Here is a 60,948-nt window from a genome sequence, read left to right on the forward strand (position 1 = left end):
GGCCAGTGTTGTTTCTGCACCTGACGTACCCACTTTGTCTATATACCAGTAGTCAGAGAGTTTCTTGACGTCTTTCCAGATGACGTGACAAGCCTTCAACCAGAGAGAGAGGTGGAGTTCGCCATTGATCTTATGCCAGGCACAGTGCCAATCTCTAAGGCACCGTACCGATTAGTTCCAGCTGAGATGTTAGAACTCAAGCAGCAGATTCAGGAGCTTCTTGACAAGGAATTCATTCGTCCTAGTTTCTCACCATGGGGCGCACCAGTACTCTTCGTAAAGAAGAAGGATGAGAGCATGAGGCTGTGTATCAATTACCGAGAGCTGAACAAGGTAACGATCAAGAATAAATACCCACTTCCAAGGATCGAGGACTTGTTCGATCAGTTGCAGGGAGCCACAGTGTTCTCTAAGATAGATCTTCGGTCGGGGTATCATCAGCTGCAAGGTAAAGGATGCCGATGTTCATAAGACAGCCTTCAGAACCAGATATGGGCATTACGAGTTCTTAGTGATGCCGTTTGGACTGACGAATGCTCCAGCAATTTTTATGGACTTGATGAATCGAGTATTCCAGCCCTACCTAGATCAGTTCGTCATAGTGTTCATTGACGATATTCTCATATACTCGAAGAGCATTGAGGAGCATGTTCAGCATCTGAGTACAGTTTTGCAGATTTTTCAGAGTCGCAAACTATTTGCGAAGTTCAGTAAGTGTGAATTCTGGTTGGAGAAGGTAGCGTTTTTGGGTCATATAATATCTAGCACTGGTATCCAGGTGGATCCAGCTAAGGTAGCAGCAGTCCAGGAATGGGTTGAGCCGAAGAATGCGTCTGAGATTCGCAGTTTCTTAGGCCTAGCAGGCTACTACAGGAAATTTATTCAGGGGTTTTCTTCGATAGCAATGCCACTCACTTCACTGACAAAGAAGAATGCTAAATTCGTATGGAGTGATGAATGTCAGAAGAGCTTTGATACCTTGAAGTAAGCTCTTATTTCAGCGCCAGTGTTAGCCATGCCATCAGGGCAGGGAGATTTTTGTTATACATCGATGCTTCAAAGCTCGGGTTAGGCGCAATATTGATACAGCATGGTCGGGTTATAACTTATGCTTCCAGGCAGTTGAAGGTGTATGAGAAGAACTACCCGACTCATGATCTTGAGTTAGCCGCCGTTGTCTTTGCGTTGATGATATGGAGACATTACTTGTACGGCGAGAAATGCCAGATATTCACTGATCACGAGAGTCTCAAGTATTTCTTCACGCAGAAAGAATTGAATATGAGACAGAGACGGTGGTTAGAGTTGGTAAAAGACTATGATTGCGAAATTAGCTACTATCCAGGGAAAGCTAATGTTGTGGCAGATGCTTTGAGCAGAAAAGTTGCAGTCGTAGCACAGTTGTTAGTGCAGAGATCTCTTCAGTCAGAAATGCAAAGATTCGGGTTAGAGGTTTATCATAAAGGCAGAGCTCCTAAACTATCTAATCTGACAGTCCAGTCTTCCTTGCTACACCGAATTCGTACAGGTCAGCCTTCAGATGAGAAGCTACAGAAGTGGAGACTGAAGGATGAGGCCAAGGGCAGTGTACTCTACACACTTTCCGATGGCATTGTGAGATACAGAGGTAGAATGTGGGTGCCTAATGTTGATTCGATCAAGGAGGATATTCTGACAGAGGCACATGCATCTCCATATTCTATCAATCTAGGAGGTACCAAGATGTACAACAAGGATTTACAGATTCTGTACTGGTGGTCAGGTATGAAGCGAGACATCACCCGATTTGTGTCTGAATGTCTCACTTGTCAGCAGGTGAAGGCAGAGCATCAGAGGCCAGCAGGAATGCTTAAGCCACTCCCTGTACCCGAGTGGAAATGGGAGAATATCACCATGGACTTCGTTGTTGGATTGTCGAGGTCAGTCAAGGGATCCAATGCTATTTTGGTTATAGTGGATCTACTTATTAAGTCGGCACACTTCTTGCCAGTGAAGACGACTTTCTCCATGACGCAGTATGCGGAGCTCAATATCAAGGAGATAGTTCGATTGCACGGGATCCCAGTTTCTATTGTGTCCGACAGGGACCCGAGGTTTACATTGTCCTTTTGGAAGAGTTTGCATGTAGCCATGGGGATGAAGTTGCTATTCAGTACAGCTTTATACCCTCAGACAGATGGCCAGTCTGAGCGAGTGATTCAGATTTTGGACGATCTATTGCGAGCCTGTATGATCGATTTCCAGGGGACGTGGGAATCTAAGCTATCTCTAGTGGATTTTACCTACAACAACAGTTTCCAATCATCTATTGGTATGGCTCCCTACGAGGCCCTGTATGGGAGGAAGTGCAGGTCGCCTGATTCATTGGGATGAAATCGGTGAAAGAAGCAGAAGTTGGTCCAGAGATTGTGCAGCAGACTGCAGATGTGGTGGTCAAGATCCGAGACAGGATGAAGACCGCTCAGAGTCGTAAAAAGAGTTTCGCTGACAAGAGGAGAAGGAATATCGAGTTTGCCGTAGGCGATCACGTTTTCGTGAAGATAGCACCCAGGAAGGGTGTTATGAGATTTGGGAAGAGAGGCAAGCTTAGTCCGAGATTTATTGGACCGTTCGAAATTCTTGACAGAGTTGGGACACTAGCTTATCGTGTTGCTCTTCCGCTGAATCTGGCCGGGGTACACAATGTGTTCCACGTCTCGATGCTAAGGAAGTACATACGAATCCTTCGCATGTTTTGAGTTATGAGCCGTTGCAGCTTGCTCCAGATCTGTCGTATGAGGAAAGACATGTCCAAATCCTAGACAGACAGGAGCGGAGACTTCGAAACAAGGTGACCAAGTTGGTTAAGGTTCAGTGGTTGAACCAATCAGTGGTAGAGGCCACTTGGGAGACCGAGACAAATGAGGAACCGCTACCCAGAACTTTTTGGTAAGATTTAATTTCGAGGACGAAATTTATATAAGTGGGGGAGGAACTGTAGAATCCCAAATCAGTACACGTAAAAACACATGCATTTATTTAAATTGTTAAATCATTTATTTAAATTAAAATGATTTTTAGTGATGCATGATTTATTAAATTGCGTTATTTTAATGTTATGTGATGCACGTTAAAATAATTTCTCGAGTTTCATGTTTCAGGCGATCATTCGATGCGGGATCGACGAAAAGAGACCGGTGACGATTTTGGCATATTTTTATGTGGTATTTTATTTTTAAGTTAAGGATGGGTCATATTATTAATTTAATTAGTTTCAGCATTTTAAAGCCTAAAATTATGTAATTAATGTGTTTAGAATTTTGAAACTTTTAAAGTTGTCTTTGTGCATTTTATTTGTTAAAAATGAGAATTTTATAAAATTAGTGTGTATTTATTTTTAACTGAGGAGTTGTTTAAAATTAGTATGAGTTAACTTTTGTTAGCATTTTAATTAGTTATGTTAGTAATAATTTCTCCTTATTAAAAACCCACACACATGTTACACACATTCACACACACTTACACGTTTTTACACACACCAAAACACACAACACACACCAACACATTTTATTTTCAGAATTTGAGAGCAAAAACCTAGGGTTCCTCCACCTAAGAGCAGCCGCCCCCTCCCTCTATACTTTCCAGCAACTTTTTGATAGGATCGATTGACGTGTCAAGAGTGTTTAGAAGGGGGGGTTGAATAAACACTCTCAATTAATATTGGTCTTTTCGAACTTTTGAGTTCAGTTTGGTGACAAACTGATTCTCGAAATCTTGTTGGTCAATATCAATCAGTTAAACTGAGGTAGTAGCGGAAGGTAACTGACTGACAGATAGAATACAGAACTGAAATAAAATACACAAGGATTATTTCTGGATGTTCGGAGAATTTAATTACTCCTACGTCACCCCTTCTATCACAAGGATAGGATTTCCACTTAAAGACTTTGATCCAATACAACACTTGTACAGACCCACTTCAGTTAGGACTTACCCACTGCCTAAACTGAAACTCTTAGTATTACAAAATGATCTCTGTGCGTAACTGATCTTAGCACTATTGAATTAACAAATATTACAGAGTGCTAGTTTGCTCAACTTGTAGCCTTGATTGCTACGAATAAATCAAATAAGAGTGAGCTGAGATTTTGACAGAGTAATGGCAAGTTTTGAATGATGTATCTATTTTCTTCTTTTTCTTCTGCCATATTTATACTCTTCTTTTCCAACGGTAATCTTGAGATAAATTTGAATCTTTGTATCCGTTGGTTTCCACTTGATTATTCCTTCGATATTGTTTGCTTCATTCATTGTAATTCGGCGTCTTAATTGCTTCATCCGGAATGCGTTGTTTTAAGTAGTCTTGGTTGTTGTGCGGTGCTCTTGTAATCTGTTATGTCTTATTTGTTCTTTCCCGAGACATCTTCAGTTGAAAGACTTTGAGGCATTCAGCTGAATGTTTTAACTGATCAGTTCCAACTGATCAGTTTACTCTGTATCATTGTATCAGCTGATTTCAGTTGATAAGTTCAACTGCCGAATTTGCTTGCGCGTATCAGTTGATTCATATTTTGTTAATCGATTGATTCATGTTTTGTCAAACTATAGAATCTAGTTACCAACAATTTCCCCCTTTATGGTGTTTGACAAAACCAAGTGATTTAAGATCGAATAACTGAGCTATTTGTAGATAATAGATTACGCAACTGAATCATAAAATAACTGGATTCCTTGTAGATAACATAAAATCTGAGAATATAATAACTGGATTCCTTGTAGATAACATAAAATCTGAGAATATTTTATCAGTTGATTCTAATAATCTGATTAATTCTTCTTCAGCTGCTGTTCTTCCCCCTTTTTGTCAAACAACTCCATTTTGTCTGATAACTTTCGAACGTCAATGGAAAGAAGTTTTACATCTGATGAGATACTTGAGGCAACAGTTGTGAGGGAGGTCTGTAGCAATTATATTTTATTTGAAACAGAGGTTTCCAGTCGCTCAACTCTCTGACTGATTACATCCTGAGTTGTAAAGAGTGAGTTAACTAGCCCCTTCTTTATTTCATGCACAGTTCGGCTAAGAGAGTCCATGTTGGCTTGAAGAGCGTTTAGTTTCGCCGAGTCAAATTCAGTCGAAGAATCTAATTTGACAGTATGAGACAGTTGTTCGAATTGAATTTTCTTGATTTCAGCGAGCATCTGCTGCATATTGTACTGTATGTTCTGGATTTCTTCAAGAACAACATCCATTTCTGTGGATTGAATTGGAGGTCGCTGACTGGGCGTTTCTGAATGCTTCGATGTTTGTCCAAAAAGAACTAATGCTTGATTAGTTTCCATTGTTCCAGCCATAGGCTGAGCTGGAATGTTTTCTTGAATTTGAGATGATGAACGTTGGTTTTGATCAAGAAATAGACTGTCTGGCTGAATGATGGAGATGGATGGTTCATACATAGGGGCCTCCTGTGGAGAATTAACTGAAATTTGTTCTTGCTCCTTTGATTCAGTGAGCAACTGACCTTCTACATGTTCAGCAGTTTCTTGTTCTGAGGGTTTTGCTTGTTCATCAGTTTGAATATCTTGTTCATCAGAAGTTTCTGGCTGAACTGATGCTTCAGTTTGAGCTTTTTCCGATTCACTTGTTTCTTTTTCTGAAGTTTGGTTTGACACTTCAGTTTGATCTTCAGTTTGAGCAGATATAAATTTTTCAGCAATAAGTGACTCAGCTGGTGCTTCAGATGATATCTTAATGTCTTGCTCTGGTTGTTCAGCTGAATGGGTAATTGAGTCATACTGTATTTCCTCTAGCTGAGCTTCCAAGGTAACAGCTTGAATGATTTCATCAATGTTTGCCAAGGATAGTTCTGCTTCAGAATATAGCTGATGTTCTGTCTGAGAGGATTGAGGTATTCCCTGAACTGGTTTTTCAGTTGCCTGTTGTGGAGATGGTTCTTTTTGTGGAGAGGAGGATAAATCTTTTTCAATATTTGAGTTTGGGGGTTTGTCATGAAGAACTAGTTCCTGATCTTCTTCCCAAAATCTGATTTCTCTCTGCAGACTACTAAGATCTGTGTCCAGCTGAGTGAACACGGCTCTATCATTGTATGCAGTTGGACTTGTGGGATTGTAGTTGGACTTCAGCTTTGCTACCATTCTTGTTAGCTTTTTGACGTGAATCTGATTAAAGAAATATTTATGCCTTTCTAATGCCTGTGGAATTGTAGCAGCTTTGACTACTTTCATCACAATTACTTCTAGCTTGATGAACTTTTTCAGTTGAGATCTATGCTTCAGTTCTTTGGCAAAGATTTCTGTTCTGAAACTTTTCCAACAATCAAACGATTTTAATTGTGATGTGGCAAATTCATTGACCTGTTCCCAAACAAGGTCAATGTGTGTTTGCAATGACATTGGATGGCCGGGGTTCTTCAACCAGCTTGCCTTTTCCTTTGTCAGTTGAGAGAATGTGAGGATGATCCATTCCAAAATGTGTGGAATGCACTGGTTCCCTTAATATTACACCTTTAGATCTGGCTCTAGGCAGGATGGTAGGGCGATTTACAAGAGTCAGGGGAGCTCTTACCTTAGCTGGTGTGTTTGCTTTGGTAACTGAATCATCAGTTGAGACTACTTGCAAAGGGATAGCCTGAATGGGCTGTTGAGCAGCTGATTGAATAATTTTCTCAGGTGGAATGACTTCCACTGTGGTTATTGGTTTGGTTCTTTGAGTCCTTGGTCTCTTGACAAGCTTAGGGGAAGGAGTTTTCTCTGAATCTGATTCACTGAGAATCAGTTTCCTTTTTGCTGTTTTGGCCTTCTTGACTGGTGATGGCTCAACCTCTAATTTGGTTTTTGATGGCAAGGTGTTTTTGTCAGTAAATACCTTGAATTTTGATGATGTTTCAGCATTTTCAGCTACCAAACCCTTCAGTTTTAACAGATAACTGATTTGGATGGCGAAGCCACATGACTGTTTGGATTACTTGAGCATATTCTTCAAGATGTTAAAAAGAATATATCTCCAATTTGCTTTCTTTTCACCCATGATTATGGTCATTACCTGGAATTTTTTGAGTGTAAGAGCAGCATAAGAACCGACTTTTGCTAATATTCCCTTTGCCACGATATCGGCTAACAACTGAATTTCTGGTTTCAGTTCCTTCTTTGGATCGGAAACCTTGATTTTCCGTCCATCAGCAGATAGTCGAGACTGCATTTCTTCAATGTCATGAGTTTTTACTTCAGAAAAGCTGACATAACCATCAGTTGGCAAAGAGAAGATTTCTCCGAAAGCTTCTTCAGAAAGGAGTAGCAACTGATCATTGATAGTCACAGAGATAGTGTCATTAGCAGTGATAAATCCCTTCCGATAGAATTCATTTACCTCCTTGAGGTATATCTTCTGAGAAATTGTCCCAAGAACATCCTGAGACCTGCCGACTCAAGCTTTAGAAATACATTCTTAACGTCTGCTTCTTGGGTTGATAGAACCGAATTAAAATCGATGACCATCGCATTCAAGATATGGGCTGGGATCTGGTTTGCCATTTCGGAAAGTGTAGTGATCTGCAAATTGAAGAGAATAAGTTCTGAAATTTGTATACTCTTAGAAACTGATTGTAATTGTGAGGAATAGAACTGAAGTGAAGCGGGCAAAATGCTTTTGTTCGTGACTGTTCAAATTCTGGACACGTGTCAGCCCAGAAAAATTTTGAATAAAAATGTGTGCACGTGTGCTGTAATCGTGTGTATATAATAATGAGCGGTTTTAAAATATGCCACGTCATAAAAATTTAGTCATCTCATTTGTTTTGGAATATAATAAGTTTTTAATTGGTTAACTTATATGAGAAGATTTGTAAAATTTTCAAGCTGAACGATCAGTTGGGAAACTGATTCAAGTCAGTTGAGAATTCACAAACGATTGTCTTCTCAGTTAACTTCTTAAAAACTGACATTTTCCCTAAATTGGTGCATATTAAAGTAGTGCTACAAAATAATTTTAAGAGTCAGAGAGGTTATTGGTTTTGCTGAAACGTTGACGACTCTTCAGCTTTCTTGATATTCTGCTATAAATAGAAATGGCTCAATTAGTTTTAGACATATCATCCAAAATATTCAAGGAAAAAAATGTCTGATACGAGTGACTCAAGTCTTTCTCCCTTTTCTGTGGAGGCCAGGAAGGCTGAGATAGAAGACAAAGTCTTCTATGAAAGTCTGCATTACTGGGAGCGATTGCAGGAGCTTGATCTCTTATACAACTCTGGGGAGGCCACCACTCCTGAATTGGTGGCAGAACTGAATCAAGTGCGAAAGCACTTGAATATTGCTGTGTGGGTGGACATCTTCAAGGATGGTCACATGTATCAGCTGATGCTCCGCAAGGAATTGAAGATCCTGAGGCGCATAGCTCATTCTCACAGCTTTCTCATGACTGCTCCTTCTTCTCTATCTGTTTGGTTGAAATTTTGGATAATTGTTGTGGAGGAGAAGTATGATAATGTAATTCAGACCAACATTTATAAGTAATGAAATATTTATCTGGTTTTAACTTTGTTTTTCTGCAAATGATATATTTCATCAGCTGTGATATGTAAACAAATGAACTGATGAAAGACTAACTGTCATAAGTTGATCATGAACTGGGACTATTTAAACAAATATTAATAGAATTCGAACTGGTGTCAGTTGACAATGAACAACTGATAACTTAAAGTCCTTGGTAAATGTGAAAGACGCATTGATTGACTTGAGACTCTTCAGCTTCTCCAACATCATTTTCCTATAAATTAGATAGTAGTGATAAAAATGTGATGCAATATCAGTTCAAAAATATTTCAATATGTCTGATTCTAATGCATGCAGCAACACTCATGTTCATGTTACTGAGCAGTCAACCCCTCGTTTAAAAGATATCAAGAGAAAGATGGAGATATATGTTTTTCAGAAGGTGATGTTAACATGGGAAAAGATTCATGAGTTGAAGAGGGTGAGTGACAGTGGTGCTATTCCTACTCGTGCTCAGGAGGCAAGAGCACTGAAATACCTTGAACGTTTTGAAGTGAGGCATGTTAGGGATTTTGTTGAAGACAAATGTCTTTTGGAGGCGATGCTATGGAAGGAGTGGCATGTTGTTAATAAGATTTCGAAATCTAGGGCTTTTGCTAGAGTTCGAATTTATGAGTTAAATGATTGGGTTAGGGCGTGGCTAGATTCAGTTGATTCCATGATATCTTCTGTAAAATGGGAACGTTGGTATTCTTAATGAAGTGTTATTTTCAATTTGTTGTGTTCTTATTTTCTGCATATAATTCTGTTAGTGAAGCAATATTACTAATAATTTTTAAGATAAATCAATTAAACCAAGAATATTTCGAAAGTGAGAAAACTTAGCCTCGGGTAATGGTTTTGTGAAGATGTCAGCTGCTTGCTGTTCAGTTGAAATATATTCTAGTCGAATATCCTTCTTTAACGCATGATCCCTAATGAAGTGATACCTGACATCTATATGCTTGGTCCTTGAGTGAAGAACTGGATTATAAGTGATGGCAATTGTGCTGGTATTATCACAAAATATGGGCGATTCAGTTGACGTTACTCCATAATCCCTCAGTTGTTGCTGAATCCAGATCAGTTGTGCACAACAGCTACCAGCAGCAAGATATTCTGCTTCTATTGTTGAGGTAGCTATGGATGTCTGCTTCTTGCTGAACCAAGAGATCAGACTGTCTCCTAAAAACTGACAAGATTCACTTGTACTTTTGCGATCAAGCTTACATCCTGCATAATCTGCGTCTGAATATCCAACTAAATTGAAGGTGGAGTCTTTGGAATACCATAGCCCAACATTTTGCGTGTCCTTAAGATATCTCAGAATTCTTTTAGCAGCTGAGAAATGTGATTGCTTAGGATTTGCTTGAAATCTGGCACACATACAGACAGCAAAAACAATATCAGGTCGACTGGCTGTTAGGTATAACAATGAACCTATTAATCCTCTATATAATGTCGCCTCTACTGATATTCCCCCTTCGTCAGTATCTAGTTTAACTGATGTGCTCATGGGAGTAGTTGCAGCTGAGCTTGATTCCATACCAAATTTCTTTAGCAACTCCTTTGTATATTTTGTTTGACTAATGAATATACCAGTTTCCAGTTGCTTCACTTGCAGTCCAAGAAAAAATGTCAGTTCACCCATCATGCTCATTTCAAACTTTTCCTGCATTAACTTAGCAAACTTTTCGCACAATTTGGGGTTAGTTGACCCAAATATTATATCATCAACATAAATTTAAACTAAAAGAATATGATTATTTTTAATAAATTTGAACAAGGTCTTATCAACTGATCCGACTGTAAAGTCATGATCAGTTAGGAATTTTGAAAGAGTTTTGTACCAAGCCCTGGGAGCTTGTTTAAGACCATATAATGCTTTGTTCAAATAATATACATGATCAGGAAGTTTGTGATTTACAAAACCTGGAGGTTGTTCAACATACACTTCTTCTTGTAACTGACCGTTTAGGAATGCACTCTATACATCCATCTGGTAAACTTTGAAGTTTTTGTGAGATGCATAAGCAAGAAATATTCTGATTGCTTCCAATCTTGCAACTGGAGCATACGTCTCATCGTAGTCAATTCCTTCTTCTTGTCTATATCCTTGTGCTACTAGTCTTGCTTTGTTGCGTATAACTGAACCGTCCTCGTTTAGTTTATTCCTGTACACCCATTTTGTACCTATAATGGTTTTTGAAGTTGGTCTTGGAACTAAGTTCCAGACATTATTGTGAGTGAACTGATTCAGCTCTTCTTGCATAGCATTTACCCAGTTAGGATCAGCAAGAGCTTTATCAGTTTTCTTTGGTTCCATTTGTGAGACAAAGGCTGAATGAATAAATAAATTTAACATTTGATTGCGAGTTCTTACTGGATCAGATGGATTTCCTATTACCAATTCTGGTGGATGTGATTTTCTCCATCTGTACTCAGCATTTGTTGCATCTGCAACTTCTTCAGTTGGTAACTGAATGCAGTTTTCAGCTTCAGTTGATGCCTCGTTAGCTGATATTTGAATATTATCATTTTCCTTTAATAACTGATTGTCAGCATTGACTTCCTGCTCATTTAATTGATCCAATATCTCTAGTTCTGGTGTTTGAAGGATGTTTTGATTATTATGATTTTCATCTTTGTCATCATCTTCCAAACTGATATCTGAAAATCGATCAGCTAGCTCAACTTGATCGGTTGGCTTATCAGTTAGTGCAGTTTCATCAAAATCAACATGCGCAGATTCTTCAACATTTAAAGTTTTCTTATTAAAGACTCTATAAGCTATACTAACTGATGAATATCCAAGGAAAATTCCTTCTGCAGATTTGGCATCGAATGCTTTTAAGTAATTTTTACCATTATCATGAATAAAACATCTACAGCCGAATATTTTGAAATAAGTGATTATACTTTTTCTTCCATGCCAGATATCATATGGTGTTTTCATATGATTCTTATTAATCATTGATCTGTTTTGAGTATAACATGCAGTGTTTACTGCCTCTGCCCAAAATCTTTGAGAAATACCAGAATCAGCAAGCATTGTTCTAGCAGCTTCTTTAAGGGTTCGATTTCTTCTCTCAGCTACACCGTTTTGCTGAGGAGTTCTTGCTGCTGAGAGCTCATGCTTGATTCCAGCATTTTCTAGAAATCTTGAAAGTTTTTGATTGATGAATTCAGTTCCTCGATCAGATCTGATTCGATCAATCCCAACTGATTTTTCATTTAAAAGTCTTTTAAAGAGTTTAATCAGTTGTGAAGCCGTATGGTCTTTGGATTTGAGAAAGATAACCCAAGTAAATCTTGAAAAATCATCTACGACCACCAAGGTGTATTTCATTCCCCCTAAGCTCATGACTGGTATTGGACCGAAGAGATCCATGTGCAATAGTTCTAAGCATCGGGATGAAGACTTACAGCCCTTGTTTTTGAAAGAAGATCGTACTTGTTTTCCATACTGACATGCTGAGCAAAGTTTTTCTTTTGAAAAATTTATTTTGGGCAAACTAGTTACAAGTTCATGTTTACTCAGATAGGCAATGGATTTAAAGTTTAAATGATTTAACCTTGTATGCCACAACCAGTTTTGAGATGATTTTGAAGCAATAAAGCAGACTGGTGCATGAGGCTGTTCATTCCAACTGACTTTATATGTGTTTCCACATCGTTTGCCAGTTAGTATGATTTCATCAGTTGATGTTTTAACTGAGCATGAGTTTTTATCAAATTGTACCGAGAATCCATTGTCGCATAACTGACTGATGCTAATCAAGTTATACTTCAGATTCTCTACTAATAAAACATCTTTAATAGTAAAGTTACCATGGATAAGCTTACCCTTACCCACGATTTTACATTTGGAATTATCTCTGAAACTGATGTTTGGACCACTATATTTGGTCAGTTGAGATAGCATACTTGCATCTCCTGTCATATGTCGTGAGCAACCGCTGTCCAAATACCATATTGAATTTTTATCTGTACATGTTACCTGCAAGCACACACATAATATGATTTGGTACCCATATCTATTTGGGTCCAGAACTTATTAGTCCCTTTGGAACCCATACTTGGATTAGTCTAACTGACTTTCCAGTAGCTGTATTCCAAATGGTTTTTCTCGGCTTTTGTGTGCTTGGTGAGTAGTGTACAGTTGATACAGTATGTGTTTTAGTCTTATTCAACTGATTGTTCAATCTGTATCTCTTCTGAACTGGCTTGCAGTTATAGTAATTGACATAGCTATTCGAATAGTTTTTGTGAAATCTTTTTGATGACCCGCTTTGTGAATCAGTTGAAAGCTTTTGGCTATAGCCAATCCCATATCTTCTAGCCTTGTTCAACTTCTCAGTAGGTTGTTCAATCAGTTTACTGGGCTCAATTTGTTTTTGTACCACTGCTGATTTGACAAAGTGAATGTACTTCCCTTTGTTCATTGTCAGCTTTGGTTGAGTATCATTTGAAAACGTTTCTCCTTGATTATTGAACCCTAAACCAGTTTTATCAGAAACTTATTTTTGTGAATTCTACATCTCATTCGGTGCGGTAGACGACTTATTCCAAGATTGAATGAGTTCAGTCTATTTTGAATTTTCAAGGATCAATTTCTGGATCATTTACTGATCTTTCTTTCTCTCTGCTTTTAACTCAGCAATTTCCCTTTTTAGACTCAACCCATCAATTGATTCATCAGTTTTGGTTTTATTGTCCATGGGATCATTTTGCTTTGACTTTATTTCCTCAAATGATGATGCAAGTTTCTGGTACTCATTTACCATTTCATGCAATGTTAAAATGAGTTCTTCTCGTGTAAAATCAGTTGAACTAAAATCAAATACCTGTTGACTTGTAGATTCTGCTTCAGTATCATTGGCCATTAGACATTTGACTTCCTCTTCATCACTTGAGCTATATGAGCTTTCTGGTTCTGATTCGTCACTATCAGTTTCTGCCCATTTGGATTTGTTCTCTTCAGCTAATAGAACCTCATGTTTCTTTTTGTAGGTTTTCTTATCATCTCTGGATCTTCTCTTATGCTCATATGATTTCTTTCTTCTGTCAGTTGATCCTTGACTGTCCTTTTTAGGTTTAGGACAGTCAGCAATATAATGACCTGTTTTGCCACAATTGTAGCAAGCATTTATTTCTTCTTTGGAATTGTTTCTCTGGTATTGCTTCTGAAGGTTTCCTTGGTTCTTTCTCATGAATCTCCCAAACTTTTTGATGAATAATGACATAGCATCATTGCTTAACTGATCGGCAGATTTCTCGACTGAACTGGTTGATTCAGTTCTTACAGCTGCTAGAGCAGTTGTACCTGTAGGAGTAAATGGTTCTCCTTCTCTGCTCTGCAATTCAAATTCATAAGTCTTTAAATCAGCAAATAGTTCATGAAGTTCGATCTGGTTCAAATCTTTAGATTCTCTCATAGCCATAGTTTTGACATCCCATTCCTTTGGAAGACCTCTCATCAATTTTAGTGCAACCTCTTTGTTAGTATACACCTTTCCGAGTGCATTTAATTCATTTACAATACTGCTCACCCTTTCATCATACTCATTCATTGATTCTCCAACCTTCATTTTGATATTGTCAAATTTCTGAACAGCAACAGAGAGTTATTTTCTTTTGTTTGGTCATTTCCTTCATATAACTGAATCAACTTTTCCCAAATTTCTTTTGCTGTTTTGCACATCTTTATTTTGTTGAATGTTGCTTTGTCCAGTGTTTTGTATAGATTATCTTTGGCCACATTGTCAAGATTGGCTTTTCTTTTGTCCTCAGTTGTCCACTCTTCTCTGGGCTTTTGAATTCTCTGTGGTGCCCCTTCAGTTATGGCAATTGTTGGATTTGCTTTTAGAATCTTCATGGGTCCGTCTGTTATGACATACCACATGTCATCATCTTGTGCAGCTAAGTGAGCCTGCATTCTGATTTTCCAGTCATCGAAATCTTCTCTTGAGAACATAGGAATTTTATTGAATGAAGTCATGCTAACAGATTTATAGATCAGAAGTATTCAAAAACAAGATTCAACCGCTCTGATACCACTTGATAGGATCGATTGACGTGTCAAGAGTGTTTAGAAGGGGGGGTTGAATAAACACTCTCAATTAATATTGGTCTTTTCGAATTTTTGAGTTCAGTTTGGTGACAAATTGATTCTCGGAATCTTGTTGGTCAATATCAATCAGTTAAACTGAGGTAGTTGCGGAAGGTAACTGACTGACAGATAGAATACAGAACTGAAATAAAATACACAAGGATTGTTTCTGGATGTTCGGAGAATTTAATTACTCCTACGTCACCCCTTCTATCACAAGGATAGGATTTCCACTAAAAGACTTTGATCCAATACAACACTTGTACAGACCCACTTCAGTTAGGACTTACCCACTGCCTAAACTGAAACTCTTAGTATTACAAAATGATCTCTGTGCGTAACTGATCTTAGCACTATTGAATTAAAAAATATTACAGAGTGCTAGTTTGCTCAACTTGTAGCCTTGATTGCTACGAATAAATCAAATAAGAGTGAGCTGAGATTTTGACATAGTAATGGCAAGTTTTGAATGATGTATCTATTTTCTTCTTTTTCTTCTGCCATATTTATACTCTTCTTTTCCAACGGTAATCTTGAGATAAATTTGAATCTTTGTATCCGTTGGTTTCCACTTGATTATTCCTTCGATATTGTTTGCTTCATTCATTGTAATTCGGCGTCTTAATTGCTTCATCCGGAATGCGTTGTTTTAAGTAGTCTTGGTTGTTGTGCGGTGCTCTTGTAATCTGTTATGTCTTCTTTGTTCTTTCCCGAGACATCTTCAGTTGAGAGACTTTGAGGCATTCAGCTGAATGTTTTAACTGATCAGTTCCAACTGATCAGTTTACTCTGTATCATTGTATCAGCTGATTTCAGTTGATAAGTTCAACTGCCGAATTTGCTTGCGCGTATCAGTTGATTCATATTTTGTTAATCGATTGATTCATGTTTTGTCAAACTATAGAATCTAGTTACCAACATTTTTCGTGGTTTTTATTTCAAAAAACGGTTCCACAAGCGTCCCGGATCGTCTCTCGCATCCTTCCTGCTTCGGAGTCGTCGTTTCGGTAACGTTAAAGATTTAAAGGCACGTATATTCTATTTTTTCCTGCGTTGATCATGTCATAGTATGTGTTGCGTTGTTTTTATGCGTAAAAATACATATGTGATGTGTAAAGTTTGAGCAGAAATTGTTTAGATCGCATTTTGAACGTTTCTGAATCAGAAAATCTCGTTTTTGCTTTTCTTTTAAATACTGCGATTTTATGGTCACTTTTCTGGAAAAACTTTAAACATATAAACGTAGAACTTTTTGATACCTTCGATTTGATATAAAATTCGAAATATTTGGATGCAAATTGAGAGAGTTATGATGTTTTTCGTGGGACTGCTCAAACTGCGTATTCTAAAATTGTGTTATTGATTAGTTCTTGAGAATTTCTTGTTGAAGGCTTCGTTGGGGATTAAGGGGTGATCGCTGCTACATTAAGATATGTTGAGGATGGTTTTGGGATTGCCTTTGATGGGTCAGTTAGTGTCGATAGGCACTTGAATGCATTAGAAGTCGTAGGAAGAAAACGGTGTCGAAAATTCGGGTTATGTCGTTTTGTGTCGCTTGTTGAGTTTGGGGACAATTTTGATGAATTGCACAGGTTGGAGTCCACGCTTAGTGCCCTAGGATGTGTCTCGAGGTGCCAGTTCACGGTTGGGATGATCGAGTTAGGGAGTGGAAGCCACAAGTATAAGAAATCTCGTTGGTTCGCGTTCACAGTGGGTACACGGACCCCCACACAGACCAGGGCACGGGGTCCGTGTCTTCGTTTTTCATTCAAGGTGTTTTTCCAAGTAGGTGCACGGACCTGTAGACGGACCCTTATACGGGGTCCGTGTCTTAGTGTTTTCTGTAAGGTGAAGTTCAGTGTCTACACGGACCCGAACCCGGAGGGGTGCACGGGGTCCGTGTCCTACCTTTTTGGGAAAATTAATGTTGAATGTCTTGGGGTTCGATGTCTTAGTTTAGTGCGATGATTAAATAAGGTCGAGTCCCGGGAATTTTAGAAGTCCTAAGGAAAATGAATGAGCTTGGGTGCAAGCATGGTTATTACGTCTAAGTTCCACCAGTTAAGTATCCGAATTCATGCTAATATGTTGCAGCATTGGCCCAAGCGAGATCCAACGAATCTCTCAACGCCAAGTAAATATGTTAGACGTGCAAATGAGAAAATGTTCTATTTTTGAGGTATTCTAAATGTCAAGTGGCCAATTTATGAATGGGTTTGGAAGTCGGTGAACATGGCCGATGACCTCTCCACCCCGTTAAAGTATGAACGGGTTTAGATCAGGATTGGAAAACGGTAAAGCATGATCGGGGTCCAATCCACCCGTTAAAGCATGAACGGGGATTTCATGTATGTGGCAGTGGATTTTCTCTGTCAGCCCAGTACTGTGGTTTAGTCTAATCAGGCAAATCTATGTATAGGTCAGATGCTTTGAAACATGGCTCTACAGAAAAAGATGAAGTTTATTTATGTTCATGTATGTTCAATTATGCAAGCATGTTTAAGAAAAGTTTCATGTTATGGCACGTCTATGTCATGTATGTAAGTTCAAGCTTTTACACGCATGTTAAAGTTCAAGTATGTATGTTCTATTTTAAATGTGCATGTGATTTTATTACGTATTACTTGCTACTTCCAGTTTATACGTGTTAAGTCTTTAGACTCACTAGACTTGATCGATGCACGTGAGGATGCATTTGAGGAGACGAGAGGTGGGGACCAAGGAGCTGGCTTGGATTGAACATGAGGCTAGACCCGAGGACCGCCCAGTTTTTAAGAGTTTATGAAATATTCAAAATACTCTGATTTATGTTACTGATTATGAGATTTTAAACAAGTACTTTTGGAAAGCTTTATTTTTGAGATCTTTGGTTGCAACTATGTTGAGATGAACAGATGTTTTCTCGAATTTTGAAGGTTCACAATTTATTTTAAGAAAATTTTTAATTTTTCCGCAAATTTTAAGTAGTTAAAAGTACGGTATGTTACACGATGTGCCAGTTCGAGCATTGATTTGATAGCAATTCGATTGATTCTGATATATGCTCAGTGGATGTGCATTTGACCTTATACCTCCACGACATACATGCATTGCATACCATATATCATTGTTTAGATACTTGTGGTATATATTTTGGTTGTTTCAGACTGAGCTTTGCTCACCCCAGAGGGGGCTGTTGTTGTCTTTGTATGTAGGCAATGACAGGTACTCCAGGATATCAGGAGACCGGAGATCGTACTTCTGAGGGAGTCACATTAGAGTTGAGGTTTTATTGTCTATCCCAGTATATATATGTATCTATATACCAGGGCATGTCCCGAGGATTTGAGTTGTTGTATGCAGTTGATTATGTGTAGGCATAGTTTATGATGTGATATGTATTGACGAGACTATATTATATACTATTTTTAGTATTATAATTATAGTTCACACATTTTGGGCTCATTGTAAAGAAATTATAACTTGTTTTCTGCTGTAATTAACTAACTATAATCAAATTTCATTGTAATAACGATTAGGAGTTAAGGGCCTCACACAGTATGGTATTAGAGCATAGCTGGAATGCTCGATTGAGTCTGATGTACATTTGAATAGGCACAAATGAATTGTGCGTATATGTTTGATTTATTTTTTATTACTTGCTCCTACTTGATTTAGTTTGAGTAAATTATTGATGAGATTGCTGATTTGATATGATGATGATGTGTAATTGATATTTATTCGTGATATTCATCCTTTGATTTGTACATGGATCCCACAAATGAAACTGGGAGTAGTAGTACTGAGAGTTTGGTTGGACAATTCGAAGGAATGTCTATGGATCTGGTGATGGATCGATTCCAGGATTTGAAACCACCGAGGATTCTTTGGCACCGAGAGTGCAGAAAGAGCAGAGGCCTGGTTGAAGGATATCGAGCAATTGTTTAATATTATTGAATATTCTAAGGCTCGGCGAATCAAACTTGCCCTTTACCAGTTAAAGGACCGAGTAAAATCTTGGTGGGAAGCCGCTGAGATTGGATTGAAAGAGGTCGGGATTGAATTCACATGGGATGTCTTCAAGGCCCAATTTTTGGAGCAGTATTCTCCTCCTTCTTACTATACTGCCCAAGAGAATGAATTCAATAATCTGCAGTAGGGAACGATGACTATTGCAGAATATGCTTCAAAGTTTTCTACACTGTTGAAATATGCACCTCACATAGATGCGAATGCAAAGGCAAAATATAACAGGTTTGTGAATGGTTTACATCCCTGCAATATTTTACTTTGGTTGTTTCTCGTTTGCCTACAAGCTACGCAGAGGCAGTTGAACGAGCCAAGGCAGCCAAAGCTGGATTAAGGCGAGGAGGTCTTCAGTACGGTCCTTCACCTCAAGTATCAGCTCAGCATCCTACTTTGCGTCCCAGAGGCAGAAAGTTTAAGAAGACTGGTTCTACTGCGTCTTCATCTTCTTCTAGTTCTAGTGGATCCCAGCAAGGAAGTCCCGTTGTCGCTCCTTATTGTACTCATTGTGGAGAAAAACATACTATCGAGCAGTGTCGAGGTATGATTGGTACTTGTTATCAGTGTGGACATGAAGACCATTTCTCTCGTGTCTGTCCGAATAGGGGTACCACTTCTTCCCAACCCCAGCCAGGATTTAGAGGTGGCTCCAATATGATGAGACCTGTTGTTCATGTTCCCTCTTTTTAGCAATCAAATGTTCCACAATATTGATGACCTTGGGGTCAGATTGCCCAAGGCCCTCCTCAAGTTAGAGTGTATGCCATGACCGGGGATCAGGCAAAAGAAGCTCCTGGTGGTGTGATTGAAGGTATCTCATTGCTTTACGATTATCATGCACGTATTTTATTTGATACATGAGCATCTCACTCATTCATATCTCATGCATTTGTTGCAATCCCATGATATTATGTGTACCCCATTGTATGATACTTTGTCGATAGCCACGCCATAAGGAAAGATTATTCTGTCTGAGGAAGTTGTGCATAACTGTGTATTGATATACGAGTATAATGTAGTGTTCTTGAATTTGATTGTCCTTCCAATGCACGACTTTGATTGTATTGTTGGTATGGATATATTGACAACCAATCGAGCTACTTTCGATTGTTTTCATGGATTTTTTCGATTTCGACCTATTGATGGACCCAAGTGGAATTTTTATGGCAAGGGTTCTCAAGCCAAAATTCCATTGATATTCTCTTTGGAAGTGTCCCTGGCTTTTGTTTGGCAGGGATGATGGTTATCTTATCTACGCTATTGATGTCTCTAAGAAGGAGCCTTCTTTATCTGATATTCCTGTTGCGAAAGAGTTCACGGATGTATTTCCCGATGAGATTCCTGATTTTCCTCCTTAACGAGAAGTTGAATTTAGTATTGATCTTGTACCAGGAACTACACCTATTTGTAAAGCTCCTTATCGGATGTCACCTTTGGAATTGAAAGAATTGAAAGAACAATTACAAGATTTTCTTGATAAGGGATATATTCGACCGAGTGTATCACTTTGGAGAGCTCCAGTTTTATTTGTTCGAAAGAAAGATAGTACTATGCAAAAATGTGTATCGATTATAGGCAACTGAATCGGGCTACTATGAAAAATAAGTACCCTTTTCTCATATTGATGATTTATTTGATTAGCTTCAGGGTACTTCTGTATAATCTAAGATTGATCTTCGTTCTGGATATCATCAAGTACGAGTTCGAGAAGAAGATGTGCATAAAACTGCTTTACGTACAAGGTATGGTCACTATGAGTTCTTGATTATGCCTTTCGGTCTCTCGAATGCTCATGTTGTATTTATGGATCTAATGAATCATGTCTTTTGAGATTTTATTGACCGATTTGTTATTGTTTTTATTGATGATATTCTTGTCTATTCGAAATCGAAAAAGGAGCATGCTGAACATTTGAGACTGGTACTTCAAACTCTTCCAATAGGCATTTATATGATAAATTGTCCAAATGTGAATACTGGATGGACAAAGTAGTATTTTTGGGTCATGTCATTTCGAGACATGGCATATCTGTTGATTCTGCTAAGGTTGAAACTGTATTGAATTGGCCGAGACCTACGAATGTTCCTGAGATCCTGTAGCTTCATGGGTTTAGCCGGTTATTATCGTCGTTTTATTGAAGGATTTTCAAAAATAGCTAAACCTATTACTCAACTGACACAGAAGGATAAGAGATTTTTTTGGTCAGATGAATGTGAAGCTCGTTTTCTTGAATTGAAGATGAGAGTAACCACAGCACCTGTGCTTACTATACTCTCAGGTACCGGAGGATTTGTAGTATGTACAGATGCATCTAGTAAAGTTTTGAGAAGCGTTTTGATGCAACATGGCAAGGTTATTGAAACGACCTCGATTTTTTTTTTCTAATCATAAATTCTAAATTACTAAATAAAATAATTTAATATAATCATTAATCATAATAATTTAACAATTTAAATCTCAAGTGCATAAAATAAAATCCTAAATCATCCACTAACCAAAACATCCTAAATCGACATTTACAAAGATCAATTAACAATAAAATAAAGCATAAAAATTATCTCTAATAAAAATCATTAACATAAGTCCTTAAATCAAAAATCTATCTAGCTAATGTAGAAACATAAAGGCACTCAGGTGTGTACTGCTGCACTCGATCCCCTCAAGCGTCAGCACCTCCCATAAATCATCTAAACCTGCATCATACAAACCTAGTGCTCTAAAGACTCAACACGTTCTAAACATGGATAGCAAATAATACATATACTTTCACATGCATTAAAATAATATTTTTATTTAAAATAGCTTTTGGACATAAATAAACCATTTAAAATCATTTTAGTATAATTAAATCATAAATCGTAAAATCATTTTAAAATAATTTTAAGCATAAATAAATCCTTCCAAAAATTATTTAAAATAAGCTTTGAGCATAACTAATTCATTTTAAAAATAGCTTTAATCCTCTACATAAATCGTATATTATAAGAATCATTTTTATCATAAGCATTCAATCATATATCATTTTGGGTGAAGTTTGATCTTTGAAAGTGACTAAATTTTATCCTTTGGTCGACTGCAGTCTTAGCTCCACATGGTCAATGGGGGTGTGCACAAGGCTCCATCATAGAATACGATCGTCGGGGTCCATCTGGGATATTTTTTCATACACGGGGTCCCTCTAGGGCCTTGGCCTATAAACGGGGTCCCTCTGGGCCTTGGCCCGTATATGGGTTCCCTCTAGGGCCTTGGCCCTCACGTCATCTCCACAAAATCATATATCATATATCATATCTTTTGTCACAGTCAATTCACATCCCTCAAAATATTTTTCTGTTTATTTAAAAATTATAAAATAAGACATCTTTCCAAAAATAGCATTTTAAACAGTATAAATTGCACAGTTTTACCATAAATAATTAAATCACATATTATCATCAAAATCATAATTTTAAATCATATAATATCATTTAACAAGCATTATGATCCTTTCGGAACGCTGCCAAACGTTTACGTATTTTCCTAAGTTTAAAATTATCGTTTTGCCCCTTGACGTAAAAATTCTTGAATTTATCTTTTTTTATCACTTTTAAAGACATGGGATTATTCTAAATAATTATTTAAGTTTAAATATAATTTTTCATAAATTTATAAAGCTTAAAACTAGGCTTTTCAATTAATTCTTTAATTAACATTTCGTGTGGCGATAAAATCTCGGATAAATCCAAAACTCATTATTTTAATCCCAACTTTTAAACATAGCATTTTTAGTATTTATTCTACCCTTAAGAGCCATGAACCGCAGCTGTGGACCCATGGTTCTAATTTTTGTTTTATTAAATTCGAAATTGACACCTTATCGAACCACTCGAGCCATCCTCCAATTTACTCGAGCCACGCCCAAGCCACCTCGAGCCAAACCCGAGCCAACCCACCTAGGCACCCTCGTGACCAAGCCTGGCCCAAAGAGCTAGCCCCTAAGTCGCTCAAACTAACCTGAAACGTGACCATGTACTGCATGTGTGTGTGTGTGAGTTCCCTTGTATATCTAGGACTCCTAACCCAACTAGGACTCTTCCAGCCCTTAACCACTTGACCAAACATGACCCTTATTGACCCTACACCAGTCTCAGACCCAAGCCACCCCCAGCCCGAGCCCCTGAGCCACGCACGACGCACTGCAAGCTTGCTGCCAGGAGATGCAAGGCTGCGCGCGCGGTGCTCTTCTCATGCTGCTGCTGTCAAATTTGCGTGGGGGCTTCTACCCAGGCCACCACCAAGCCCAGCCCTTTCTAACCATCCCTGGACCACGCCCAGAACCAACCCAGACCAGCCCAAGCGCTTGAACACAAGTAGCGAGCCACCTGAATTCAGCATAACAACCTGCGCGCCATTGAGCTCTCTTGCGCTATCTCGAGCCAGCTGCCAGCCCAGCCGCTCGAGGCCCTGGCCCAGCCCTTTCCCATCATCCTTAGACCCTAAATAACCCACCTGGATTGCCCCCAGGCCAGCCGCAATCCCCCTTTTCTCAGACACAACAGAACCTGCGCATGAAGAGTGCTTTCACGCAGGGACTCTTCCTTAGCCGCCTCCCTCGATCCTAGATGCCCTAGGACCCTACCTAGCCTTCTAACCTAACCCTGGACAAGCCGCCAACCAGCCCTGACCCGCCCCGTGACCCCATGCAAAACCACCGAACCCTTGAATACGCAACAAACATGCACACACTTTTTTTAAAAAACTCACGGCCCTTCTTTCTATCTTTGCATCCTACGGTTCCAGCCTATTTCCTATTGATTTTATCATGTTTTGATCATATTTCAATCATATAACATCCTACCTTGGCAGCGTATCGTTTGATTCAAAAACGTTTTTCAGTAAAAACGTAAAAACGTCGTATAAACGTTCTACCTGTAAAAAGTTATCGAATACGTATTTTTTTCATGCATAATCAATAAAAACACACATAATATGATTTGTATGATATTTTAAAATGGTTTAGAAAATGTGCATTTGCGTTTATAATGCTCGAATATACGATCTTCGGCGATGGTGCGACGTTGGACGACCGGACGACGAAGAACACAAGATTTTCTTTTCCTCCAAATTTTTGAAATTATTGAAGTGGGTGCAAGATGATTCACCGCTGATTGATATGAAACTGTGGGGTTTGCAAGACCTAGGATACTTATTTATAATTAATTAACAAGTTAAATGGGCTTTGTTTTTGGGCTTGCAACTTAAGGGTAATTGGGCCTACTTAAATTGGGCCCAATAACACTTAACTAATTAAATAATAAAATTTTATAAAATTAGTTTCCATAAAATAATATTTTTGGTCTTTTAGAACTCCTCGTTTGCCCAAAACCGGATTCCCGGGAAAAATCGAACTTGACTCGTAAAATAATTTGAACTCCAACATTTTTAGAAAAATTAAATCATTTTTAAATCATATTAGGAAGCCTTGCCATTATTTAATGAAAATAATTATTCTTGTCTTGGTCGTCCCCTGGTCTTCTTTCCCCTGCCTATTATCGAATATTCAGATAAAATTATTAATTTCATGTAATCATGTCGTATTATCATTTAATCATATAATAAATATCCTGCTAGTAATTAAAACAAATTAAATAAAACAATAAAAAATTAAAATAATTTACATTCATGTGGTTTTAGTAGGTCGATTTTTCTGACGTTACAATTCTCCCCCCCTTTAAATTGAATTTCTTCTTCGAAATTTTCCTTGACTTGACGATTGCAAAGCTTAGATTCTCTTATCCATCTCAAACTTAACCACTAACTTAAATCTTTCTCTTCAATTATATCCTCAAAATCTTGAAAATTGCATTTCTAACCCAAAATTTCCGAAAGTCGACTCCTAAATCCCACTTAAGTAGTGCATGCACCCTTTTCATCTAAGTTCTTCATCAATTCCACAACCCAACATGCATTTAATTATTTTTAATGCAGCATGCAACTAACATGTATATCATGTAAGCATTTAAAGAATTTTAAGTATATAAAATATAAAGCCGTAAAAACTCACATATTTGAGGCATGACTTCTTGAGCTTCTCGAAGTGATAGTACACAGCCCTTTGGGGAAAACTTTGGCTCTTATACCAACTGAAATGACCTCGATTTTATTTTTCTAATCTAAAATCATAAATTCTAAATTTCTAAATAAAATAATTTAGTATAACCATGAATCATAATAATTTAACAATTTAAATCTCAAGTACATAAAGTAAAATACTAAATCATCGACTAACCAAAACATCCTAAATCGACCTTTACAAAGATCAATTAACAATAAAATAAAGCATAAAAATTATCTCTAATAAAAATCATTAACATAAATCCTTAAATCAAAAATCTATCTAGCTAGTGCGGAAATATAAAGGCCCTCGGGTGTGAATTGCTGCTTTCGATCCACTCAAGCGTCAGCACCTCCCATAAATCATCTAAACATGCATCATATAAACCTAGTGAGTCTAAAGACTCAACACGTTCTAAACATGGATAGCAAATAATACATATACATTCACATGCATTAAAATCATATTTTTATTTAAAATAGCTTTTGGACATAAATAAACCATTTAAAATCATTTTAGCATAATTAAATCATAAGTCGTAAAATCATTTTAAAATGACTTTAAGCATAAATAAATCCTTCCAAAAATCATTTAAAATAAGCTTTGAGCATAAATAATTTATTTTAAAAATAGCTTTAATCCTCATCATAAATCATATATTATAAGAATCATTTTTATCATAAGCTTTCAATCTTTTATCATTTTGGGTGAAGTTTGATCCTTGAAAGTGACTAGCTTTTATCCTTTGGTCGACTGCAGTCTTAGCTCCACATAGACCATGGGGGTGTGCACAAGGCTCCACCGTAGAAATACGATCGTCGGGGTCCTCTGGAGTCCTTTTCCCATACATGAGGTCCCTCTAGGGTTTTGGCCCGTAAACGGGGTCCCTCTGGGCCTTAGCCCGTATATGGGTTTCCTCTAGGGCCTTGGCCCTCACGTCATCCCCACAAAATCATATATCAAATATCATATCTTTTGTCACAGTCAATTCACATCCTTCAAAATATATTCTGTTTTTTTAAAAATCATAAAATAAGACAGCTTACTAAAAATAGCATTTTAAACATTATAAATTGCACAGTTTTACCATAAATAATAAAATTAAATATTATCATCAAAAGCATCATTTTAAATCATATGATATCATTTAACAAGCATTATGATCCTTCGGGACGCTGCCAAGCATTTACGTATTTTCATAAGTGTAAAATTACTGTTTTGCCCCTGGACGTAAAAATTCTCGAATTTATCTTTTTCTCACTTTTAAAGACATGTGATTATTCTAAATAATTATTTAAGCTTAAATATAATTTTTCATAAATTTATAAAGCTTAAAACTATGCTTTTCAATTAATATTAATTAACGTTTCGTGCCTGGATAAAATCCCGGATAAATCCGAAACTCATTATTTTCATCCCAAATTTTAAACATTGCATTTTTATTATTTATTCTACCCTTAGGAGCCATGAACCACACCCATGGACCCATGGTTCTAATTTTGTCTTATTAAATTCGACATTGACACCTTATCGAACCACCCGAGCCATCTCCCAATTTACTCGAGCCACGCCCGAGCCACCTCAAGCCAAACCCGAGCCAAACCACCTAGGCACCCTCTTGACCAAGCCTGGCCCAAAGGGCTAGCCCCTAAGTCGCTCAAACTCACCTGAAACGTGACCATGTACTGCATGTGTGTATGTGTGAGTTCCCTTGCATATCTAGGAGTCCTAACCCAACTAAGACTCTTCCAGCCCTTAACCACTTGACCACCCATGACCCTTACTGACCCTAGACCAGTACAAGACCCGAACCACCCCCACCCCGAGCCCCTGAGCCACGCACGACGTGCTAAAAGCTTGCTGTCAGGAGATGCAAGGCTGTGCGCAGTGCTCTTCTTATGCTGCTGCTGTCAACTTTGCGTGGGGGCTTCTATCGAGGCCACCACCAAGCCCAGCCCTTCATAACCATCCTTGGACCACACCCAAAACCAACCGAGACCAGCCCAAGCCCCTGAACACAAGTAGCGAGCCACCTGAATTCAGCATAACAACCTACGCTCCATTGAGCTCTCTTGCGCTATCTCGAGCCAGCGGCCAGCCCAACCGCTCCAGCCCCTATCCCAGCCCTTGCCCATCATCATTAGACCCTAAAGAACCCATCTGGCTCTCCCCCAGGCCAGCCGTGAGCTCTCTTTTCTCAGCCACAACACAACCTGCGCGTGAAGAGTCCTTTCACGCAAGGACTCTTCCTTAGCCGCCTCCCTCGACCCTAGCCACCCTAGGACCTTACCTAGCCTTCGAACCTGACCATAGTCAAGCCCCTAACCAGCCTTGGCCCGCCTCGTGACCCCATGCAAAACCACTGAACCCTTGAATCCCCAACAAGCATGCACACATTTTTTTAAAAAAACTCACGGCCCTTCTTTTCTTTCCTTGCATCCTAAGGTTCCAGCCTATTTCCTATTGATTTTATCATGTTTTGATCATATTTCAATCATATAACATCCTACCTTGGCAGCGTATCGTTGGATTCAAAAATGTTTTTCCTAAAAACGTAAAAACAATATCTATTTTTTTCATGCATAAAAAATACACATAATATGATTTGTATGATATTTTAAAATGTTTTAGAAAACGTGCCTTTGCGTTTATAACGCTCGAATATACGATCTTCGGCGAGGGTGCGACGTTGGACGATCGGACGACGAAGAACACAAGCTTTTCTTTTCCTCCAAATTTTTGAAATTATTGAAATGTGTGCAAGGTGATTCACGGCTGATTGATATGAAACTGTGGGGTTTGCAAGACCTAGGATACTTATTTATACTTATCTATTCGGACCATAAGAGTCTGAAGTATCTCTTTTGTCAATCTGATTTGAATATGAGGCAACGCAGGTGGATGGATCTCTTGAAGGACTTTGATTGTGAGATTCAGTATCACCCTGGATCGATGAATGTTAATGCGGATGTCCTTAGCCGTAAAGTTCATGATTCTGTTTTAGCTTATGTTAATGTCGCCAAAGTACATGAGGATATATGTACTTCTGGTTGAACTTTTCATTCGAATTGAAATTTTGTCACTGTCTCAGCATTGCAAATTGAGCCCAATTTTATATCTAAAATACGAAAAGCCCAACGAAACGATGCTCAAATCCAAAAGTCTAAAGAACTTGTATTTGCAGGACATCACTCTAGATTTCAGATTTCTTCTGATGGTTCTTTACGACTTAATGGTCGGTTGGTAATTCCTGATGGTTCTGATTTGAAATCTGCCCTTCTTCGTGAAGCACATTGTAGCAAATACAGTATTCACCCTGAAGGTCGAAAGATGTATTTGATATTGAGACCCCAATTTTGGTTAAGACATTATATAGGTGGATTTAACGTGTTTTCATTTTATGTGATAGCTCATTGTTTTGCACATATCATCCAAACTGTGATTTTATAAAAATGTGTTCTTGACATGTTCTTGAGTTTCTTGTGTTGCAGGCTCCGTTGGAAATCGCCAAGTGTTCTTTGCTGTGTTTAGGAGTGTCCAATGGGGGTGATCATGTGAATTTTGGGGTGTTGTCTCGGGTTGGTGAGGTTCTGCATGCATTAAAAGTCATAGGGAACTCTTGTGCAGAATTTTGGGTTGAGTTGCGCAGGACTAGCGCCGCACTGCGGGCGCCGCAGCACTGCCAGTACGTACCAGGAGGCGCCCAGGAGTTGCTGATACCCACCAGGCAAGTGCCACAGAGCAGCCAGTCTGGCGCTGCAGCTGCACTACAGCGCCTAGGCGCTGCTTCATACGAATTTTTAGGCTTCGAATTTAGGTGCTCTTGCTTCTTTTTGGTACTATTAAGTCTTTATGTCCTAGTATACTAAAATTTAATTTAGATGTTATGAAGTTTGATTGGGGAACGTTGGACTATGTTTTAAGCAAGGTCCACACCTTCTATGGTTTGGGGAAATTCATATTTCTTGACAAGATTTTTTTCGGGGTCGAGTCGGGGGTTAATATGTTGTTTATCGCGGTCAAGTCCCGAGCATTTCAGAAGGTCATAAGTTAGTAAGTAAATGGGTGATGCATTCGATAGGCATGATTAAATTGTGGAAGTTAAGGTTCATGGTAGCGCGTTAGCATGTGCAGCAAGGACTCGAGCGAGATCCAACTAATCCCTCAACGTCATGTAAGTATGTTCGACGAAAAGAAAATATTTTTAAGTTTTTGAGGTATGCTAAATGTCTTGTGATCAAATTATGAATGGGTTTGGAAGTCGGTGAACGTGGCCGAGGACCTCTCCACCCCGGTAAAGTATGATTGGGTTTAGATCAGGATTGGAAAGTGGTAAATCATGACTAGGGACAAATCCACCCGTTAAAGCATGAACGGGGATCTCATGTATGTGGTAGTGGACTTTCCCTGCCAGCCCAGTACCGTGGTTTAGTCTGATCAGGCACTTCTATGTATGGGTCACTTGCTTTGAAACATATCTCTACGAAAAAAATGATGAAGTTTATGTATGTTCAAGTATGTATGATCAAGCATGTTTAAGAAAAGTTTTACGTTGATGGCACGTCTACGTTATGTATGTAGGTTCAAGCTTCTATATCCATGTTCAAGTTTCAAATATATACGCTCTATTTTAAAGATGCAGGTAGTTTTATTACGTATTACTTGTTACTTCCAGTTTATACAAGTTGAGTCTTTAGACTCACTAGAATTGATCGATGCAGGTGAGGATGACTTTGAGGAGACGAGGGGTGGGGACTAGTGAGCCGGCTTGGACTGAGTAGGAGGCTAAACCCGAGAGCCGCCCATGTTTTTTTTAGAAATTATGAAATTTTTAAATACTTTGATTTCACGTTATTGTTTACGATATTTAAACAAGTGTTCCTAGAAAACTTCATTTGTGATCTTTTTGTTGCAAATGTTTTGAATGATCAGTTTATCAATTGGTTGTGAACCTAAAGTTGAAAGTTTATTTTGTATTTAAGAAAATTTTTAATTGTCCGCAAATTTCATGTAGTTCAAAATATGGTACGTTACAGTTGGGTATCAGAGCGGTGTTCTTGTAAAGGGTTACGCCTACTTCCAGTTGCGAGAAGCTCAGGAAGTCACACCTCAAGTCCGTAAGTTTTAAAGTTTTAAAATATTTCATGTATTGAGCATCAAGTCATGATTTCAGCATGTGCATATTTAAATTCAAAATTACGTGCATCTTATGACATTGGTCGTATATTCGTGCATGTTGGGTTTACGTGTTGGGTAAATTTTGGAACAGTATGCCTCCTAGACGTATGGTTAACCTGAAGCATCGAGGTGATTTTTGCATTTATAGAGCTACAAGATGCAGATAGGGTCAGGTGTGCAACATTCTTTCTGACAGGGGACGCCAGACTGTGGTGAGAAAGTGCATCAGTGTCAGTGAACTTGCAAACACTGACGTGGAATGGGTTTAAGGAGGTATTCTACTCCAAGTACTTCACTGAGGAAGTACGATCCAGACTGATCAGGGAACTCATGACGCTGCGACAGGGAGACAGCAGTTGCATAGTTTATCAGGAAGTTTGAAAGGGGTGTCACTTTGTACCCCTGATAGCTAATGATGCCCGGGAGAATCTGAGGCATTTTATTGATGGGTTGCGGTCGATCTTGCGCCGTGATGTAAGGGTTGCTGGTCCGAATACTTATGTCGTTGCAGTATCTAGAGCCTTGGCGGAAGAGCAGGACCAAAAGGATATTGAAAATGACAGACAGGGCAAGATGCCCTATCAGGCACCGCAGCAACAGCATCAGCAGCGACCTCACTTTAAGAGACTTTCCAGGGTCATCAAGGAAAGAAGTCATTTCAGGGACCGCCGAAAGGCAAGGGTCCTATACCTCAGCAAAAGGCTCCACAGAATCCCGGTGATTACCCAGTGTGCCCGAAGTGTCACCGCCAACATTCGGAGCAGTGTTTATATGGATCAGGCAAATGTTTCAAATGCAGAGCAAGTGACCACATGTTAAAGGATTGCCCACAGTGGAGGCAGCCGACCCAGGGAAGAGTATTCGCTATGCATGCTCAGGAGGCGAACCCAGACACGACATTCTTGACCAGTAAACTCATTTAATTAAGCACCGTATTATTTTTTCATGCATGTTTTGAATTTGATTTTGGGATTATTAGTGCGTTAGTTAGTATTTTGTTGACTTGTGTAGAGATTCTCTATTATGCATGAGGTTAAGGTTAGAATTTTGGGATATAAGTTTTGTATGTTGTGCTAACGTCTCTCGGGGAATATTTTCATAAAGAGAGTAACCACGAAGGCCCTGATAGATTCAGGGGCCACTCACTCCTTTATCTCGGAGACATTCGCTAATCATTTTGACGTCAATTCCATTGGGCTCGACGTGAGTTATTAGTAACAGTCCCTCAGGGGAAGAGCTATCAGCTACTAGCGTGGTCAGAGACATCGATCTTGAACTGCAGGGCCACCTAATGTACGCCGATCTAATTGTGTTGCCGATGCCAGAATTTGATATTATCTTGGGAATGGACTGGCTGACAAAGAATAGAGTCCTTATTGATTTTCAGAAAAGGTCAGGTATTTGTTAGACCGTTGGGCATGGAGCAGTTTCTCTTTGAACCAGATAGATGGAGAAATTTCTCTCGTATGATCTCTTCCTTACAGGCACGGAGACTTATTCACAAGGGATGTCAGGCTTTCCTTGGCCAGTATTATTTTCGCAGCTGATGTGCCCACTCCATCTATATCTGATGTACTAGTGGTCAGAGATTTCCCTGACGTTTTTCATGATGACGTCACAGGCCTTCCACCAGAGAGAGGTGGAGTTCGTCATTGATCTTGTGCCAGGCACTGTGCCAATCTATAAGGCACCGTACCGACTAGCTCCAGCTGAGATGTTAGAGCTCAAGCAACATATTCAGGGGCTTCTTGACAAAGAATTCATTTGCCCTAGTTTCTCACCATGGGGCGCACCAGTGCTCTTTGTAAAGAAGAAAGATGGGAGCATGAGGCTGTGTATCGATTACCGAGAACTGAACAAGATAACGATCAAGAATAAATACCCACTTCCAAGGATCGAGAACTTGTTTGATCAGTTGCAGGGAGCTACAGTGTTCTCTAAAATAGACCTTCGATCAGGGTATCATCAATTGAAGGTAAAAGATGCAGATGTTCATAAGACGAGTTCTTAGTGATGCCGTTTGGACTGACGAATGCTCCAGCAATATTTATGGACTTGATGAATCGAGTTTTTCAGCCCTACCTAGACCAGTTCGTCATAGTATTCATTGACGACATTCTTATATACTCGAAGAGCCATGAGGAGCACGGTCAGCATTTGAGCACGGTGTTGCAGGTTTTGCAAAGACACAAATTGTACGCAAAATTCAGTAAGTGTGAATTCTGGTTGGAGAAGGTAGCGTTTTTGGGTCACATAATATCTAGCAGTGGCATCGAGGTGGATCCAGCGAAGGTAGCAGCCGTTAAGGAATGGTTGAGCCGAAGAATGCATCAGAGATCCGCAGTTTCCTAGGCTTAGCAGGCTACTACAGGAAATTTATTCAGGGATTTTCTTCGATTGCAATGCCACTCACCTCATTGACCAAGAAGAATGCTAAATTCGTATGGAGTGATGAATGTCAGAAGAGCTTCTATACTTTGAAGAAAGCTCTTATTTCAGCGCCAGTGTTTGTCATGACAGCCGGGCAAGGCAATTTTGTACTTTACACCGATGTTTCTAAGCTTGGGTTAGGAGCAGTTTTGATGCAGCATGATTGGGTCATAGCTTATGCCTCCAGACAGTTGAAAGTGCATGAAAGAACTACCCGACTCATTATCTTGAGTTAGCTACTATTGTTTTTGCGTTGAAGATTTGAAGACACTACTTGTACGGCGAGCAATGCCAGATATTTACTGATCACAAGAGTCTCAAGTATTTCCTCACGCAGAAAGAACTGAATATGAGACAGAGACTGGTGGTTAGAGTTAGTTAAAGAGCTACGATTGTGAGATTAGCTACCATCCGGGGAAAGCTAATGTTGTGACAGATGCTTTGAGTATAAAACTTGCAGTCGTAGCACAGCTGACAGTATAGAGATCTCTTCAGTCAGAGATTCAGAGATTTTGGTTAGAGGTTTATCCTAAGGGCAGAGCTCCTAAACTGCCTAACCTGACAGTCTAGTCTTCTTTGATAGACCGAATCCGTAGAGGTCAGACTTCGGATGAGCAGTTACAGAAATGGAGACTGAAGGATGAGGCCAAGGGCAGTGTACTCTGCACAGTGTCTGATGGCATTGTAAAATACAGAAGAATGATGTGGATGCCTAGTGTTGATTCGATCAGAGAGGATATTCTGACAGAGGCACATGCATCTCCTATTCCATTCATCCAGGAGGTACCAAGATGTACAAGGATTTGCAGATTCTGTATTGGTGGCTAGGTATGAAGAGAGACATCACCCAATTTGTGTCTAAATATCTCACTTGTCAGCAGGTGAAGGCTGATCATCAGAGGCCAGCAGGGATGCTTAAGCCACTCCCTATCCTCGAGTGGAAGTGAGAGAATATCACCATAGGACTTCGTTGTGGGTTTGCCGATGTCAGTCAGAGGATCCAATGCCATTTGGGTTATAGTGGATCGACTTACTAAGTCGGCACACTTCTTACCAATGAAGATGACATTTTCCATGACGCAGTATGCGGAGCTCTATATCAGGGAGATAGTTCGATTGCACAGGATCCCAGTTTCTATTGTGTCCGACAGGAACCCGAGGTTCACATCGTCCTTTTGGAAGAGTTTACATACAGCCATGGGGACGAAGTTGCTTTTCAGTACAGCTTTCCACCCTCAGACAGATGGACAATCTGAGCGAGTGATTCAGATTTTGGAGGATTTATTGCGAGCCTGTGTGATCGATTTCCATGAGAATTGGGTATCGAAGCTACCTCTAATGGAGTTTACATACAACAACAGTTTCCAAGCATCTATAGGTATGGCTCCCTACGAGGAACTGTATGGGAGGAAGTGCAAATCACCGATTCATTGGGATGAAGTCGGTGAGAGAGCAGAACTTGGTCCAGAGATTGTTCGGCAGACTGCAGTTGTTGTGGTTAAGATCCGTGACAGGATGAAGACCGCCCAGAGTCGCCAAAAGAGTTATGCTGACAAGAGAAGAAGGGATCTTGAGTTTGCCATAGGTGATCACGTTTTCGTAAAAATAGCACCTATGAAGGGTGTTATGATATTTGGGAAAAGAGGCAAGCTGAGTCCGAGGTTTATTGGGCCGTTCGAGATTCTTGACAGAGTTGGGACACTCGCTTATCGTGTTGCCCTCCCGCCGAATATGGCCGGGGTACACAATGTGTTCCATGTCTCGATGCTGAGAAAGTACCTAGCAAATCCCGTGCATATTTTGAGTTATGAGCCGTTGCAGCTTGATCCAGATCTGTCATATGAGAAAAGACTCGTCCAAATCCTAGATAGACAGGAGCGTAGAATTCGGAACAAAGTAACTAAGCCGGTCAAAGTCCGATAGCTGAATCAATCAGTGGAGGAGGCCACTTGGGAGACAGAAGCAGATATGAGGAGCCACTACCTGGAGTTATTTGGTAAGATTTAATTTCGAGGACGAAATTTATATAAGTGAGGGAGGAACTGTAGAGCCCAATTTCAGTACGCGTAAAATCCATGTATTTATTTAAATTGTTAAATCGTTTAATTAAGTTTAAAATTTATTTTTAGCGGTGCATGATTTATTTAAATGCATTATTTTAAATTATTTATGTTTATATGATGCGCGTTAAATTGTTTTTTGAGTTTCATGTTTCAGACAATTATTCGATAAGGGCTCGAGAAAAAGGGGACCGGTGACGATTCTAGCAATTTTAAAATGAGGTATTTTATTTTAAGTTAAGGATGGAGCATTTTAAATAATTATTATGTTTTTAGCATTTTAAAGCCTAAATTATTTATTTAGTGATCTTAAGATTTTAAAACCTTTAAAGTTTAACAATTGTGTGCTTTATTTTAATAAGGGGATTTTGTAAAGTTAGCCTTGGATTAATTTTTTTTAATTATCATGTCAAATGGGTATTAGTTGTTTTTAATTACACACATTAGCCCCTAATTGCTCCTAATTATACACACACACGTTAACACTAAAATCACACGCACACACATATACACGATCACACACACACCTTTCATTCCAATTTCTTTCAATTCTTTGAGAGCAAAGCTTAGGGTTCTAATATCATACAGCAGCCGCCCCTATCCTTCGAATTTTCCAGCAACCTTACGTGATTTTGTTGCAAGAAATCATGCCAAGTTCGTCCCGAATCAACCCTCGCACCGTTCCCGCTTCGGTATCGTCAGTTCGGTAATTTCAATTATCAAAATGCATGTATATTCTATTGTTCCTGCGTCGATCTCATCATAATATGTGTTGTGATGTTTATTATGTGTAAAAATCTATGTTTGATGTACAAAGTTTGAGAAGAAATTTGTTGAATCGATTTTGAAATAATGTTTAGATCTAAAACATGAATTCCAACTGTTATTTAGTGTACTGCAAATTTTCGGTCGCTTATCTTGAAAAATTTCAACATATAAAATGTAGAACTTTTTGATACCTTCGATTTAACAGTAAATTCGTAAATTTTGGAAAAGAAACGAGTGAGTTATGATTGTTTTTGCGGGACTGCTCAAACTGTGATTTTATAAAAATGTGTTCTTTACATGTTCTAGAGTTTCTTGTGTTGCAGGCTTCGTTGGAAATCACCGAGTGTTCCTTGCTGTGTTTAGAAGTGTCCAATGGGGTGATCATTTGAATTTTGGGGTGTTGTCTCGGGTTGGTGAGGTTGTGCATGCATTAGAAGTCATAGGGAACTCTTGTGCAGAATTTTGGGTTGAGTTGTGCATGACTAGCGCCGCAGGGCTGCCAGTACGTACCAGGAGGTGCCTAGGTGCTGCAGAGCAGCACCACAGTGCTGCTAGTACGCACCAGGAAGCGCCGCAGAGCAGCCAGTCTGGCGCAACAGCTGCACTGCAGCGCCTAGGCGCTGCTTCAGACGAATTTTTAGGCTTCGAATTTAGGTGATCTTGCTTCTTTTGGGTACTATTAAGTCGTTATGTCCTAGTATACTAAAATTTAATTTAGATGTTATGAAGTTTAATTGGGGAACGTTGAACTATGTTTTAAGCGAGGTCCGCACCTTCTATGGTTTGGGGAAATTCATACTTCTTGACAAGATTTGTTTCGGGGTCGAGTTGGGGTTTAACATATTGTTTATCACGGTCAAGTCCCGAGCATTTCCAGATGGTCATAGGTTAGTATGTCTATGGGTGATGCATTCGATAGGCATGATTAAATTGTGGAAATTAAGGTTCATGGTAGCGCGTTAGCATGTGCAGCAAGGACTCAAGTGAGATCCAACGAATCCCTCAACGCCATGTAAGTATGTTCGATGTGCAAAAAGAAAATATTTTTAAGTTTTTGAGGTATGCTAAATGTCTTGTGATCAAATTATGAATGGTTTTGGAAGTCGGTGAACGTGGCCGAGGATCTCTCCACCCCGGTAAAGTATGACTGGGTTTAGATCAGGATTGGAAAGTGGTAAATCATGACCAGGGACAAATCCACCCGTTAAAGCATGAACGGGGATCTCATGTATGTGGTAGTGGACTTTCCCTGCCATCCCAGTACCGTGGTTTAGTCTGATCAGGCACTTCTATGTATGGGTCACTTCCTTTGAAACATATCTCTACGAAAAAAATGATGAAGTTTATGTATGTTCAAGTATGTATGATCAAGCATGTTTAAGAAAAGTTTTACGTTGATGGCACGTCTATGTTATGTATGTAGGTTCAAGCTTATGTATGCATGTTCAAGTTTCAAATATGTACGCTCTATTTTAAAGATGCATGTGGTTTATTACGTATTACTTGTTACTTCCAGTTTATACATGTTGAGCCTTTAGACTCACTAGACTTGATCGATGCAGGTGATGATGACTTTGAGGAGACGAGGGGTGGAGACCAGTGAGCTGGCTTGGACTGAACAGGAGCCTAAACCCGAGGACCGCCCATGTTTTTTTTAGAAATTATGAAATGTTCAAATACTTTGATTTCACATTATTGTTTACGATATTTAAACAAGTGTTCCTAGCAAACTTCATTTGTGATATTTTTGTTGCAAATGTTTTGAATGATCAGTTTATCAATTGATTGTGGACCGAAATTTGAAAGTTTATTTTGTATTTGAGAAAATTTTTAATTTTTCGCAAATTTCAAATAGTTCAAAATATGGAACTTTACAGATCAAGTTTTTGGCGCCGTTGCTGGGGACTGTTAATTCACAATTTTATTTTTAGTTATTTCTTTAGCATTGTTTTATTTTTCTTGAGCTAAAACTCCATATTTTATTCCAGATATCTGTTCCAGTGCATGCCAAAGTCAGTTGACGTGGAGCTTGAGCAGTTTGACCCTGAAATTGAAAGAACTTTCCGCAGAAGAAGACAGCAGCAGAGACTGAAGGAAATGATGGAGAGGCACGAGCATGAGCATGAGGAGGAACACCATGAAGATAGACATGTTGAGATACCACGCCGCATTCCGATGCTAGAGTATGCCCAGCCTTCTTTGGACGGTGCACGTCCCAGCATTGTGAGGCCTATTGTGCGGTCAAACTACTTCGAAATCAAGCCAGCTATAATTCAGATGATTCAAAATACAGTCCAGTTTGGAGGATCTGCAGTAGATAACCCAAACACGCACATCGCGGATTTTCTTGAAATTTGCGATACGTTTAAATTTAATGGAGTTTCTGATGATGCTGTTAGGTTGTGTTTATTTTCTTTCTCCTTACATGACAAAGCTAAAGCATGGTTAAATTGTCTGCCTGTAGGTTCGATCACCACATGGGAGGACATGACGAAGGCATTTCTCATTAAATACTTTCCTCCATCTAAGACCATGAAGTTGCGGGCAGATATCACCACATTTGCTCAATTCGAGCAAGAGTCTTTATATGAGGCATGGGATCGTTTCAAAGATCTATTATGAAGATGCCCTCATCACGAACTGCCACTTGGGTTAGTCGTTCAAACCTTTTATTATGGCTTACTCACTCCTAATCGTACTATGATAGATGCTGCTGCTTGTGGGAACCTATTGAGAAAAACTACTGAGGAAGGATAAGAGTTATTGGAGGAGATGGCTGCTAGCAGCTATCATCCTCAATCTGAAAGAAACATCCAGCGGAGAAGTGCAGGAGTTCACCAGGTAACTGACCTTTCTGCTATTACTGCGCAACTTGATGTCTTGAACAGGAAATTGGACAGTTTGAATATGGGTGGCACGGCTATGTGTCTTCAAGAGATATTCTATGATAAGTGTGGAGGTGAACACTTTGTAAAGGACTGTCAAGAAGGCAATCTATTCTATGTGCAAGAAGAGGCATCAGTGAATCAAATGGGAGTCCAAAACCGTCCAAGGAATTATCCGTATTCGATCACATATAATCCTGGATGGAGGCAACATCCCAACTTCTCATGGGGTGGTCAAAACAGTCAGAATCGACCACAAGGAGGACAACCGTATGGGAAATTAAAATTTGTAAATTTATTATAATAAATAAATTTAATAGATTTTTCTATATATTTCATAAATAATATGCAAAATCAATAAATCAAATATCAAAACTATTGTTTTTTTATCTAAAAGATTACTCATGTACTTACCAACGAACATGTTCACGAGCTAACGAGCCGAATACTGTAAAGCTTGAGTTTGGTTTGTTTATCTTAACGAGCCTCATTAAACGAGCTTTTATCGAATCGAGCTTCGAATAGCTCACAAACAGTTTGGTTCATTTACATCCTTGTCAAGTTCCCACTGCACAATCAAAAATTGTTATACCTCCCCCTTTCCCTATAGCATTGAAAAAATCAAAACTTGATGCGCAATTCGGTAAGTTTCTTGAGATATTTAAAAATTGAATATCAATATTCTTTTTGCCTATGCTTTGATGCAAATGCCTAGTTATGCTAAATTTTTAAGGGAAATCTTAGCAAACAAGAGAAAATTGGAGGATCACATGACGGTAAATCTAACTGAAAATTGCTCTGCTTTGGTGCAAAACAAAATCCCACCGAAACTTAAAGACCCAGGGAGTTTTTATATTCCTTGCACCATTGGTGATGTTTTTTTCATAAAGTTTTGTGTGATCTTGGTGCGAGTATCAATCTTATGCCTCTATATGTATTCAGAAAACTCGGATTAGGAGAGCCTAAGCCAACCAGGATGTCCTTGCAACTGGCAGACAGATCTGTCAAATACCCGCGATGAGTCATAGAGGACGTCCTGGTAAAGGTGGACAAATTTATATTTCCTGCAGATTTCGTGGTGCTCAACATGCAGGAGGACATGGAGATGCCGTTGATTTTGGGGAGACCATTTCTTGCGATTAGCAAGGCCCTGATTGATGTTCAAGAAGGGAAATTGAGATTGAGAGTGGGCGAGGAAGAAATTACTTTTGAGGTCTTTAATGCTCTTAAGCATACACTGAACACGGATGACTGTTTTAGAATTGATGTTGTGGATTCACTTGCGTGTAATTTTGTTTAGGATTCTATGAAGGACCCATTGGAGGCCACCCTCACAACTGAATTGAAGGAGCATGATTTGGACGAAGAAAAAGTTGAAATAGTGGCATACTTTAATGCCAACCATCCATGGAAAAAGCCAATGAGGATGAGACTGGAGGATTTGGGAGAGCGAAGAGATTTGACCCCTCCAAAGTTAAGCATCGAGGAACCACCGACGCTTGAGCTCAATCCATTGCCTCCGCACCTAAAGTACGTAATACCTAGGTGAGAATAACACTTTACCTGTCATTATTTCTGCAGCTTTGACAGATGCTGTGGAGGAAAAATTGTTGCAAGTTCTCAAATAGTACAAAAAGGCATTTGCCTGGAAGGTGGCAGACATCAAGGAAATAAGTCCATCAATCTGAATGCACAAAATCTTGATGGAAGAAAAGTACTCACCCCTCGTGCAACCTCAAAGACGACTCAATCCAAAGATGCAAGAGGTAGCGAAGGCTGAAACTATTAAGCTTCTCGATGCAGGTATTATCTATCATATTTCAGATAGTGCTTGGGTAAGTCCTATTCAGTGTGTGCCTAAGAAATGAGGGATTATGGTGATCACTAATGAAAAGAATGAATTTATTCCCACGAGGACTGTTACGGGGTGGAGAGTGTGTATTGACTATAGGAAGTTGAATGATGCCGCCCGTAAGGACCACTTTCCCCTTCCCTTTATTGGTCAGATGTTGAAAAGACTAGTGGGACATGAGTTTTACTATTTCTTAGATGGAAATTCGCGGTATAATCAAATCACTATTTCACCTGAGGACCAAGAGAAAATCACTTTCACTTGTCCTTATGCAACTTTTGTTTTTTACGTATGCTTTTTGATCTTTGTAATGCCCCTGCTACATTTCAGCGCTGCATGACTGCTATATTCCATGATATGATTGAAACCTTTCTTGAAATATTTATGGCTGACTTTTCTATCTTTGGTGCAATGTTTGATGAGTGTTTGCAGAATTTGCAATCCATGTTGAGGAGGTGCGAGGAGACGAACCTGGTACATAATTGGGAGAAGTGCCACTTCATGGTATAAGAGGGAATTGTCCTAGGGCACAAGATTTCGGAACAAGGGATTGAGGTGGACAAAGCTAAAGTAGAAGTCATCAAGAACCTACCACCAGCTTCAATAAAGGGAGTTAGAAAAAATCGGCGTTTTATCAAAGATTTTTCTAAAATTGCCAAACCTCTATCTTCTTTACTTATGAAAGATGTGCCATTTGAGTTAAATTCTGACTGTCTGCAGGCATACGAGGATTTAAAAGAGCACTTGGTGACGGCTCCTGTCTTGGTAGCACCGGATTGGGATCTACCTTTCGAAGTCATGTGCGATGCCAATGATACTGCGGTTGGTGCTGCCCTCGGCCAAAGGCGGAACAATATATTTAACACTATATACTATGCAAGTAAGACTCTAGATGAAGCACAATTAAATTATGTCACCACTGAAAAAGAGTTACTTGCAGTAGTATTTGCACTTGACAAGTTCCATTCATACCTTGTTTTGTCGAAAGTAATTGTGTTTACTGACCACTCTGTCCTTAAATATCTGCTTGCTAAGAAAGAGGCCAAACCACGATTGCTTAGGTGGATATTACTTCTCCAAGAGTTTGACCTCGAAATAAAACATAAAAAAGGTGTAGAGAATGTGGTAGCTGATCATCTTTCTAGGCTTGAGCATGTTAGTAAAAATTGTGAAAACGATGAGATAGATGATTGGTTTCCAGATGAACAGTTGCTAGTGGTGAAACACTATCCTTGGTATGCAAATTTTGCTTACTTTCTTGTCACAGGCACTCCACCACCCAATCTATCATTTCACCAACGTAAGAAATTCTTTTCTGATGTGAAACATTATTTTTGGGAGGAACTATTTTTTTTTAAGATATGTGAAAATTCCATGATAAGAAAGTGTGTTGCAGAAGAGGAATTTGGTCAAATTTTCAACCATTGCCATGACCGTGAGGTAAGTGGTCATTTTGGACCAACAAGGACGGCATCTAAGTTACTTGAATGTGGCTTCTATTGGCCAATCCTCTTTAAAGATGCTCGTTCTTATGTGCTAGCCTGTGATAGATGCCAGCGGATAGGTAACATCTCTAACCGTCATGAAATGCCATTAAATAAAATCATTGACTATGAGGTTTTTGATGTGTGGGGGATAGACTTCATGGGACCATTTCCCAGTTCGTTCACGAAGAAATATATTGTTGCTGTTGATTATGTGTCCAAGTGGGTAGAAGCAGAAGCAGAAGCATATGACACTAATGATGCTCAAGTGATCCTGAAATTTTTATATAAAAATATTTTTAACAGATTTGGAACACCACGAGCAATCATTAGTGATGGTGGCACCCATTTTTGCAACAACCTAATTGAAAAACTTTTGAGCAAATATGGTGTCACACATAAGATCTCTACCCTCTATCACCCCCAGACGAGTGGTCAAGTGGAAGTGTGGAACCGAGAGAGCAAGCGGATTTTAGAAAAATTGGTAGGTGTCAGTAAAGCATGTCATTTACCTGTAGAGTTGGAGCATCGGGCATACTGGGCAACAAAAGCACTAAACTTTAACTTTACTGATGGAGGTGAACGACGTCTACTTCAATTGGATCAGTTGGAAGAATTCCGAATCTGACATATGATCTCGCTTTATCATAAAAGGAGAAGACAAAGAGGGTTCGAAAGCTTGAAGAATTTCACGTCGGGGAAGCACCGGAGAGACGGGAAGAAGACTTGTTTTCAAAATAATGGAGGACCGAATCTACCAGCTGGAGTTTTACGTGAAAATGGCTGAAGAAGTGAGGGTGTTGGCTGATGGAAAAGAATATTAGGTTTATTGGAGTTTAGGGGAATAATTAAATAATATAATAAGCTCTAAATGGCCATTAATTATTGTTTAAAGAGTTTACAAAGAGTTTCAAGCACAACAAGCTTAAAAGTAGGTCTATTAAGTCCAAACATACTCTCGAAAACTATTTCGTGTTGGCTAGTTTTTGAAAATATTACTCGAACCCTCAAAAAGTCCTCCGAATCGTTAAAATTTGTGTACCGGTTAAAAATATAACCCGACGGGTAAAATACCCAACCAAGACCCATTTTCAAAAATCATACTTAAAAACACCTCATATTAAATAATTAAAAATAATTATTCAATAAAACTATTTTTCCTGAATATCCCCGGTCTCTGTTCCTCGATCAAGCGCGAACTGAAACTAAAAATCCTAATGCATGAAACTTTAAACAAACCTTGAATTAAGACTCATTTTCAAAAATCATACTTAAAAACACCTCATATTAAATAATTAAAAATAATTATTCAATAAAAATATTTTTCCTGAATATCCCCGGTCTCTGTTCCTCGATCAAGCGCGAACTGAAGTAAAAATCCTAATGCATGAAACTTTAAACAAACCTTGAATTAAAACACAAATTAATGAAATAAACATGTATTTAATGCTTTAAAAGAATTTAATAAAATACCAAAGAAATTTAATAACTTGCATGCATGTTGTTCATATGGACATTCAAATTTTCGGGAAGTTACAGTTAGTTCTAATCATCTAAGCAAATATGCACCAAAAATAGAAGAAAATTAGTGAAAAAGACACTGGAAATAAATGGAAACAATTAATCATCATGAATTCATTAATTTACAAAACTGTAGAAATTCATTAAAACATAAAAAAATATAATAAATATGTTGAAATTTGGAATTGATAAGCACGCTAAAAGCTAAATAATGCTGAAATTTTGATACTAAATCCATGAAAATATTTACAGAGAATTTGTAGAATTTTGTGCTGAGTGATGAGTTGTTCTAATATGCAGATGAGTTTATTTTCTTCAAAAATTATGAGTGGTTTCCCTATTATTCATTATTCACGATCTGCTCATGACATTTCCCATTATCTCATTACCCGTACGCAATGGACTTATTCAAATTCATGATGGGCTATCTTATCGCAACTTATTTCCTCTTTTTCTTTTTCTTCTTGAGCTTTGGGTCTATTCATTTTGGACTAAATTAAACTCCAACAATACTATTATTAATCAAGCATAAAAAAAATTATTAGTAGAGTATTTGTAGGAAATGAAAAATGGTTAAAATCACAAAGTAATAATTGCCACTGGAGGCTGTACCTACTCCAAGATTGTTGCCACGATTGGACGAATGGGCGGCGGTGATTATGTGAGTTTTTATAAAATCATTCGTAAAGTTTCAGATGGTCTCATGCTTAAAGAATAATATTACTGGATTATAAAATCGTATGAAAGAAACATAAAATTTTGTCGAGAGTCTCAATAACAAGGGTAATTATATACATTTTCAAACTTTATCGAAGAAAGAAATACATGTAATTGCTTTTTAAAAAATTAATCACAACCACGAAGCAAGAACTGATGCAAACTAAAACTCCAGCAGAAAGCTGTAACGATATGAGAAGAGTTCAATATTTTACAACAATAAGATCTTTTAGTGGGATCACATGGCACACAAAGATACATCTGAAACTAACAACAGCACACAGATCTACTGAACAAGAGAGGAAACCAAATCTACAATCTCAACTTGTTAATTTAGCGACTTCCACGGAGTAAATATTATCCAAATCCAATCTAAGTGCATCAGAACTTCACAAAGTCGGCGGTTTATAATTCTAACCTTCATTGTCATAATCTTCCTCATCTTCATCCGGCCTCGAACTATGCTGCGCAAGGTGAACAGGGTCAATGGCCATCCTATCCGTTTCTGAAAGTCCAGGATACTCTTCATTATTCCCATCTGAAGGTCCAGGTCCAGAAACGGTTGCTGCAGCAGCAGAAGCCAGTTTTTCTGAAAAGTCATCTACTCCAGCATTCAGATCAAAATTCTTATTGGACTCTGAATGAACGGTTTCGACAACTTTGGTGTTGTCATTCGGTGATTCCTTTGAATCAGAGTTGTTTTCAACCGGTTGACGAGGACTCAAGATTATTTTGATAGTTTGAGGAGTAGTAGTTGAGACAGATTCAACCTCATGCCGAAAGGTGTCTCTCTCTGTTGCTTTGCTGGGTCGCCCACGTCCTCTTCCTCTGCCCCTTCCTCTTCCACGTCCACTGTTACTAGGGTGGCAGGTTTCATGCTGCAGTAAACAAGGTCAGATACTCTCAATACGAGGAATTTGAATCAGAAAAACAGAAAATGCTAAAAAAAAAAGCCACCCAAGTGAAACGAGTACAGACTGGTGCGTAAATTTAAGACAATTCCATCTTCTGAATTACTACCAAGTTGCGAGATTTTATTCAAGTTACCTACCAACAGGGTGTGTTGCTGCCCTGATGGGACCAAAAAATAAACTATCAACAAACTTGGTATTTAAAAAAGCTTCTTTGGGATAAAAGCAGTCAGTAGTTGCTAAAACCTTCAATCTACTCCACCAGATAACAATACAATACAACTACGGTATTCGCCTATTTTGAGCTACTCCTCCAAGTTATTGATATGCAGTTTATTTGTCAAATGTAAACATAATTCGTCTTGAGAAAGTGGCTTAGCAAAACCAGCTTTTACTCCACACTGGTGCATACCTAAATACAGGCACCTGAAGATAACTGGACAGTAGATAACTACAGAAAATTGAAAATCAAAACTTCGGTCAACTTTAAATCAAATTTAGTATGTTCAATTCGCAATAAGACATTTATTCAATGCCATATTTAGATCCGAATGAAACTATAGATCACCGTGAACAGTTATGCCAACAACTGATTAGAGGAAAAACATGATACCCTCGCAAGGAAAAAAATTTGAGTTGAAGATGAATATTTAACTTTCGGATAGTAAAAACTTTCATTGAAGGGTTTCTTACCATGCTACCTCTTTTAGGCTCTTCATCACTGTCGTTAGATTCAACTTTCCTGCCAAAGCAGTTCATAATTTCAGGTTACCAGTCTCCAAACGAAACCACGGAGGAATATCAAGCACAAACTAATCCAAATTCCAGTAGAGGGATCAGATGGAAAGTTGAAAACATCGTAACCTTCTTTTGGGCATTTCAGCTGCATTATCAGAATGACCATAGTCGGGAACTTTGCTAACTACGTCCTTCAGAAAGTCGAACACGTTATAACTATGTACACAATGTTTTCTGCATATAAAAAAAATAAGTTAGAAGCTACGGCAGATTACAGACTTGCTATATTTTTGCCATGTCTTACCACACAAAGCTGGATTGAAATTAACAAGGTTGAGCAATCTCAATCGTTAATTTGTCAAATATTTAATAAGAGATATAAAAATGAACTAACAAATTAAAGGTACATTTAATGCAGATTAGAAAAGAATCACATGGTGTCTTTTTGAAAATTCATAAGCACCATCCTGCTTCAGCTCATTTTAGTTGGCCCATTAAACTTCTCATGAACATATAATAACTTCCAAAATGACAACAGGAAGAATTGTATTGAATATTAATATCAGAATCATGAATAATGTAAATTAAAAAGGAAAAAGGGTTGGTGCACTATCCTGCTTTGGCCCGTTAAACTTCTCATGTACATATAATAATTTAAAAAATGACGACAGGGAGAATTGTATTGAATATTAATATCACAATCATGAATCATGTAACTTTAAAAGAGCTAATTGCACCAACCGCTTTGGTAAAAGGCATAAACCCCCTAAAAATATTAATAAGTTAATACACCCTTCATATTTAAAACCATATAAATTTCACCCCTTCGTTACAAAAAACTTAGGCACATTTGCCCTCTGGTAGGGGGTTTTATTCCTATTTTAAAAACACGGGGATCTAGAATGCTATTAATTTTTCGCTTTTTGATTTTTTTACAGAGGTGTTGATGCAGTTAGCTCCAAGTTCAAATTAAAAACTTGAAGCTCAAGCAGTAAAGACATTATAAAGTTTCATCATATATGTATACTTTGTGGAATCGCTTTTGATGTAAAACAACTAATTTCATTATTTGACTTGTCAGCCTGAGTAAGGACATAAAAAAGACAAGCCTTCAACAGAATGCTAAAAATATATGCCAGAAAATTACCTACGCTCGACAAGAAGAATTTTTTTTGTTCTGAATAGAATTAGATTGTCAAAGAGCGGTTGAATCAAGGCTTCCACCAATGAGATGGACCAGATCACGTGAAAATTAAATTTAAAAATGAAAAATTTAAGCTGAATGAACTTAGTATTCTTGTCGTTTGCCTTCTTAATTATAAACAGAAATTTTAAAGTCATCGTTAATTTTCAGGTTTGTACAAAAGTTATTTTTTATGTAGACAGCGTCAATGAATCACAGAAACTCTCTCAAACCCACTCACACATCAATTCCAAACAATTAGCTTAAAACCTCAGGGTTCAAGTAGTGAGACCCAATTCAAAGGTGCATCACGAATCAAAGATCTAATTTTGTACGTTGTAATCCCTAGAAATATACAGAGGAACACAAAGAGCAATAAAAAAATGATTAGCACCTAATACCAGCATGAAAAGGCTTAATCAGTTCATAAAGAAACTTCGCATTCAACTGTGGAAAGTAAATAAAATAATACACATGCCCACTTTCTTAAATTCACTAATGTACACCTCATATTTCTTCACTGTTACAACAGGAGGAAGACAAACCTATTTTTGAGCAGAAAATGTCAATCCATAAGTCTTAAGGCTCAAGAACAATACTCACTCGCCTTTATGTCCAAAAATTATTGGCTTAATATACTTAGAAACCTTTATCGACCTCATGAAGCCAATTGCCAGGAAATCAAATACAAATTAAGTATTATGTGATTTAATGGCTTGGTAAATGGCACGTCAATAGCCACATAAAATTATGGCAAGACCTTTTTCCTGGTGTAACATCAAAGAATTTAAAGCAAATAGAAGGCAGGATGTGTGGACATGCAACAACTGAGAAGTACTGCACAGCCACGATACAATTAGACCAGACAAACTGATAGAATCGGTTAAAGGTGGAAAAGTGTTTAGAAGGGGTTGAATAAACACTTACGATTTTCAAAACCTTTTCGACTGATGAGTCAATTTAGTGATAAACTGATACTCGGGAATCTTGTAAGATAATATCATTCAGTTAACAAATAGTGTGCGGAAACAAACTAACTGATAGATAGAATATAAACTGAAATACGAGGACACAAGATTTTATGGATGTTCGGAGATTTCAAATACTCCTACGTCACCCCTTCTATTTCAAGGATATGATATACATTAAAAGACTTTGATCGATACAAGCGGTTGTACAAACCCACTTAAGTTTTAGACTTAACAATGCCAAACTGAAACTCTTAGTTACAAACTTGTTTACCTAACACAACTGATCTCTTCAAGATCGAGTATTACAGTTGTGTTGAAAGCTCGAAGTATAGCCTGAAAGCTATGAATGTATACAATAAGTGTGAGCTTTGATATTAGCAACGATTTCAGCAGAGTAACTGAATAGAAAATCGATAGTCGTTCAGAGTTCAAGGATTCAAAAGTTCCAAGACTTTTTTCTTCAGCTGCTCTTCTCTGCTATTTATAAGCTTCTCTCCAACGGTAATATTAAATACAATTTGAACATTTATATCCGTTGCTTGCCACGTCAACATTCTTTTGACAGTCGTACATTGCAGCTTTTCTGAAATGCTGCGATCCCACTACTTGTTGCAGTCAACTTTTGACGGTTGAATTTCTTATTCCTTAACTGATTACGTGTACAGCTGAGGGATCAGCTGATTGATTGTAGTTGATAAGCTCACAATTGTTTGTAGTAACTGAACAGTTCCAACTGATCAGTCAGTTGTCTGTGTAGTTCAGTTGTTGGTTCAGTTTCCTTTGAAAAACTGCGTATTATCCTTCAGTTACTGGCAACCGATAGTTTTCATATTTTAGATCAGTTTCTATCATTCTTCTAGATTAGTTAGACGTTCAGTTTGTTAAACAACCGAAATTCAGTTTCCAACACAAACTTATGACAATACAGCTGCTTAAAACAGGCTGAACAATGAAGATATAAGAAATAGTAGAGAACAGTAGCTCCACTCACAAATGCAAAGCACTAACAGTCTTGGCCCCTCTCTGCACGGTTATGTCATATGTACGATCACAAAGATCTTGCAAAAATAATTCCAACGCCTTGGCTGAATCAACATGACAAAGAGAAAAATATATGAGAGAGAGACTATGACACTACAAAAAATTGATAGGCCAACAACTAACAAACACTTACAGACTAAAACAGGTACTGCCATGGCAATCTTCCCAACATCTTCATCAGCTTGCATTATCTTTTTAATCCGAGCCTGGCAAACACAACTTTTCATCAGACATAGAAAGAATAATAGACTAGCATTTTCTATTAGAACAACACATAATCAGCTGTATATCTACTGTCTTTTTAATCTTTTCGTTCATTTATGCAGGTTTTTCATGCAAAACGAAGGGGTTCTTGGTTATCAAGCATATTTATTTTTTCCTGGTGTATTTAAGGTAAAATTTTCTGCAAATAACTAGTGTCTAAAAAAGTGAAAAATAAAATTAATAACAGTGGTACGATAATTAATCTTACAAGTGATTATAGCTAAAATGAAAAGTGGAGCATTCACATATGACATAACATAAAATGTAAGAATCTTTTAGTGCACAGCAACTTAAATAGAAAATCATTAATAACGAAGAATGTGCATGATATATGTACACTAATAGCAATCAGGATCCAACACAAAGTGGCAATTAAATGAATTGCTTTTGAGCAGTCAAATTCAACTTGAAGAGTGATATCCAAGAGTGTGACCACTAAATCCATATATGGGTATAACCGTATAAATGATAGTAAACAGCTCAAAGCATAAACTTATAAACACCATGGCACCGAGGCTACATCTTTCATAGCCTGTTGACATGATAGCATGAGATCCCAAGCCTCAACATTACAATTTTCAGATTTCCATTTAGCATGATGAAGCAATTTGTGATAGCTAAGCCTATTACACTTCTAAAAAACATTTTGGTTAATGATATTTTTTGTAAACTTCCATGTTTTCTATCAAAGTTTTAATGGACTACCACAAAATCAACAAGATTTTCGGGTTCCATTGTAAAAACTACTCTGATCCATTCCATTAAGCTATGCGAAATCATCCTGAAATGTTTGTTATTGATTATCCCCTTTGGAAAGTAAAATCAAAATTTTATTTAAACTCCGGAGGTACCATCATATAGGAAAAGGATATGCATAAGCCACTACTGAACAAGAATACTAATTTAATTAGAATCACAAATTTGGTGGTCATCAAATGAGCAATGAGCTTACATATTGCTCCACATTTCCTGAAATACAAAACCAACGCGCTAGTTCAATGCAACTGATAGGATAAGCCTTTTCAGATAGGATACAAACTACTATAATCACACGAGAAATGAATGCAAGAACTACATATTTTTCATAAATTCAAATCTTCATCTCTCCCAAAAGATACCCCATTATTATATTAAAATGGGAGAAATGCTGAACTAAAACAGTTCCAGCTTGTTCAGTTAAAAGACGGTATACTATCTAACAATTTTTTTTACAGATCAACAGGAAAAGTATAACTTACAACACATTGGGCCTTCGCAAATAAGGTGAGAAATTGCATCTTCTCCTAAATTAATATTTCCTTTCACTTCACATGTAACTTAGGCCGACCCAACATAAGCCCAGCTCATACCCATACACCACTAATGGTCATGAGCCGTAGATTAGTCCAACATGAGTAGTAGCACATATAGCATGAGTCATAAATATGGGTACAAAGCCCACGACTCAGGGTCGGTACATCACATTTATTTACTTGAGAAAACATCCAAATAAAAATAAAAGAGACTGTTACAAAAATACAGCATTCCAAATTCACTAAAAAAAACAGCAAAACTAAAAAATAAACGGGAAAAAAACTACGAGATCTCGCAAATACTGGAATCACAGGGATGGTAAAAAATCAGTTCACTTCCATTTCAAGCAAGACGGTACATCCAAAACGAGTAACAAATCACACAAATCCACACAAAAAATCGATAAATCAACCAGAAAGAGTGAGTGACGGTGAAACTTACAGCGGGGAACCGAGTATCGAGCTTCTTCCTCATGGTGTAATCCAACAGTCATACGAAACTCCGCTAAGATATGAAAAATTAAGAAGAAATACAAAAAACCCAAAACTTAATCAAGCTAAAAATTCAAATTTATCATGATTGAGGTACCATAATTGGGGGACAAAGGAATGGAGTAGAAAGCAGAAGAGTGGGGGAGCAATCAATCAAGAAAAACAAAAACTCGATCTATCTAATGCTTCATAGGGCAAAAATAAGATTCTTCTAATCAGAGTTGGAAATCTCGTACCATGATTACCAATTTTTCTCGAGGAATACGAAGAAATTGTGCTTTGACGAAATCAAAATCGCTAAATATTGTTGGAAAATGTTTGTCGAAGAGGTTACGTACAAGCGAACAAGCGAACAGTACTACTATCGATAGTATTACAACAACATACAAATTGAGGATAAATACAATACGATTAAAAAAAATGGACATTAGTTATTACATGGAGCAGGCTGCCAATACATGCTTAATTTCGTTATAAACTCACTTAAACTTATAAAACTTCAAATTTCATCGTTCATAATTTGACGTTTTATCACCTTATAAAAAACAAAAAATTCTTGAAAAGTTATTCATTAATAAGTTAAAATGTAGAACAAAACTTTTTATTCAAAATATTGTGAGGCAATTGGAAAAAGCAAACTAGTCATAATTTTTTTATTGACACAATAAATCAATGGTCACAAGTAAATTTGTGTTGCAATTTACTTTTGGAATGTTTCAAAATTTAGCATCAGTTTGTTATAAATAATCATATTACACATATTATATTGAATTTTTAACAGCGTTTCTAATTTTTCTTGAAAAAAATATTTGATTTTATAATTATTTTTTTATTGATAATATTGTGATATTAAGATATGATGTTTTGTCTTTCTAGACAAATAAGATTTGTTAAGATATTAATATTTATGATAACATCTCTAGATATTATAATATTGTTTGAAAGATTTTATTTCCTAATTGTTTCCATATTGTATAGGACAATGTACAAGGAATAAATTTTAGGACAAAAGACGTCAATAAATAAGATATAATTGTGAATAGGTGTTGCAACACATCTGATATACACAATCTTAGTTTTTTTTGTATTTTTATGTTAAATATTTCTTTCAATTAGCATCAGAGATATGCTTAACAATTACTAAGTGAGATTTTTGGGTATTTTTGTTTAAACATGTAAAAGTACAGGAGTAGGTCTCTTGTGAGACGGTCTCAGGAATCTTTATCTGTGAGACGGGTCAACCCTACCTATATTCACAATAAAAGTAATATTCTTAGCTTAAAAAGTAATAATTTTTCATTGATGACCCAAATAAGAAATATGTCTCACAAAATACGACCGTGAAACCATCTCACACAAGTTTTTGCCAAAGTGCAATGGACGTGTTATTTGCCAACACTGTTTTTCAACCACGGGTTTTGGATGGATCCAATTATGCTATTTGAAAATTCAAAATGAGGGTCTACATTAAATCCATAGAAGAAAAAGCATGAGAACGTGTTCTGGATGGTTGGTCTCCACAAAGAACTGTGGATGTGGATGGTGATAGTCGAATCAAACTAGAGAGTGCTTGGACAATTAATGAAGTCTAAATTTTGAATTTCAATTCAAAAGCACTCAATGAAATTTTCACTTCAGTCGACATTAACATGTTTAGTTGATCACTAATTGCATCTCTGCCAAAGATGCATTAGAAATTCTTCAAAAGCAATGTGAAGGATTTGATAGTGTGCATGAAAACAAGTTAAGGTATAATGGTCCGAAAATTCGTGTTTGAAAATTTGCGGAAAAATTTAAAATTTTCTTTTTAAAATAATTAAAATGCCTCATTCACCAAAATAAACTGATAAATCAAGTTTAATGTTCAAAATAGCAGCGGAAGAAATTATTGTTCGCAAAATAACAAGTTTAAAGTAATCCAACAACCGATAAAAATGTTTGAGCATAAAAATGGTAAATGCCGTAAATGAGGTCATCGGGTTCCACTACTGCCGACCCAAGCTGGCTCACTGGTCCCCGCCCTCGGTCCCGATCTCATCAGTACCTACAACAATCAAGTCTAGTGAATCTAAAGACTCAGCACGCTTATATTGTAGATAACGAGTAAATAATATAATAAAATTGCATGAGATAAAATATCATGTCATGAGCCATAACGTGAAAATAACTTATCATGAGCAATTATAATACGTGCATAACTGACTGAAAATCATAAGTGAAATGTTTGCTCAATCGAGCCCTGTCATAAAATAACATGTCATAAATTTTCTGTTGAGATTATGTTCTACGCAAGTGGCCCCTGCACTGAACTGAACTGAAATGACCGGTAACTGACGACCGGGTGAAGTAATAATCATCTGATTAGACTAATGCCACAGTATACTGGGTGGAACTGAACTGAACTGAGCCGGTAACTGACGACCGGGTGAAGCAATAATCCCATGATAGTGAAATGGCCACAAGCAATATCGCATAAATCTCAAAAATGAATATTTTATATTTTTATGCGCGTAATATAATTAAATGGCATAATTAAATATCCTGTATTATTTTACCACTTGAGTTGGATCGTTTTCAGGCTCGCTGCGACCTAAATTTAACATGAAAAATATGCAAATGATTTTCTTGACCCAACTTTGTAATTGAATCCAAAAACGAGACAATTACGCCCTACGACTTCGTATTTAATCATGACTCCGTGCCAACCCGAACCATCACCTAACCATCATTTAGTCATGATTAAAATACACTTAAAAATGATGAAATAATGCTCCTAAAATGGTAAGGGCCGAAATTTTTTGGTGAATGGAGGCCAAAACATGAAACGCTCTTTCGAGAGTCAATTTGACACATCGCACCGAAATTCCTCGTACGACCTCTAAAATGATCTGAATCACGAACGGCCAAAAACACAACCTTCCCAACTCGATGAGGTACTGTCCAGTCCAAGTCCATAGGCTAAAAGCCAACCAAGGACCCGAAATGCACCTCTGAACCGACGCACCACTTGCTGTCTACAAAATACAGCAGCAACGCCTTCGTTTCCTTGCGTCGTTTTCGAGACTACCGGCCATTGGGGCTTGCACCACCAACCAGACCTCTTCCCAACATCCTAAGGGATGATTTGAACCATGGCTAAGGGCCCTAGGCCAGACACAATTCGAATCACACCAGAAAAAGCGACCATACTCCCAGCCGAGAGCAACAAGCTGCACGCGTGGGGTAATGCTATCGTTTTGATTGACCATGGCACAAACTAGACATCAAGGGGTTTGATATGAACCGTGGCCAAGGGCCAGAGGCCAACCAAGATCCACACCACTCCCTAAAATCCGAACAACACATGCAATAAGGGGAAGGGGCCGTGGGCTGTTCTTGTTTCTTTTGATTTGAAAACCGATTCACCATGGACCAAGCCTCAAAAGGAAGACTTGGTCACGTCTTAGACATGATAGGGAGGTGTTCTAACCATGGCTATAGGTCCCTAGGGCAGCCAAGATCAGCAACTCTCCTCTTTGGACAGCAACTCAAAAAAATCGAACACAATATGACACTTAAGGGGGTGTTTCTGTCATCTCTGGATTTCGGCTTGCATAGGACTCGAACCAATGGACAAACTTGTTCCTAACATGTCCTAGTACATGCCTAGGAGTAGCCTTGGAAGCCTGGAATCGAACCATACCCAGAAACCATTGAAACAATGCAACCCGTGAAGCACAAGAGGGGAACAAAAATTCTGTGCAGATTTTTCTTTGAAAATTTGTATCCAAATTCGGTTATGCCATGGAAATGATGATCATATAATATTTAAAAATGTTAATATGACTTGATTGAAGAGCAAGGGGAATATACACATGCCTTGTTTCGTTTTGAAAGAAAAACGAACGAAACGACGACGCGGCGCGGAGGAGGCGGACTGATCTTCTTGTTCTTGCTTCTACTCGATTTTTCTCTCCTATTTTATATGGCTACCTCACGATTTCTCTCTAGTTTTTCCTCTGAATTTCGGTGGTGAGGAGGGGAAATGATGGTTAGGAGAGATGGAGGGAGTTGCAATATAAAAGGGATGGCAAGACCAAGTCTTTCTCTCTCTTGAATTTGAAATGGTTTGATATCAAAATTATTGTTGGAGGGATAGTTGGGGTATGACCGATTCTTCATGTCATCTCAAAGCAAGGATAATGATCTATTATTAATTAATGGTGGTTAATAAATGAAAGGATTATCATGCTAAGAAATGACAAAGAAAGGGTCAAAGTTGTCAAAGAAATGTTATCTCACTTAAGGGGTGACCGAAATTAATCTAATAAATGGAGGGAAAATATTGTTTAGTTAGTGTATTTTAAACCTCTAGAGCCTTACCTATCCTTTAAATAATTTAGTGAATTAACACATTAATTATGGAACTTAAATGAACTTATTTCCTACTTACCTCAAGTTACTTAAATAATTCCTTAAACCTTCTTTTAACTTAAATTAACTTATTAGCTAGCTAAAATAAATTCTGGGAATGATTTCTAAATCTTACATTTTACTTTAAAACTCCAACTCTAGTCCGGCCTCACTGAATTAACTGAAAAGATAAAAATTAAACTACTGCATAAACTAATTAGATTTAAAGGAAAGAATAAATACTCATGCAATAATAATAAAAAAAATCATTTTACTTTAAATGCTAAAAATTATGCATGACTTATACGTAGTCTGGTTTACGGGTTCTACAACTCTCCCCCCCTTAAAAGAAATTTCGTCCTCGAAATTAAAACTTACCGAATAACTCGAGGTACCGACTCCTCATCTCTGGCTCAGACTTCCACGTAGCTTCCTCCTCTGAATGGTTGAGCCATTTGACTTTCACTCGCTTAACTAGCTTGTTTCAAAGCTTCTTCTCCTGTCTGTCTAAGATCTGCACTGGTCTCTCATCAAAAGATAGGTTCGGAGTAAGCTGCAACGGCTCGAAGTTCAAGACATGCAAAGGATTTTCCATGTAGTTCCTCAGCATAGAGACGTGGAACACATTGTGTACTCCGGCCAGATTCGACGGAAGAGCCACACGATAAGCTAGAGTCCCAACTCTGTCGAGGATCTCAAATGGTCCAATGAATCTCGGACTGAGCTTTCCTTTCTTCCCAAATCGCATGACACCCTTCATAGGTGCTACCTTCACAAAGACATGGTCGCCAATGACAAACTCTAGGTCTCTCCTCCTCTGATCTGCATAACTTTTCTGTCGACTCTGAGCAGTCCTCATCCTATCACGGATCTTGACTACTACATCAGCAGCCTGCTGAATAACCTCCGGACCCAACTCTGATCTCTCCCCTACTTCGTCCAAATGAATAGGAGATCTGCACTTGCGGCCATATAGTGCTTCATACGGAGCCATACCAATAGACTACTGGAAGATGTTGTTATAGGTGAACTCCACTAATGGCAAGTTCGACTCCCAACTCCCAGAGAAATCAATAACACAAGCACGGAGAAGATCCTCCAAAATCTGAATAACTCGCTCTGACTGCCCATCTGTCTGCAGATGGAAAGCTGTGCTAAACAGCAACTTCGTACCCATAGTCGAATGCAAACTCTTCCAAAACGAGGAAGTGAATCTGGGGTCTCTGTCAGATACGATAGAAACTGGAATACCATGAAGTCGGACTATCTCCCGGATATACAACTCTGCATACTGAATCATGGTGAAAGTCGTCTTAATAGGCAAGAAATGCGCTGATTTGGTAAGACGATCAACAATCACCCAGATGGCATTTGATCATCTGACTGACTTCGACAAACCAGTCACGAAGTCCATGGTAACATTCTCCCACTTCCACTCGGGAATGGGAAGAGGCTTGAGCAAACCTGCTGGTCTCTGATGCTCCGCCTTCACTAACTGGCAAGTCAGACACTCGGATACAAACCGTCTGATGTCTTTCTTCATCCCAGGCCACCAATACAATAACTGCAGATCTCGGTACATATTCGTACTCCCTGGATGAATAGAGTACGGCGACATGTGGGCCTCTGATAGAATATCTGCTCGAATAGAACCACTACTAGGAACCCACATCCTGTCTCGGTATCTCACAATACCGTCGCTGACTGAATACAAGACATTGCCCTTGGCCTCATCTCTCTGCTTCCACTTTGCTAACTGTTCATCTGCTGCCTGACCACTGCGAATACGGTCAATAAGGGAAGACTGGATCGTCAAAGTAGATAGATGAGGAACTCTACCTTGACGATATGACTCTAGATCAAACCTCTGCATCTCAAGCTGAAGAGGTCTCTGAATCGTCAAATGAGCCATCATTGCGACTTTTCTGCTCAATGCATCCGCAACTACATTAGCTTTACCCGGGTGGTAGCTAATGTCACAGTCATAATCCTTCACAAGCTCCAACCAACGCCTCTGATGCATGTTCAGCTCCTTCTGCGTAATGAAATACTTGAGGCTCTTGTGGTCGGTAAAGATCTGGCACTTCTCTCCATACAAATAATGCCTCCAAATCTTCAGGGCAAATACTACGGCTGCCAACTTTAGATCATGGGTAGGGTAGTTCTTCTCATTGATTTTCAACTGTCGAGAAGCATACGCTATCAACTTCCCATGATGCATCAATACCGAGCCCAAACCGAGCTTCGAAGCATCGGTGTACAGAACAAACTCACCGGGCCCTGACGGCATTGCCAAAACTGGCGCTGAGATAAGAGCTTGCTTCAAAGTATCGAAGCTCTTCTGACACTCCTCGCTCCACACAAATTTAGCATTCTTCTTGGTCAAAGATGTGAGTGGAACGGCAATAGAGGAGAATCCCTTAATGAACTTCCGATAATATCCTACTAGCCCAAGAAAACTGCGGATCTCTGATGCATTCTGCGGCACAACCCTATCTCTGACTGCGGCAACTTTCGCTGGGTTTACCTCAATACCACTGCTAGAAACAATGTGGCCTAAGAACGCCACCTTCTCTAACCAAAATTCGCACTTACTGAACTTTGCGAATAACTTGTGCTTCTGCAAGGTCTGTAGCACTGTGGTCAGATGTCTGCTGTGATCCTCCTGATTCTTGGAGTAGACGAGAATGTCGTCTATGAATACTATCACAAACTGGTCAAGATACGGCTGAAATACGCGATTCATGAGATCCATGAAGATCGCTGGCGCATTCGTCAGACCGAACGGCATCACAAGGAACTCATAGTGGCCATAACGAGTCCTAAAAACAGTCTTGGAAACATCATCATCTTTCACCCTCAACTGGTGATAACCGGAACGCAGATCTATCTTGGAGAATACCGAAGCTCCCTGCAACTGATCAAATAGATCCTCAATACGCGGAAGTGGGTACTTGTTCTTCACTGTAACCCTGTTCAATTCCCGGTAATCAATGCAAAGTCTCATCGTGCCATCCTTCTTCTTCACAAATAAGACTGGCGCGTCCCATGGTGAAAAACTCGGGCGAATGAACTCCTTGTCTAGAAGTTCCTGAATCTGCTTCTTAAGCTCTGCCATCTCTGTCGGTGCTAGTCGGTACGGTGCTTTGGAGATCGGAGCCGTACCTGGCATGAGCTCAATAGAAAACTCCACCTCTCGCTCGGGTGGTATACCAGAGACGTCCTCAGGAAAAACGTCTAAGAAGTCTCTAACAATCGGAACGTCTGCGGCTGACTGACTGGGCACCTCGGGGACAGATATAAAAGTTGCTATAAAAATGCCCGACAACCTCTATACATGAGCTTCCTAGCCTTGACATAAGGACTAATGTGCGGTAAGGGAAAGTACCTGTCCGGCTCAAATAAGAACTGCGTCATTCCAGACGGTCGGACTAGAACATATCTCCGCTGGAAGTCAATCAAAACTCTGTTCCGCAATAGCCAGTCCATCCCTAGGATGATGTCAAACTCCGGCATCGGCAACACGATCAGATCCGCATAAACGAGGTTGCCATGGAGCTCAAGATCTATGCCTCGGATCACATTGGTAGCTGCCATCTCCTCACCAGAAGGCAATACTACTGAATAGGCTACATCTAGCCCAACGGTCTTAACCTTGAGGAAATTAGCAAAGACTTCCGAAATAAAGGAGTAAGTGGCCCCTGAATCCATCAAGGCCTTCGTAGCGGAACCAGATATAAATATTCTCCCTGAAAGGTTGGAATACTAAGCTGAACCCAATAATCACAAGAACTAACTTATAGACGTGCAAAGGTCAAAGTTCTTCTAACTTAAATTACCAAAATAATACTGAGTAGAGCATGCAATCCTACTGCAATTCTATGTTCAAAAATCTCAACCCAAAACATTAAATCTCAAATGTAAACTTAAAGCTTAAAGGTACCTGTCATAAGCATGGTCTCCGGGTTCGCCTCCGTGGCATGGAGAGCAAAAACTCTGCCCTGGGTAGGCATATTTCTCTGAGGGCACTGCAAAAGTAAGTGGTCTGGACTACCACACTTATAACACTTCCCTGAACAATACATACACGCTCCAGCATGGCGCCGTGTGCACCTAGGACAGAGTGGATGCTCAAAAGTCCTCGGGACTGGGCGTTTCCGCTGCTGCTGCTGCTGCTGACCTCTGTTTCTAGGTGGGCCGTGAAAAGGCCTATTGTTCTGATGCTGTTGCTGAGGAGGAGGGCGGTGCGGTACCTGGATTGGGCGCTTGCCCTGGCGATCCCGCTCAATGTCACGCTGGTCCTGCTCTGCAGCTAGAGCTCTTGAGACGGCGACCTCATAAGTAGTAGGGTCAGCTACCTTAACATCACGGCGCAAGATCGGCCGTAGACCCACCAGAAAATTCATTAACTTGGCTTTAGCATCATTCGCGATCAGGGGCACAAAATGACAACCCCTCTCAAACTTATGGATGAACTCCGTAACAGTCAGATCTCCATGTCTCTGGCTCATGAATTCCGTGGTCAACCTTGTGCGCACCTCCTCAGTGAAATATTTGGAGTAGAATACCTCCGTGAAGCGTGTCCTGCTTAGCGTAGCCAAGTTCAGGGCTACTGACGCTCCTTCCCACCATAAGTGGGCATCTCCTCCGAATACGTAGGTGGCACATCGGACTCTGTATGCATCTCCAAGCTCCATGAACTCGAAGATAACCTCGAGGGACTTGATCCAGCCCTCGGCAACCATGGGATCAGACGTCCCTGAAAACTCCTTCGGCCTCATCTTCATGAAGCGCTCATAAGTATCCTCGGGCCCTGTCGGCCTGGCTGTCACAGCATGGTTCCCCGCGAACTGTGCGAAGAACTGAGTCATCCCAACTAGCATCTGGGCATTCATGTCAGGTGGAGAGGGTGGTGGAGGTGGTAAGTCCCTCTACTGCCTCCGGTTCATGCCGTCCTCCTGGCGAGGCTCATCCTCTCTAGTGCGCTCGAGGATGCGTCTAGGGGGCATACTGTTTCATACATAACCCATACGTAACCAACATGCATAATCTATATAATTTATTTAAATTTAATTACTGAACAATAAAAATCTGGACGTAAAACATTTCATGAAAACATGCTGTTAAAATATTTCATGCTGTAAACGAAATGCGTAAATGTAAAACTTACAAACCGAAGACATGACTCCATGAGCTTCTCGTGGTCAGTAGTAGTACAACCTTTTACAGAACCATTGCTCTGATACCAGCTATAATGCTCCGAAAATTCGTGTTTGAAAATTTGCGGAAAAATTTAAAATTTTCTTTTTAAAATAAATAAAATGCCTCATTCACCAAAATAAACTGATAAATCAAGTTTAATGTTCAAAATAGCAGCGGAAGAAATTATTGTTATCAAAATAACAAGTTTAAAGTAATCCAACAACCGAAAAAAATGTTTGAGCATAAAAATGGTAAATGCCGTAAATGAGGTCATCGGGTTCCACTACTGCCGACCCAAGCTGGCTCACTGGTCCCCGCCCTCGGTCCCGATCTCATCAGTACCTACAACAATCAAGTCTAGTGAGTCTAAAGACTCAGCACGCTTATATTGTAGATAACGAGTAAATAATATAATAAAATTGCATGGGATAAAATATCATGTCATGAGGCATAACGTGAAAATAACTTATCATGAGCAATTATAATACGTGCATAACTGACTGAAAATCATAAGTGAAATGTTTGCTCAATCGAGCCCTGTCATAAAATAACATGTCATAAATTTTCTGTTGAGATTATGTTCTACGCAAGTGGCCCCTGCACTGAACTGAACTGAACTGACCGGTAACTGACGACCGGGTGAAGTAATAATCGTCTGATCATACTAATGCCACAGTATACTGGGTGGAAATGAACTGAACTGAACCGGTAACTGACGACCGCGTGAAGCAATAATCCCATGATAGTGAAATGGGCACAAGCAATATCGCATAAATCTCAAAAATGAATATTTTATATTTTTATGCACGTAATATAATTAAATGACA

General features: G+C 38.7%; 1 protein-coding gene and 1 non-coding gene across 2 annotated transcripts; both read right to left on the reverse strand.

Moving 5' to 3' along the window:
* Positions 1-37,712: 37,712 nt before the first annotated feature.
* Positions 37,713-37,818, reverse strand: LOC142554870 (small nucleolar RNA R71). Its single transcript, XR_012822236.1, has one exon. It is a non-coding gene; the product is annotated as a small nucleolar RNA R71 (small nucleolar RNA).
* A 5,977-nt stretch (positions 37,819-43,795) lies between these two features.
* On the reverse strand, positions 43,796-50,888 carry LOC142553859 (uncharacterized). The gene is made up of 7 exons (XM_075664380.1): positions 50,764-50,888; positions 50,478-50,540; positions 48,613-48,685; positions 48,430-48,523; positions 45,411-45,518; positions 45,240-45,288; positions 43,796-44,513 (listed from the first exon to the last, which is right to left on the reverse strand). Exons 2-7 carry the CDS (start codon positions 50,508-50,510, stop codon positions 44,049-44,051), a joined length of 822 nt encoding a protein of 273 aa, XP_075520495.1. The 5' UTR covers positions 50,511-50,540; positions 50,764-50,888; the 3' UTR covers positions 43,796-44,048.
* Between the last annotated feature and the right edge of the window lie 10,060 nt (positions 50,889-60,948).

This window comes from Primulina tabacum, chromosome 8 (assembly GCF_025594145.1).
Source record: "Primulina tabacum isolate GXHZ01 chromosome 8, ASM2559414v2, whole genome shotgun sequence".
Classification (NCBI taxonomy): domain Eukaryota; kingdom Viridiplantae; phylum Streptophyta; class Magnoliopsida; order Lamiales; family Gesneriaceae; genus Primulina; species Primulina tabacum.

Excerpts from the sequence above, each read along its gene's own strand:
- LOC142553859 (XM_075664380.1), bottom strand. The coding sequence starts at position 50,510 with ATGAGGAAGAAGCTCGATACTCGGTTCCCCGCT. Across the intron at positions 45,519-48,429 it reads ACTGTTAGTGCTTTGCATTT|AAAACATTGTGTACATAGTT; the intron begins GTGAGTGGAGCT and ends TTTTATATGCAG. Across the intron at positions 45,289-45,410 it reads GCTGAAATGCCCAAAAGAAG|GAAAGTTGAATCTAACGACA; the intron begins GTTACGATGTTT and ends CTGCTTTGGCAG.